The sequence below is a fragment of the Aulonocara stuartgranti genome (genome assembly GCF_965226115.1).
Source record: "Aulonocara stuartgranti genome assembly, chromosome: 1".
Lineage (NCBI taxonomy): Eukaryota > Metazoa > Chordata > Actinopteri > Cichliformes > Cichlidae > Aulonocara > Aulonocara stuartgranti.
The window spans coordinates 8,054,324-8,124,096 of NC_138939.1; the positions used below are offsets into that span (position 1 = coordinate 8,054,324).

The 69,773-nt window shown below is 39.7% G+C and overlaps 7 protein-coding genes across 12 annotated transcripts in view; 5 read left to right on the plus strand and 2 right to left on the minus strand.

The window, feature by feature from the left end:
* Positions 1-5,134: 5,134 nt before the first annotated feature.
* Positions 5,135-11,391, plus strand: cplx3b (complexin 3b). The gene is made up of 3 exons (XM_082523651.1): positions 5,135-5,689; positions 8,335-8,422; positions 8,771-11,391. Exons 1-3 carry the CDS (start codon positions 5,532-5,534, stop codon positions 8,993-8,995), a joined length of 471 nt encoding a protein of 156 aa, XP_082379777.1. The 5' UTR covers positions 5,135-5,531; the 3' UTR covers positions 8,996-11,391.
* Positions 11,392-14,423: 3,032 nt separating this feature from the next.
* On the plus strand, positions 14,424-18,034 carry LOC309699888 (growth arrest-specific protein 1). The gene has a single exon (XM_082523099.1). The coding sequence runs from the start codon at positions 15,340-15,342 to the stop codon at positions 16,087-16,089; it is 750 nt and encodes a 249-aa protein (XP_082379225.1). The 5' UTR covers positions 14,424-15,339; the 3' UTR covers positions 16,090-18,034.
* Positions 18,035-21,158: 3,124 nt separating this feature from the next.
* Positions 21,159-35,932, minus strand: ulk3 (unc-51 like kinase 3). Of its 5 annotated transcripts, none has more exons than XM_082541030.1 (17): positions 35,810-35,932; positions 35,099-35,283; positions 33,938-34,078; positions 33,208-33,328; positions 32,886-32,981; positions 32,621-32,764; positions 31,827-31,909; positions 30,368-30,523; positions 30,095-30,200; positions 29,913-29,953; positions 29,614-29,716; positions 28,820-28,884; positions 28,420-28,498; positions 26,910-26,950; positions 24,644-24,691; positions 24,449-24,512; positions 21,159-22,313 (listed from the first exon to the last, which is right to left on the minus strand). In XM_082541030.1, exons 2-17 carry the CDS (start codon positions 35,201-35,203, stop codon positions 22,297-22,299), a joined length of 1,410 nt encoding a protein of 469 aa, XP_082397156.1. In that variant the 5' UTR covers positions 35,204-35,283; positions 35,810-35,932; the 3' UTR covers positions 21,159-22,296. The 5 variants fall into 5 exon arrangements, 4 of the variants coding, with proteins under 4 accessions (XP_082397156.1, XP_082397155.1, XP_082397158.1 ...); XM_082541029.1 differs by having other exon boundaries at positions 21,160-22,313; positions 35,099-35,241; positions 35,810-35,930; XR_014277872.1 differs by lacking the exons at positions 21,159-22,313; positions 24,449-24,512 and adding an exon at positions 27,164-27,385 and having other exon boundaries at positions 35,099-35,241; positions 35,810-35,930.
* Positions 35,933-36,258: 326 nt separating this feature from the next.
* tars3 (threonyl-tRNA synthetase 3) lies at positions 36,259-49,054 on the plus strand. The gene is made up of 19 exons (XM_082533190.1): positions 36,259-36,591; positions 36,860-36,946; positions 37,056-37,243; positions 37,434-37,557; positions 37,805-37,929; positions 39,196-39,313; positions 39,398-39,462; positions 39,586-39,664; positions 40,379-40,525; positions 41,730-41,828; positions 44,235-44,401; positions 44,536-44,698; positions 44,849-44,986; positions 45,452-45,529; positions 45,644-45,744; positions 46,210-46,314; positions 46,968-47,040; positions 47,169-47,283; positions 48,555-49,054. The coding sequence occupies exons 1-19, from the start codon at positions 36,268-36,270 to the stop codon at positions 48,701-48,703; spliced, it is 2,445 nt and encodes an 814-aa protein (XP_082389316.1). The 5' UTR covers positions 36,259-36,267; the 3' UTR covers positions 48,704-49,054.
* Positions 49,055-50,483: 1,429 nt separating this feature from the next.
* On the plus strand, positions 50,484-55,142 carry tm2d3 (TM2 domain containing 3). The gene is made up of 6 exons (XM_082504124.1): positions 50,484-50,642; positions 51,062-51,148; positions 52,559-52,713; positions 52,847-53,021; positions 53,650-53,725; positions 53,843-55,142. Exons 1-6 carry the CDS (start codon positions 50,537-50,539, stop codon positions 54,006-54,008), a joined length of 765 nt encoding a protein of 254 aa, XP_082360250.1. The 5' UTR covers positions 50,484-50,536; the 3' UTR covers positions 54,009-55,142.
* Positions 55,143-57,923: 2,781 nt separating this feature from the next.
* Positions 57,924-64,897, minus strand: larp6a (La ribonucleoprotein 6, translational regulator a). The gene is made up of 3 exons (XM_082538083.1): positions 63,238-64,897; positions 61,361-61,559; positions 57,924-59,949 (listed from the first exon to the last, which is right to left on the minus strand). Exons 1-3 carry the CDS (start codon positions 64,071-64,073, stop codon positions 58,855-58,857), a joined length of 2,130 nt encoding a protein of 709 aa, XP_082394209.1. The 5' UTR covers positions 64,074-64,897; the 3' UTR covers positions 57,924-58,854.
* Positions 64,898-67,079: 2,182 nt separating this feature from the next.
* lrrc49 (leucine rich repeat containing 49) overlaps positions 67,080-69,773 on the plus strand; it is a 45,144-nt gene continuing 42,450 nt past the window's right edge. The window contains exon 1 of one of the 2 annotated variants that reach the window (XM_082538046.1): positions 67,080-67,416. Coding sequence is in view for 1 of the 2 variants with exons in the window: in XM_082538049.1 (XP_082394175.1) it covers positions 67,405-67,416 (12 nt within the window). In the remaining variant the exon portion in view is untranslated. The remainder of the gene's footprint in view (positions 67,417-69,773) is intronic. The other variant, XM_082538049.1, reaches the window with a different exon arrangement.

Here is a 69,773-nt window from a genome sequence, read left to right on the forward strand (position 1 = left end):
ACAACATGGCACATCCTGGTAATGTGAGTAAAACTGTAAGAAAAAAAATACTTGAAGCTGACTTACGGAATGATTTTTATAATAATATCTTGCTCACTGATGGTAAAACATGCTTGGAAAGCATCTAAGTAGGCCATTTCTTCTCACTTACCCTTTGCGGTTTGTGGTATTGTTACAAGCAGGTATGAGATCGATATGAACCCATGGAGGGTGTGTCAGCTCGAGTTTGGTCTCGAATATTTCTGTCATCCTACTTGGACCAGTCCATCTCTTTTGAGGTGTTTGAAACTTAGAAAAAATCTCCATCGCTTTCCAAAAACTGTGTCCCAATTACCCTGGATAATCCACAGACTTCCCTGTCAACCCTTTCCATCTGAACTACTTTCTACTGAAGAAACAGTCTCTCTGAAAATGGTTGGCAATCTGTTCTGTGGCTCATCCAATCTAGCTGAGGCACAGTTTCTGGAAAGAGATATTTCATTGAAATTTTTAAGGCAATATTTTTGTTGTTGTTGTTTTTTGTTTTTTTGCAAGCCCCACAAACAAAATTCCATCTGCTTCCACTGTATTTGGGAAAAGGCAGAAATCCCAGAGGGAGATATCTATCTCTGACAACCTGAGCAAATAAAATCCAAATTTTCTGCCTGGCTGAACTGATACAGATCGGGCTCTGTGTAGATTTAAGCATCAAGTTTAAATGGTTTCTTAAAAGGCCATAATATTCATGTCATGTGGAAGTAGTTGATGTTAGCTGTTGGGACAGCTGCCATGCTGACATGTGGTGTAGTTCAACACCTTCTAGACAGCCTGCAGTGCATCAAACCACCTCCCCTGGGGTGACTTGCTTTTCCACCATATGATTCCATGATTCTGCGACCCCCACTTGTCTGTTTTGATTTCTGGTCCACCCCTGATGCAGGTAGAACAAAAACAAATTCTTGCAAATAGTGTCAGATGCTTGCTTGATACAAAAAAAATAGTTTTGTCACTGAGCACACAGAGCACTTTGCACTTCTAATGGGATTAGCGTGATATTTGTCATCTCACGAGGGGGGCACCACATACACACTAACACGCCCACAGCTTTCTTTAAGACAGGCCTCCGAGTAACTTGCTAATGGCGTCATCTCTGCCTGTGTGCATTTAAAAACTCCCTGAATGTGCATATTGTCTGCTGCAGGGCACATTCGTTTGATGAGTCTAATCCCTTGTCTGGAGAAACAAAGGTGTAACACTCGGCTGCTGAGGATCAGTGAGCGTGAGTGATGGTGTACATAAGCCCATCTCTCCCAATCCCACACAGCCTCCTAATCCTGAAAGATCAAGTGTAACCAGACTGGAAGTGTGACTGGGTGGAAGCCAGCGTGATGCTTTCGGTTATGTTCACTCGCACCGTGATCACGACAATCACATTATGTCACGCCTGTCTAACCTTTTCTTTCTGCTGCCTGAAATTTTCTTCTTATTTGTAATGAAAGACCAAATACTATCCCTACTCCACATTCATTTTACTAAAGTGTTTTTTCTTTGCTATAGACTTTACTATATGGACTTTGTACCACAGATGTTTGAGCAACGTGTGCAACCACGCATGGATTTTACGGTAAACATCTGTGTAGAGGCTATGCATGCATTTATGCGTACATATATAAAGCATGTATGCTTCAAATACGTCTTACAAAGACCTTGGGGATTGATTTCCATTGTACAATGAAACATCAGTCAAATCTGAGTAGGCAGTAATACGAACTGAGCACCGGCAGGAGCCAGGGAGCATTAACATGAGTCTATTTTTAAATCAGGAACTGTGAGTAATGTTGTTTTCCTCCATTTGACTAAGAGTGTTTCATTTCAATCCCACATGCTCTTATTTAACAAATACAGCTGATTAAGTCCTTCTTAATGTTTCTATTTTCTAAGTGAAGGCTTGATAACAGCCTCTGATTTGAGATATTTTTACTGAAACAGCAACCACATTTTTGCTTCCTTTTGTTTTCAAGAGAATTTTGACAGGATTCAGTGTTGATATAGTTTGGCTTTTCTTTAGTGCTAATATTCTCTCCAGTTTGCTTAAGTTGCAGGACACAGCGCTTAAAAAAATTCATGAACATTTGTAGATCGTGTATATACTCCAAGTATGAATAAACAATAATATCTACATGCAGCTATACAGGTTTTCTGGATAACAATATATATGCTGACACACCTTTTGCTATGGAATCTTCTGAACTTCTGTCAGTTCTCTCAGTAGAATAAACTGAACTGTTGACCACTACATTGAGGCGGTCCTGAGGTTGAATCTCTTACCACTGTTGTCTCTAGTGGGACTTTCCATGCTACAGTCACAGAAGAGACAACAGTAGTGGGAGACCATATTTGACTTGCAGTTTTATTACCTTATTTATTATTTTTATTACATAAAATAATCCCGAATCTATGAAATCTGTTGACACAGAAATGATCATTAAATAGAAATTCACATTAACTTCTTGCATTCAGAGTCCAGCCCCAATGTCATAGATTTAAAACAGAAATATGGATACTCTGCTACAAATAGTGGCACAGCTGCTGCAGGACAGTGGTTCAACTACAAAATGACATAACCTCGCTTTTATAAAGAAATATAACCTGAATGCAATCAGTTGGCAATCAACTGAGTCTCGTATTGCAAAGAGATGTGTCACAGACAAGTTACACTCATCTGCACAGACTGACTCAGATTGGTTACAGTGTGCTGGAAAATCTTTCTGCATTTATAAATTAGATGGCAGCTATTTGTAGACCTTCACCAATCTGTGTGAGAATGAGTCCAGACAGTCTGAGCTGGAGCGAGACTGTTTGGATACAGGTTGCCTCCCACTAAGTGACCTCTGCAATTGTCACTTAAAAGTGTTCACCAAGAGGTTAAGGGCCTTGTATGCTCAGTCTCAGTCTCAAATTCAATGCAATCAAAAAGCAACCACTAATTTTTGCTAGTCGCCAGAAGGTTGCCATCCTATTTTTACTCTAGTGTGACTGAGCCATTATGGTCACAACAAATCAATATGAAGTTGCTGTGAATGATCACATTCAAACTACAACAAAACATTAATTTGAATTAGTGTTTTTTTCATGTTTTGACCTTCACAGTCACCAGCTTTCAACCCACTACATGAACACCCATGAGAGATTCTGGACTGATGTGTTTAACACCTCCACACATTGGAAAGCTGGTGGTCTATACTCTCAGTAGGCTTGCTTTTTGGGGGCCTCTATTTCTGCGTTATAACTGCTTTGGCTGGTAGATTGCAGGATACCTCGGGTATCAGCATTGAAGATAATATGGGACATTTGGTAACCCAACGCCTTAATGAGACGCTTTATGATTGTGTTTCCTTCAATTTGTACTTGTCTGTAGTTTCATCAGTAATCGAACCGTCTAGGGCAAAATAGTGCTTTGCTGTGATTTGAGCTACATGCTATCAAATCAGTTCTGGACCCAGAAAAATCAACATTAATAACCAACAAACTAGCATTGGAATTATGAATTACTGGAATTCATAGCGCTTTGTAAACCAAAATTGAGAGCTGACACGGAGTGAAAAGCAGCCACATACCTCAATTCAGAATCACCAATAAACCCAATGTGTTTTTGGACAATGGCAGGTAGCCAAAGCTGACTGAACTGCAAACTGAAGAGGAGCACAGAAATACCACAAACATAGCACAGGACAACATAGAAAATACTGGAAAAACTGTCTCTCTGTGTCTTCATAACTTGGGTGATAGCAGTGATGACAGAGCATCACAAGTATGGTGTGAAAACAGCTGGTGTATTTCTCATAATTTGTTGTACTTGCCAATAAACACGCCGCCTCGGCTCTTTTTTTTTCACGCTGCTGTGATTGTTCTGTGAAGCTCAGCCACCACATGTCCTCAAGAGAGGGATGTAGTCAATCTTTACAGAAATGTAAGAGTTTAAGCATTGAGCTATGTATGTCATATATGTTATCTTGGATTAAAACCTCCTGCTAGAGCACCTGTAGTCAGGGCTAAGTAATAATCCAGAAAAAAAGTGATTGGGACCTGCACTTGGAACAGATCCCTTGGGTTTGAATATCAAAAGCCAAAGGATATAAATTGATGTTGAAACATGCTGGCTAGGCAAATTCTTTCTTCTTATTTAATTTCACAGAGATTACAGTTTTGATCTTATTCACTATGTTACGTTTCAATCTATTCACCAATGGCAGCTTTGAAGTTAGGGGGAGATTTTAAGCAAGGCAGGTATAGGCTAACAGGGCCTTGCTAAGCCTGTGACAAAAAGACACTGAGACGGGCTCTGTCTCTCCTGATCCACAGGGATGGGGAAAGTAGGCCAGGCTTGGTGTCAGACTGCTGCGAGGATCAGGACACTGGAGTTGTTGACTTGTGATCAAAGTTGCTTTTCACACTTTGGATGTCAAGAATCTCACAGGAAGAGAGATTTAAAGCATCCCTCACACACATGTAGGTCATATTTTTAGAAATGAGGCTTTCTAGTTGAGTGCTACGTCATCTCCAGTAACCTCAAGAAGCAGCCAGCCTTTCACTAAAACGCATTATCTGCTCATGGAAGTTAAACTATTTACCCCGCCTGCCCCATCAAAGACACACTAACACAGCCAAACAAGCACAAAATACTGACATTACAACCTCACTTGCAAGACGTTGGATCAGTACAGTACTGTTCTGTATTACTGTGATGCAATGGAGACAAATTTACCAACTCTAGTCCACAAGTAGAATGGATATTTACAAGGGTGCTGAATCTGCCCATGCAACGTACACAGACTCATCTTGTTGGAAATGGAGCCTATTCATGTGCAGCAGACAGAGAGGACTCATCATTTCTAAGCAATTAGACCAACAAACCAAGCTAATGCCGTGGGTTAACAGACAACCATCCCACTAATTTGCAATTAATACTCTGTTTGTCTGCTGACAAACTCTGTAGTAGGCTCTAGCGCGCAGATGACCCTGACAGAGACCAAGGCACCAAAACAGCCAGGAGATACTGTGGCTCGTCACGTGTTGTTTGTCCCCCCACACCCCCTCCGGAAATCTGTCTGAATCCATTGCAAGTTATAATCAGACGGCGAATCACGGGATCCCGCGCAGCCCACGATGCCGACGCGCGCTGTGCAAGCGCACACCGAGTCCGGCGGTGCTTGGGATTGGGTGGAGGGAGTGGTGGCTGCGGACGGAGTCACAGGATTGGTAGAGTTCAGCGCCAAAGTTGTTGACTCATAGCTGAGCAGCTCCTCTCCATCCTTCTCGGCACGGAGCTGTCCAGGGCCAGTGGTGCTGAAATTCTCGGTCTTCGACGCATCGTCGGAATTATTTTCTACTTTTTACGCTTTGACTGCTCTTAGTCATCCTTTGAAAGTTACAAGTTTCATACTCGTTTAAACGGCACTTGGTTGATATCTGCCCATCATCGCTCTGCCCAAGAGCGCATCGCAACTTCAACTTCTTAACCGAACAAATCGAGGACTCTCCAAAGCGCAACTATGGCTTTCATGGTAAAACACGTGGTGGGAGGACAGCTGAAGAACCTGACAGGAGGACTGACGGAGGAGAAATCCGAAGGGGAGAAATCAGACGCCGCCGCGCAGGGAATGACTCAAGAGGAATTTGAACAATATCAGCAACAGTTAGAGGAGGAAAAGTAAGCCAATGATTGAAGTTTCTGATTGTAAAGTTGTGATGAAAAAAGCCTGTGTGTCGGGGGTGAGGGGGTGGAAACGTGGCATGCTTAAACAGTGTGTTTTTCTGTGTAAATAGCAGAAAGCCCCCAGTGCGCCGCGCGCTTTTTTTACGCACCAGTGCAATAATATGAACACTCCACGCGCAGCTGCTCCTCTCGCCCAGGGAGCTCTCCGTCTCTTTGCTTCGGCAAAAATGTGTAGCGCCGTCTTTAATTTGGGATTCCTGGAATCATTCTTCCACGGAAATGTCTACATTTTGTGCCTGTGGCAAAAAATGTTCCTAATGCTGTGCGTGCGGCTGAATAATGGAGCGGACTGTGTGGTAATTAAAGTGGTGATTATTAGAGGGCAAATAACCAACAATAATACACATTAGTTTCGGCTTTTAACCGACTCTCATCATCGTCATTATAATCATACAGAAGTAACTATTCAAAATGACAGTGATTTAAAGCCAGGGGATGCCTGCAAAAATATGTCAAATATTGCCTTTGACTTAAATTGTTGTAATTCACTTGATTTTTTCCACTTTATATCATTTCAATCTTTCCCTTATCACCTTCACCTCACCTTCCAAAGTTCATTCTTTACACGCTGTTTTATTATTATATTTATCATGTAGTTTAATTTCAGAGTGCACTAGGTGAGAATATAAGGCAACAACAAGGTCATTTGGCAGAGTTCACCCAGGAGACAGCAACTCACTATTGATTAGTGTGATCCTCAGAGCAGAACTCCACGTCATATAATAAGCTACTATAAATAATCCAGGATAGGGATTCAGATCTGGTTTTTGCAGAAAAACAAGACAAATAAACCTGATTTTATTGGTTTCTGTCTGCAAGTTTGTTCAGAACCCAAACAGCACTACATACTGTCCTGTTGTTAAAAGGAAATTATCCAAATGTATCGTCCTCATCATCTAACACGTCTATCCAAAGTGTTTCACTGTACCATGGGCAGACATTTTCAAAATGAGTGGGAGGTGAAGTCCTAACTCTAGCAGTATTAACACTTAGCTCAGCCCACTGAGCTCCATAGGAGGCATGACGAGATGCTTAATGCTCTTCCGTCATAACGTGACCTTCTTCGGAGGCGAGTTATTAGTCAGAGGTGCTGAACACGAGCATAGGTCACTGAGAAGCTCGTTCTGCTCAGAATGAAGCAGAATATGGTTTGTGAGGGTGGGTTGGCGATGCTGACGTGTCACATACACACATTTTATTACCCTCAACGCGAAGACCACAGAGACGACCCCGGTCATCTGATGCCCTTGAGAAAGAAAGGCACAAAGCCCCGGTCATTGGTTGCAAGTGAGCACCACATGGCCCTTCGGTGTTTGGCCTACTCACGTTGATATGAAGTGAACTCAGGCTCACATGGACGCCTCCATGAATGCTGCAACGCCACATAAAACGACCTTCCCCTGACACATTGGGTACAGACACTTTTTGAACCATGCCGCTGGTCTTGGAGTGTCCCTCTGCTTTTAGATGATGCTGCTGATCTAATCCTTTTAGGCATGCAATGCAGCCTCTTTCACTGTAGCTTTGCTTTGATTAAAATCATCCACAATGTTTGTGTTTGTATTGCTTTTTGTTTCTGTAATCATGCTATGCTCAACCTTGGGCTGTACACACAAAATTGTAAAGGATTATATCTGTTGACTCATAATTTGTAAGAGGCATATCAGCTGATTTAGCAAATGATGGGGGACAATTACGAATTACACTAAAGCCATAAATATTCCAGTGACACTGAATGGCAAAGGCATTGCCAGGAGCCTACAGCCTGCCCTCTGCTGGAGGCCTCATACACTGTATAATGGACTGTTTTTAAGAGTTTTAAGAGACAAATGTAAGTAGGCTAAAAGACATTTGATATGGCCCAACATTCAGTTTCACCAAGATAAGTATTTTTAAATGTCTCAGTACTTCCTATGTATTTGGTTTAACTACCTGTTTTGCAGAGTAACTCACTCTTTTCAGGTTTTCCTTTACAGACTTAAGGTATTTAACATGAATGAGGCTCATCAGGCAGACCATGCTGTACCGCTTAAGTTAGTAAGTACAGGACAGACTGACAGCATGTGAGTGGTAATGAGTGCAGATCTATTAGTCCACAACCCGAGAAAACTGAAATCCCTCAGAGGAAAGCCGGACTGTCAGGATGCTGCATCTGGGGTTTATAAGCATAAGCAAAACATGTCTTGCTTTTCTCCCCATGGCGGCACTGCTGCTGCTCCACCTTCTGTTCGCTGTATGCCCTGTAGTTAGCGTTAGGAGGACACGGGGTAACGCTAGGCTCCAAGGCCTCCATGATCCAGATTCAGCAGAAGCCTTATGTTTATTTTACAGCTGAGATGCAACTTCACTTGACTTTAGAGAAGTACCAGATTTATTTTACGGCATATTTGGTTTGTAATATTTGGTGCGATACCCACTGCAAAAGTAAAGATCTTGGAGTTAACATTTGCATTTTCTATGTCTCATTTAAATAAAAGCGCATATTAAAAATGTATATATTTATATAGTCACCTCTGGTTGGAACCTAAGCTTCACTTTTTCAATTGTGCCCCCAAAATATTTTTCGTCCTCTCTTGCAGAAAAGAACGAGAAGCTCATTACGCTCAGAAGAAAGCTGAGCGAGCCACAGTTAGAACTCATTTTCGGGAAAAGTACAGACTACCAAAGGTAAATTAACTGAAATATCCAATAATCTAAAGAAAGTAAAGATAATCCTCCCCTTTAAAATCTGTATCGTGAATAGGCAATAGGAATAATAGTACTATGTTAATACTACTTTTAATCAATTGCTGAGTAATGTTCTTTCTTATTGGAATATTTAAGTGTTACTGATTCATTAATTTCATGATGTAAGGTGACCTTGAGCATCATTATTACTTCTTATTATTTGACAGAAGATCACATATTCTTATGCTTTCCAAGCCATGGAAGAGCTTGTCCTTTCTCTTGTTGGTCCTGGTGGACATGGCTATACGTCAGATATATATTATCTTTGTCCATGTGTGTCCACCTCAGAATGAGATGGATGAGACCCAAATCCAGCAGGCAGGGGACGATGTGGTGCTGCCCACAGAGCTTGCCAAGATGATCGCCGAGGACAACGAGGAGGAAGCACACAAGCAGTCGGTGCTGGGCCAGCTGTCCAACATCCAGAATGTGGACATCGACCAGCTGAAAGACAAAGCCCAGGCCACACTGGAAGACCTCAAAAAGCAGACGGAGAATTGCAGTCTGATGTGATCTGGCCAACTCCAAGCCCAGGAGATTAGAGTTTTTCTTGTACAAATATTTTCAGAGGCAGAGCTGCTCCGGGGGTAGACATTTTCTCATTGCTGTAGTGGAATGTCAGTTGGCAGAGCCACATATTAACAGTTTTTTCTGGTCGTGCAAAGTTAAACAGAAGCCTTATAGTACGATATCTTGGCTACATCTTACAAACCTACAATACAATTCTAGCCACAATGACAACCAGGTGAAACGGCTTAATTTGTTTGCCTTTTGACTTCCCGATATCTTAAAAGGTCATGAATGCCATGCATATTTTTACATAAATTGCCAATTAGCCAAAAATGTGGCTCCTCTCACTGAGATTTAGCCAATTAAAATAGCTCTGCCCTTAGAGCAGTTTCACCTCTGAGAAAGGTTTTTCCAGTGTATTAAATCCTTTACTCCCTATAACCTCCCCAGCTCTCTGTACCTCATGTGACCTGTGATAACACAATGTGATTCTGCAGCAGAGGTCGCAGGTGTGTATGTGTGTATGTGTGCAGGATTTTCTTGCTTCCAAACACACAGCAACTGATTTCAGTGATGAACACGTGCACTTTCAATAAGCGCATCAGTGAGATCAGCTGCTTCATTGGAATGAAAGCACACATAAACAAAGCTGACACTGATTGCTGTGTTATGTTAAATTTGGGGGAGTTGATGTAGGTAAAATAAAATAAAAGCTCGCTCTGTTTATTTTTCATGTACAAATGCGCAACATGGTAGAAATGGGCTGATCTTGGTCAAAAGTAGCTTGCTAATGTTGCTGCATCAGTTTTAAATATTCTCATAGACATATCATTTAGATTTTTCTGTACTTCAGTGTGCCTTGGATGTCCGTACAAGGTTGTCTTCTTTTGAGCTCCGAAATCTAAAAGCTACTTTTTACAAAGACGAGCCTTATTGATTTTTTTTTTATTTTTGGAAGAAGTTTCAATTTTTTTCTTTTCTTCTTTCCTGTTCGATTAAAAACCATTAATAATTACCAAGCAAGCACAGATGATGTCTTGCTGAAAGTCCAGATAGTTTTGCTACGTGTAATTCATGTGTTCCCAAATTTAACCTAGCATCAATATCAACTATACTGGAAGTATTTCTGCACATATGCTGCATTTATAGGTTAAAAGAATAAAAGCTGCTCAGTTAGAAGAAATGTAAATGCTTTACAAGTTGTATGCCAAAGCCTGTGTTGATAACACTCTGACCAACATTAAGGAAAAGGCACAAATATGTCCAGATGTGTAACGACAGTGTGTGTGTGTATAAATCCAAATACAGAGTCCGCATTCAAGTATTTATGTTCTGTTAGATGTACAGGTATCTGTTTGCCTATACTGTCAACAGCGAGTCATTCTGTTTCCATCAACTCACCGGGTCTTGCAGTGTTGTCAACCATCAGGTGACCTTTGACCTGTCCTCCATCTCATTGACCCCTCCGTCTCAGTAGTGCTCTTTCGTGCTGGTGGATTTCGTGTTGTTTAGCCAGTGTGATGCGTCAAGTGGTGTCTTTGTAAAACAGAAAAAAAAAACTCACCCTATAGCCGGGAGTGCTCATCGTAGTGTTACAGAGCACTCAGTCAGTGTGGGCTTACTGTGGTATTGTTGATTAATAGCCAAGTGTGAAGGTAGGGGTGACATTAGGGAGGATGCTGTTGATGTTATGTTACATATATGCTACATTTTGCCAGTGTTCAGTTTATGTAGCAGTGGTGATGAAGGTGATGTTGGCTTGATCTCACATCTGTCCCCGATCTCATTCCTTTTATGGTTCTACGGCCAAAAACTTTTTTTCCCCGCTTTGTGTTACTTAATATTTTTCTTTTAAGTTTAAACTGTGGCCAAAAAGATTTTGTTAATTTACTGTATGAGTTTTAATTTCCTCACTGTAGGTGCCACACTACTACTGAATGAAAGCGGAGGCAACATTTTTTCACTACAGTGATTATTGTCATCTGTTAGATACACAATTATATATATATATATCTATATATTCAGAATATTTCAATAATACGAAGAAGAAGAAAAGTTGCAATAAGTCCTTTTATAAACAGAGCTACTAGAATATGTCATGTTTCATCATGAGACGATATTCATGGGGGGAAATGAAGCCATAAAGCAAAACTCTTTGCTTTGTATGAGTGTTTGTGACTTGAAATAATAATTCAATAACTCAATAATAATAACAATATACACATATATATGATTTCTGTGGTGTCATTCTGTGGTCCAGATTTTTCAGGAAATGGCTACCATGACACGCAGTTTTTCTCCTTTGACCTTTTTGTTTTCTTTCATTGTATCTCTGTCATTCTGTTGGAAAGTATTTCAGTGACTTCTGCGTTTTAACTGCAATAAATTTTTTTATTATATTCTATTTATTAATTGAATTCATTTCTACTGTGTTTGAGTTTAAATGGCTTCGAGGTTTAGTGTGTCGTTTGTGCATGTTGTTAAATGTGCAGCAGCTTGAACACCAGGGGGCGATAAAAACACACTCACAATTACAGATTTGTTCATGAGGGAGGCTTCTGGGTGAGCCCCATAGATTGTGACTGACAAGTCAAAGCCGGGCTGTATTAACTAGTATTAGCGTTAAAACTAGTATTAAAAGATGTTAAGAACAGAATGTAATATTTCAAATGAATCTAAAAAACATCCTCATTATCTCTGGCAGCAGTGTGCTGACCGAATGAGTCAAGTAATCCACACATGAAAGAGGAAAGTTTAAAGGAAAAACCCGAACAAATAAGTGGAGAAACACAATGAATGCATTCACATATGCACCAGTTCACAGCATGCATACACACAGTAGTAATTTTTAGCTCAGGGATGATTCTCTATGTGAATGCTATGAATGCAGTCATGACTTTGAAATAGGGTCCAAGCACTTAAAGCAGGAGCTTCAATCTTAAAAACTACTCAAACAGACACTGTTTCAACAGGAACAGCGACTACTGTCCATTCATCCCTGTAGCAAAGACAGTAAGTATCCGAGGACTCAGAAGCTACTTTTAACAGCTATTTGGAAGGGGGTTACCATAACAGGTAACTCTGCTTATTTGATTTGGATGCCCTTCCTGACCCAGCCCCGATGGGATTTGGGGTCAGGTCCTACCACGATTGAACTAGGGAGCTTTTCCTTGTTAGCAAATGTGTAAACTACCATATTATGGAGTCACTCTTCAAGTGATTGAGAAATGTCACTGTAATCAGACTGTCATCAAGAATAATCCGTTGACAGATTCATGGAGGGAACTCTATATTGTGGTTGAGGGCATACACACATCAGAGAGTTCAAAGGTGCAAAATCCACAAGACAAAGGATGGCAAAGATGGGGGAAAATGTAGAGTCAAATGGGCATACTGCATATTCCAAAGAGTGAGTGAGTGGATGGTGTGCACCTGAGAACTGCTACAGTCATGGAATCTGGTGGCTCTGATATCCTGTGGGGGGCTTTTTAATGGCATGGTTTGCGTTTACTTTGTCCTCTTACAAGGAAGGGTCACTGCAGGTCAATAAATGGGTGCTCTGAGGATTTTAGCAAAAATTACATTTCAGACTGGTGATGTATCCAGTGTGTACCCTGTATGTCATCCTATTACAGATGAGATAGACTCAAGTTCACCTGTGACCCTTGACTCTTGACCCTGAACTGGAAAAGCAGTTAAGAAGATCTAAAAAGGTGGATGTAAGGATGGATGGTCGTTTTTGGTGAGGTATTATTATTATTATTATTATTATTACATATATACTATTATTTTTGTTCACTTCCTTCATTTTAGAAAGCGCCTTAGTATAAATTTATATACTAAAACTAGTGTAGTTGATCATGTTTACTAATCATGAATACTGTTAAAAGGCATTACCATTCATATCATTAGATTATAAAATAGAATTTAATTATATTGCACTATATAATCGATAATAACCCATAACTCATTTGATTATTCCTATTTACACCTAAAAATTTTCTATGCTATATTATATATTTGTTAATGATTACCAGTTGTTGTTGTTGTCGCCATCGTCGTTGTCGTCGTTGTTGTTGTGTAGGTAAGGCTTCATTAGCTCAGATTGGCGCTGCAGTTGGAAGTGTTGAAATATTTGAACTTCAAACATATGCCTTCAATCTGGCTTTTGACTGAGTGTTCTTTTCAAGAAGTTACTTTGTTTTTATTACCTCATTGTGTCTAAGTTGTAGGTTTATTTGATTTTTAATGCTTTCATTTTAACTGCTCTCATCACAGCATTTTTCACAGATTAGAGCCGGCTTGTTCCCGTACATTGTGTTTTATTTTATTTATTATTTGTATTGCTCTTAATTTAACTGACATACTTTTACTTTAAAGAATATTTTCTTTATGTTATTTCCATGTTTTATCTTTTTAGTTTATTTTGAGTGGCTTTCACTTATTATACTCTGTTAATCATCTGTGAGACACAGTGAACTGCAGTGATTTGCATGAAAAGTGATATGCAAATAAAGTTTTTTTAATTGACTGATCTCATATATATGCACTAGCTGTCTTTTTGTGTGTTGATCTGCATGTTTTCTCTAAAATGTCTGCTCTTGTCCAAAACGTGATCAACTGGTTTTAGTGTATAAACCCAACAAAACAAAATTATATTTTAGCACTTACTTAGACTCGTTTTAAGTAATAATTGCCAGTTACAGCTTTATAAATTTCATCCAAACTTTAATTTAACACTAAAATAAATTAAAGTAAGTTAAACTAAAGTTTAAAAAGGCCCAAATTTACTATTTAAAGTGTTACTTGCAGCTCCAGTGCTGACTCTGTCCCTGTTAAAGACACAGAGCTACAATAATTACCAGAATGCTATCAGTTCTTTTGCATTCTTGCAGATTTCAGGTTGGGCACCCATCTGCTCTGTGTGGTTTGTGCAAAACTGGCACAGCCCCTCTGTGAGGGCAGACCTGAAGCTAGAAAAGCTCGTTTCCATTTCAATGGCAGGAACGCCTGGGCTATTGGTAGTTTTCAAGTGTGGTGTGAAAGGGAATAGCTGTAAAATATATTGATGCTGAACCCCTCTCTATTGATAGGCTGCAGTGCGTGAACAATCTTCAGGCTGGAAAGACACTGGGCCACCGCATGGCCAATCTGACACAATTAGGGTGAAACGGGCCAGAAAATACTATTCTCTCCCTTTCGCCTCTATCAATCGAGGCTTAAAAAACTCTGCAGAATGGGGAGACGAGGGAGGGAGACAATTAGCGAGAACCTTTAAGTGAAAATCCTCATCGGCGAGGAAGCCATCACTGAGGTTTCTCCTTGCTCCGGAGAAACAGATTTGTTTTTCTTCGCTGAAATTTGGAGCAGTGAAGTTGCAGATGTGAGCTTCTTGCAAAGGAATGCATTTTGCAAGCTCCCCCTGCCTGCCTCCCCCTTTCACTTATGTTTTGCTACAGGAGGACCACACAGATCCTGGGTTTCATACAAGGAAAATTATAAACAGTTTCATCCAGCCTATCTCGTCATATACTGAGAGGATTTGTGCTCAGAGCTGTGCTGCTGTGGGCCTGGAAATGGGTCCCACGGCTGACTCCTCAGTGACGACCAATCGGTGGCCAGGATTGTAAATGAGAGAAGGAGGGGGAAAGGCGCGACTTTTTCTTTCTTTTTTTTCGTGGAGGAGGGGTGTTGTGGGGAAATGCTCGGCGGACCGTGAAGCGTAACAGCCAGAAGAAGGACAAAGACGCACATAGCGGGACAAAATGGGACTGAGAGAAATAGCTCTCAACTAAAAAAAACAAAAAAAACCAACAAGTTTGGAATGAATGCGTGGATGGATGTTAAAAGTAGTAGCGCCGGGAAGAATCGAAACTAGCAATGGCAGGAGAGTTCTAGTGTAATATCTGAGTTGTGTACATTAATTGTAGTTAGAGTTGTAAACTTTAGATAGCCCAATGGCGCGTTTCAGTGGCCACCTCAGATTTGCACCGGTGATGCGGAGACAGACTGCACTTTGGAGTTTGGATTTCTCGTCTTTGAACGGACATGCTTCCCGAATTGACTTTTCCGTTTCTTGCAACTACGCGTGGTGAATCCCCTGAGTCCGATCTTGACTTCTACTGTTGCAAATCTCACCGGGAGGAGCCAAACTCATCCAAGGTGCAAAAGTGAGTGGAGAATTTTTGAAAGAGCTGCGGTGTTAACAGGTTGTCTGTTGCGAAAACTCTCGGATGAAAAGAAAACTTGTATGAACTTCAGTGTGAAAGTTTCTGTGCCTGAGTCGCTCTGATCCTAATGTGCTGGTGGAGAAAGTGCACGTCACCGAACTACAACTCCATCCAAGCATGAAATGTTGGTGCAGCGCCCTGGCACTTCTCCCGTGGGTGCTGGTGGCCTTGGATGCACAGCTAATATGCTGGCAGGCGCTTCTCCGGTGCCACGACGAACCCGAGTGCGAACTTGCATACAATCAATACATGACAGCATGTGAAGGTAACATCAAAGGAACTAGAAAGCAATGCCCCAGCCACTGCATCAGCGCGCTGATAAGGCTGAATCACACCCGCAGTGGGCCAGATCTGGAGACCTGCGACTGCGCTCAAGATCTGGACTGCCTCAACGCCAAGCGGGCCATAGAGCCGTGCCTGCCCCGAAGACACCCGAAGGACGCCGGAGGTATAGGGTGCATGGAGGCCCGGCAGCGCTGCGAGGAAGACAGCAACTGCCACACCTCCCTGGCAGCCTACATGTCATACTGCGGGCAGCTGTTCAATGGCCGGAAGTGCTCCTCCAGGTGTAAAGCCACCATTCAGCAGATGCTGTTCATCCCAAACGGCATGCTTCTGAACCGCTGCATTTGCGATGGAGTGGAGAGGCCTTTGTGTGAAGTGGTCAAGGAGAACATGAGCAAACTTTGCTCCATAGGAGACCACAGCGTTGTTTCAGACCCGACTAAAGGTTATGAAGATCCAAACAAAAACAATTACCCTAAAAATGACAAAAAGGTGGATTTTAGTGAAAACTCCTCTGCTTCTCAGAGCTTATCCAGAGGCGTGTTGCCCTTGTTTCTTCTTACAGCACGGATATTATACTGAGGGGATGGGTATTTTTACAGTTTTATGAATAAAATGTACTGTACAAAAGCAAAATTATCCCGTATTTAATTTAATAAGGACTTGGTAACTTTCTCAAAGACACTTGAGCAGGCGATGCTTTGCTGGCAGAGGACTTGAATTCAGGTCTGCAGGATGAGAAAGGTTATTTTTTTCGTCCCTGGGCCCCTCAAACTTCTCGTGCTAGTTTCATGGTGACAGACAGCACTGTAATGGTTTGTGTAAAATTTCCACAACCTTAGTAATTCTCCATGCACATCTCACTCAGGAAGTATTTCCTTTCGATTTGTATACTGTACATGCTCCTTTTAGTTTTCCGAGTTAAAATTCCCCACCAGTTTAAGTTAAAAGAAAGCTTTTGTCAAAAATATCAAAAACATTTTCATGTAGCAGTGAGAGGAAATTAACCAGACCGTATTTTGTTGAAGCGCACGGCCACTTTGTTTGCCCTCAAACAGCTCCTGTTTATTTGGTTTGCTTTCAATGGTACTTGAAGTGTGGCCTTATTAAGACCTTGGACAAACATTGGATCCATCCAGTCTCTATTTGCTCTGCTCTCTATTTCAGGGGCCTTTTCATTGTTGCAACAGCCACACTTCAAATATTTGTAGGAACAGTGAGAGGACAGGCAAGGGTGTGTGATCAAGTACTTAAATTAACTGAAGCGCCTCTCCAGCACTCTGTCTTGTTCCCCTCCCCCATTTGAGATTGTGTTATTGAACTTTTCCTGAGACCACCCTCACCCCCTTCTTCCTCCATTCTACTGCCTACCCCCATTTGAGGCCTCTAAGGAGACCCCTATCTTTATTACTGCTTTCACACTGCTGCTACACTCCAGGAACAACTGCCAGCTGCTGGAGTGAACAAGTCAACGTACAACATTTACAGTTTGTCCACAAGACTGCTCACATCTACAGGTGGTCTGACAGTGCTTTGCTTTCTTTTTCCAAAGCACAATGTTGGATTTAAGCCACATATATGTAACAAACTGTGCAAGTTAAGGATGAGTAAGTCAGGTTTTATGAACAAAACAAACTCTGCTGAACAAAACACCTAAAGTAACACCAAGCAACACTAAAGCAGCAATGCAGTAAATGGTAAACAAAACATCAAGAAGTAGTCTTGATGTTCACTGTGAGCAAACATAGTTATAATTCCTTATTTTATGTCACACAGGTTGGCTTGAAGTTGAAAGTGTTTCTTCATTTTGTCAGGATACTTTTAAATTAAATGTTTTACCCAGCTATTTTCTAAATGACACACACACACAGATAAACTCAAGTTAATAATATGAGATTTTTACAACTTTTACATTTTCATGTTGGGGATCCTTTCCTCAGTAATTGTACTTTGAAGTCTTTTGTGTGTTTCGAGGCTAAAAACGTCAGAGCAAAACATCACATTCATATTTGTACTTGCACACATTGCTTTGAACAGCTGCTGCGTGGTTGATTTTACCTGTTTGCAGGTCCAGGGACTGAAACCAGCAGATTTTCAGTCTGACTTCTTACTTCCACGTTATGCTGAAAAAGGGGAAAATTAAAAACAAAGTTTTTGTTAGTTTTGATCACTTTTTCTGAAGCTGCCAGTTTGTGTCTTTGCCACTTGAAATGCAGTCTTAAACAATGAATGTTAAGTGTTAAATTATGAAGCTATAGTATGAAGAATGTGTATATATTTTACCGTCATATGCAGTAAAACAAGTGTCGCTTAAATGCTTTTAATATAAACAAATGTAGCTCAAAGTTTGTTCACAAAACCTGTTTTTTGGATGTAGTTTTCAATGTTTCCTCTCATTTTTTGGGAATATAGCAGTAAACACTTCAGCACGTCTTCCTTCCTCCAAACTGGAGGATGCGTTTTATAATACATATATGACCTAATGTAGCCCAAGAATAAAAAGGAATAAATAATGTTGAACTTTTAACCAATGTGTGCTTGATTTTTACATCATTTCCCTGTCATATTTTGGTGATCGTACATTACCTCAAAGTCAGTGGAGCATTCATGACTGTATGTGCATATTTAATGATAATATTTTTTTAAAAGTAGTGTAGAGGATCCATGCGGTAGTTTTCAACCCATTCATCTTACACACAAAAGATCTGTGGTCCAACACTCAGAGGAAACAAACTCAGTCTCAGGGGCTCACAAGCTAATGTACTTAATGCTAGTCCCAAAGCTGGATAAAAGGGAAAAGGAAGGGCATCCGGCATAAAATCAGTGCCAAATCAAACATGCAGATTCATCCATTGTGGCAACCCCTTGGGAAATAAGGGCGCATCCAAAAGTGTCTAGATATTTCAGTGGTATATGTGGCATGAGCTAAATCTGCATATAATGTGTAAACCTTCACATACTAGCACTTATTATATTTTAATCATATTTCTTCACATTAAAGTTTCACTATAAAATAGTTATATGACGTTAGCATTTTGGGTTCCTGGAAACAGTCATTCTCAAGTCAGCTAAGGGACTGAGTGGGTTTGTTTTGTCAGTATTGCTTTCAGTACTGGATCCTGTGTTAATTTTACCTTTTGTTCATTTGAAATGGGCGGTAATGGTCAGGTTGTAAGAGTTAGGAAGTTCTGAAGAGTACTATATTGCATTTCAAACACACGAGTCATAGTTACGTAGATGTAAAGCACAAAACCTTTAAAATGAAAAAGGTAGAGAAAAGCAGATAAGCCGATACTGGAAAGATTTAATCATATACCTTCAAACTTTCCCAGTGTCAGTGTGACTTTGCTAATGACCGAAAATATAATGAACTACTTCAGAGCAAGCCACCATTTGGTGCTTCCTCCACAGTTACTGAGGTATTTGCAAGTCGTTAACAAACTGTGAAATGATCATTAGCATTAGCAGTTAGGTGTGAGCTGAGCTGCACACCTGTTCTGCAAATGTTACTTTAGGCATGTCCAAATGGTACAAGCAGTCGGACAAACAAAAAAGGAATAAACTGAGGAGTAACGTTTTTCCACTATACTTGCGTGAAAAAAACAGACCTACATTTGTTGAGTAATTACGTTTTGGAAGTTTGTTACTTGAGCTAACAGGTGGCAAATTTCAGTAACATCTCCAAGCCTGGAGAGAACTTCTATACAGCCTTTACTGATTTTTTCTTTTTTTCTTTTGTAAACCACAGGAATTCTCAAGTAGGTCCAACTGTCTGCTGCGAGATAGAGAAACAATGCAGCCTACAGCTACAATATAGCACGACTCCATCTCATGTAGTTAGACTGTCTTTGGTTCAGTCTGTCTTAACCACTGCCATGCATCTTAAAGTCCTCCAAAAAAAAAAAACACCCTGTCCCCCCAATTCTGGGAGCAAAGTCAAAACAAACATGCACAGAGGAGCCTTGGGGATTGTGTGTGGAGGAGAATGGGGGGTGGGGTTACAGAGGGAGCAGTGTGCTGGAGCCCATTTTCTAAATTATCTTTATTCAACATTTCTTTAAAACAAACCCCCCTGTTCCCCCAACTCCAAAGTGGGGTGACCCATGGATTTGGGAGGTTCTTATGTCACACGCATACAATGTTCCATTCATGACAGCCATGGAGCCATAGCAACTAGCCGACCTGCTCTCTATGTAGAGGGATGATGGAGTCAAGGTCACCCAGCTCCTTAGGGACCAGAACATACAAACCCCTCTTTATAGGCAACAGTGATACCAGCACTACTCGTGTGTAGCTTTAACAGTACCAAAAGAAAAAGAGAGGGAGGAAGGGAATATGGAGACTGATCGAAGCCACAATGCTGTAGGTCGTGGTTTAGGAGAGGAGGATCGGTGATGTTTTGGAGGAGGGGTTGTGGGATAAGTTTTCCATCTAAGAAGCTCCCATTCTGGGCTGCATTACTGTAAGGTTATTCAGCAGACTTTTTAAGAAGGCAATATAAATTGGCAGTACTCCCAGAAACAACAAAGCAAGCACAAGGGTCAAAATTGCATCCAAAGTTTTCCTGGCAGCAACATGCTCGCGCTATGATTAAAGCAAAGAAACTGAGCCAACACCACGGGCACCGACAGCCAATTACAGCCCCCTCCATAGCACAGCCACAAACTCATCACCCAATGGTTCTTCATCCCGTTGCTTCGGGGCCATGCTGTTTCTGCTCTAACCATACGGTCTGGTACTGATTTACACCTGGCATGACCAGGTGATTGTTATTAGCTAAATGAGAGCACAGAAAACAAACATTAATCTGAGTCCTGGTTTTGAAGACCGCTCGTAAACCTATGACAACCACAGCTGCAGTTTTTTAAGATATCAAAATACATCTCTTTCCGATTTTCACAAAACTTTGTCTTTTGATCTACTGATCCAGTTTTTAAATGGGCAATTTAATATTGGAAATAAGTTGGAAAAAGCGAACGTCACAGAAATAAAAAAAGAATAATCAAAGAACTGTGGAAATCAAAATATCTTGGCTTTTAGAGTTTAGCATAAATGAAAAACACACACACAGATTCATGCATTTCCATTAATGGAGCAGTACTGTGTTTCACTGGAAACTGCATGGTAAACACATCTTTCAAACTCCGAACTTTCACTTTGTAAGACAGGCCTTGTTTTCCCCCCAAAGAGGCAAAAATCTTATTTTGGGGGTGAGTGGGACAATCATTTTACTTTTCCAAAAAAGATAACAGTAAGCCAAAGCTTCACAGAATAAAAATGTGGATCTATCATGTTAGGTCTTCAACTGACATAATTTTGTGAAAAAACCTGGACGTAGCATTCTTGGCAAAAGAGATTATGCAGATGAAATAAATTCCTCACCATTCTCCAGTTTTTGTGACATTTTATTGAATCCGTTATCTCATCTCATGAATCATATTATTAACAAGTATTCTTACTTTTCCCTTCCCTGCCTCCCTGTCTCCACCCCTCGTGGACACGAGCCAGCTGTTTCTACAGAGCGCACTTCCAGATGATGACGGTGGTGAGGAACCAGGAGCGCTGTTCACACGAAGACAAATAAATCTTTGCAAAGATTCTGAAAAATGAGTGTTTGCGACGTGCTGCTGACAAAACTTCAGACTGCACAATTTTTAAAGATTGTGATTTTATTTTGAGACAGAACTGTCATTTGTGATTTGTCATTTAATAAATACATATTAAAATTCACACTGTATAAAGAAATTAAATAATGAAACAGTACAGCAGAATGAAAATCTTGCAAACAAACATACAGTATAATATTTTTGATAATTGTATTAAAGCTCCCTTTTGGAATATTCAAATAAATGAAATCTAAACGGTCCGTGAAGACCTACAACAGCGAGGATCATTGGCTTGCCACCATCTATTAAGTTTTTTACCGTTTCACAGAGGCCCAGTTATGAAGGCTTTACTTGAACTCCACAACTCAGTGTATCCCTCAAATCTAAAGCCAGTGCCAAACCTAAGAAAATGCATGTCTAGTGTAAATAAGGCAGAGGCCGCACCTCTCCAGTTTTCCCCTCATAGCGGTGGAGAGAACTCCATCAGTGGAGAGAGCATGGTGAGCCTGTGGTTCACCCACAGTAAAGGCAGTGGGGGGAAAAGGGGGGTGCGGAGTAGTATGTAGCTGTTTGTACAGGCCTCTATATCATATATCGTACACATCATCTATACTATTTGCTGAAAATGCTTTTGAAACATCTTAATGTCACAGCTCTGGCTTATTTGTATTTTCAGTTTTTCGTAGGTTTAGTTAAACTTCAAATACATTTGAATGTTCTGCACCAAACCAAAATGCAACAGTGCCAGTTGCGTGTTGCCGTGACAGTGTTGTATTGTCATACAAGCTGTCCACCATTTATATATCAATGGTGTGTCAGTAGGAGGGGATTCGGGCTAAGCAGGGCAACAACAGTGTAAAGAACAGGGAACTTTCACATTCAGCAGTGTGCAAATCCAAAATTCAAGAGTTTCTTACCAGCCAACTTTTTTTTTCCTGAAAAATAATAAACAGAAGTTCACTACCTGTCCAATCATTTCATGTAAAAACTTTACAGCATCAGCCAAAACATTGACCACATTTGGCTGGCAAGTGCAATATCCCACCCAGATAGTGTACTCAGTTGGTTAGGATGTGGTGTGATTTGGCTACAGCAGAAAGCTGGTCAGGTGAAGGCTCTGTGTCCAACCTGTACACTGACAGACAGCCGAGGAGTTCCAGTCTTCCCACGGTGGCTGTCCTGTTTACTGCAAACAGCAGGCTGAGAAGACAGAAATGTGTCAAGCTCCACTTTTTCAAGATTACAACACATTTCCTACAACATTTGAAATAATTATTCTCTAAGGGTTCGGTAAACACATCTGGCATCCAAAAAGATGAAGAATATTTTCCAGAGTTGCTTAGGAAACTTTTATGTTATTCATTTCGACTGATTAAAGGAAAACAGTGTGTTAGACTAAACATCTTCAACATTTTTATAAAAACAACTCTTTATAAACATTTAAAGTTTATTTATAAATTAATTATCTAACTTAATGCGCGTTTGTGTTACTACCTATGAGCTTAAATGTGATGTCTTTCTCCTTCTCCTGCTGTGTACAGAAGTGCACATCAGCAGCCCAGGTGTTCTGTCTGTGCCACTGCATAATTAGCAATCACCGTTACACTACGTAGATATCACTTCATCAATCAGTTTTCTGAATCTAAATTCAATTGTGAAACTTTAATGAAAGTACAGGCAGATTAAAGACCAGCTAATGTCCGAATTGACTGCATCAGATATTCAAGTCCTCACATGCGTCTCTGTTAGGTAATACTTAGGAGAGTCCAGGGCTGCAGTGCATGTGTGAAAAGTGCTTTAGTGTGTCGTCTCCTGTCCACTCTCCAGCATAGACAGACTGGCATCCCACCAAATAGTATATGTAGTTTGCAGTATATGTATACTCTTCTTGTGATTTTAATACTGATGTTATAGCAGTGACAGAAACTAATAATCATCTGCATTTAGAATAAAATGTACTCTATGCTTATTAGGCCTGCATCAGAATTCTGGCATGATCCCCATGTTTCAGATTTTTCCATGAAAATCCAATTGCTTATACTTGTCTGTGTATTTTTTTTTTCTTGCTGACATTTTCTGCATCAGGGTAACAAAAGAAGCTTTGAATTATTTTCTATAACAATCTTCTTCTGAGGTGTTACAGCTCTAAGCCAACTCATCTTTGAACAAAGCCAGTACAAACAGCCACTGACACTGATAAAATATAATTAATTTTGTAAACACACTAAATCGTGACCTTGGAGGAGATGCGAGTCCTCTTTTATTGTTTGTTGCTGCATGAGCCAAACAGAACATGTCCAGTCCTTTTCCATAAATAAACCTTTATGTAAATGGAGTTATCAGATATTCATCTGCCAAGACCTTCATTTCTATCCCCTGCTGGGCTACACTGATCATGCATATGATGCCAGTTTAAATATTCAGGGCTCCAGGCTTGTAAGGGAAAGGTGCTGTACATGGACTACCAAGACAGTCTGACATGTGATTTTTTAGAGGAGTTTAGAGATCTCAGTTCTCAGCAAAAGTTGGTTATGCTTATGTTGGTGTAGTCTAAGGTCACCAGACAGACTTGGGCGTAGCTGCGACCCTCTCTACTACAGCTACTGTTGGATTAGTGCCAGCCAGGCTAACTGTGGTGTGGTTTTATTAAAATAACACCAGCAGAATAAGAAGCCACATTCTTCATGAAACTTAAACGGCCTCTACAGTCATCAGTTGCCTTCCCCCGTTCCTGTCTTTTTTTCTTTTTTAAATTCATAACTCCCCAGGAATCCCTAGCGGAGAACAGGATATTGTCCCGACTTTAAGTATTTACTATCCATCTAGGAGCAGAGCTTAGAAAATATGAGGAATTAGGTTTTGTCTACAAAGGTTACCACTACAGAAATTTGCAGATATTAAAACTTAACTTTGTGGAGACGTTTGACATGTAGCAACACAAAAGGAACAAAAAGCAACCCTTAAATAGAAGTTTCGAGTTTAGATTTTTTAAAGTTATTATTTTTTTCTTTGAATATGTCTCACTTTCACAATATAGGCTATACGGGAGGACAGGGCTGCATGGAAATAAAATGAAAGAGTCAGGGAGCCCAGCAGGGCGGCCAGAGCAGCAACAGAATGGCTCATATTTTACTAGTGGAAAAAACTTCAGTGAAAGGACATTTCATTGCAACTTGAGATGTGTGTTCCTCACCTACAGCAACTTCCACCACATCCCCTCACTAACACTACATATACTGTAGCTACTTATCAGAATGGCTGCAAGGTAAAATCAAAAAAGTAAAAACACATTTAAGGGCAAAGTAATGATTACACAACACAACAGGGAGACTCACAACTTCTGACGGATTCTGCGAGAGATTCTCGATCCAGAGAAACGTCCCTTTGAGTCTCCTGCATCTGAAAAATTAACAAAACATGTATCTTAAGATCCTTGCCTCTGTTTTTTTTGTAAATCAAATGTTTTCTCATACAGTCTGGGGTCTTTCTTCTCCTTCACTTGAATGTACGCTGAAGGAGTGCATGCTTACCTTAATATGCTTTTTGAGGTATTCAGCTCTGCTCATGAGGCTTTTAATCTGATGAGATACAAACTTCCAATAAATTTGGTAACAGATACACAGTTACAACACAGTCACAGTGGCTTTCATTTTAAACATGTTTTCTACTCAGGATTTTAACTGTGCCTGCAGCATGAATCCAGAAGCAAGGCTGACTAGTTAAAATATAATCCATCCCATAGTAGATGAGATAACAGATTGTACAGATATTCATAGTTCCTAGACTTCAGTGATCCCCCTTTTCTCTGGTTTTTAATAAAAAGTCTTCTTTGTTATCAAAAGGCTGTAAAACAAAACACATTAGTACAACCCTCAGCTGTAGTTTGTGGTTACATAACACTAGTAATTCTCAGACAGCTTCCAGTATAACCATATAGTCTAATTTTTTACATTTTATTGTGACTTAATTGCCTTTAAGTGAAGTATACAGATGGTTAATTGTTTTTTGTTGTGTATTATGTATTTTATTTATTATTTACTCTACACTGTGCTGTTTTTGTGCATAAAACAAACAAACAAACAATAAATTCTGGATGCATGTTGGCAAAACCTGAATTAAATCAGATCAAACCAATCATCTCTGCAACTTAGTATTTCTATTTTTTGAAAAGATTTCATATGGCACACACGTGCAAGCGGTAACTGCTGTCATCACAAGGCTCGAGGATGCTCTTTACTGTGGTAATCAGTCCTTTGGTGATCATGAAGGTTTTTGGCTGCACCTAATACCTAGTTGTACCCCCACTTTGTCACAATTTAAAGCCAGCTCTCTCAGGTCTTACTGAAGTAACATCTGAGGATCGTAATGACGGGAGACCTAAATTGATGACGTCCATAATGTCCCTTTAAAACACCAATCTTTGGAGCCAAATAATCATTCTGACCACAGGTTTTTAGTATCCGGCTCTGACCCCAACCTTATGTAGCCACAAAACTTTAATCACAATCCCTTTAATCACCAACTACAATAAATGTGGAACAAATCTACACGGGTAAGCAAAGTATATGGGGCATGCTGATAACTTGCAGAAATTTTATTACCAACAAAGGCTACAAGACAAAGAGATCCCATGTATGCTCAGCCATAATGACACTATGTCAACATACACTAGCTAGATCCAAGCTATGACTCACTACTGAGAAGCCAGAATATTGAATTACAGCTTTGAGAGACCAAAGTGTGCTCAACAGTAGATATGAACGCACATGGAGGCCAGCCATGGCAGCATGTGTTGGCTTTTTTAGGTTCTCACATACACACATGCTTTCAATCTAATACCCCAAACTCGCCTCCCTAATGCTGCATTAGATTATTACAGCCGCAGCTGAATTTACTTAAGACAAGCACCCATAAAACTTCAAATAGGGAGGTCTACACGGCTCATTCAATCCCCCCCCCTTTTTTTTTTGGCTTTGTTGTTGAAATATGGCTGTCTGTTGTTGGATCAGTTTCTGGATTAACAATCTTCACAAAAACAAAAGACTCCGGAGCTTTACCAACAGACATACACAACACCTCATCAATGCAAGAATCCAGGATCCTAATTCCTCAAAGTTACAGTAAGCAATCTTACAGGATTGCAGAATTTAGGGTTTTATTCAGCTTCGTTGAGGATGTTGGAAAAACATGGCTATTATTCCCCCAGGTTCTCGCAAGTGTAAGAAGATTAGAAATAAATAAATGGATGCTGACCTTCTTGACATTTTAGATTCATCACATCCCCACATTTTTAAAAACATTTCATTTTTAGCTGACTGACTTTAAAGTTGACATTACTCTTTTGCAACAGAGGCTTTCCAGCCTCTACAGTAACTGAAGTGGATTAGAAAAAACAATAGTCTATGAATGAGACATCTAGCTAAATTTTAGCAAAGTTTTTAAATTGTAAAACCAAAAAAAAGCACCATAAAGCTTTATGTAACTGATAATTTGTCAGTATGTGTACCTCTGCAAGAGTGGTCACGTGACACACTGGTAATACAAGATATCCAATTATCTACGTGGACAGTGATCTATGGGTATGTTACAGGAACTATAGATGATGAATTATATTATTTGTTCTTTACCAAAAAACAAAACAAAAACAAAATCGTATTTGATGAGTGGAAAAAATGCTTGCAGGTTATGTGATGGAGTGTGTATTGTGGAAGGTGATCAGCTGAGGGCTCAGTGGAGGTAGGAGATTGTCGTTCCTACTGTGAGCACTGAACCAGAATCCCTTCCTCACACACTCACCTCGCTGTGGAGCAGCTCCCTCCTGCGGCCCTGGGGCTCGGCTGGCTCACCAAGAGGAGAAAAAAAAAGACATAAGAATAATGAGGAAAATAATGAGGAGATGAAGGGAGGAGAGAAGTCCAATACCTAATTACTTAGTTTGTTCTGGGAGAGGTCAACTACAAGACTGGATTTCACTAGTGAGGTTCAAGATGGGATGGTTTCTAATGTAGGCCAGTGTTTTCACCAACTACCATCCAAAAGAGAAGACTCACAGAAAATGGAGAGAGATGAGCAGTAAAAAGAGGAGTCTGTGGTAGTTAGGCATGATGAAAAGCTGTGTGGCAAAGAGCTCCTAGACAGTCAAAGAACCAATCTTTTCCCCCGACTATACTCCTCATGGTATCCTCTGCCACAACAAGGCTCCCTGACACTGGAGAGAGAAGGTGGTTGGGACTGCATTCACCAACCAACTAAACCAGTATAGCATAACAAATCTAAAAAAAAAAAGAAAAAAAAAAAAGCTATCAGCGTTATTCTACACGTGTAAAAATTTTCTTCAGACAGCTTTAGAAACTAATATCCATTTCAAGTGAAAAAGTAACAGTATTTTTTAATTGACCAGATTTGTTTCAAAAGCAGTATCTGAATGCTTAGAGCTCTTGTCTATTAGAAAGATAATAGTTTTTGTTTGTTTCCAGTGTGTAAACACAAATAAGTGAAGTGTTCTGTCTGAATGGGAAGCAGATGGCAAGGCTTTCATACCACACACAGGGTGCTGGCACGGGTCTCATCCCAGCTCAAAGCCACATCTGGATCACTCTATTCCACCTCTTCCATTGGGCTGATCTTCCAGATGAGCTCATGAACCCAGCCTAATGGACGCCAGGCCACAGACAGAGTCACTGGAGTCTCTTCTGTTACTCTGTCTGTCATACTAAGTGTCCCCATCTCTCTCCAAGTCTGTGGTTTCACAGTCTCTTGTCTTTCACCCTTTCAGATTACCTTTCACTCTCCCCCGGTCACCCTTTCTTTGCATCCACCTCTCTAAAAGACCCTTTGTCATGTTTAGTATCTTTTCTTATTCTAGTTAAATTACTCTTTATTCACTCTCCAACGTCTTTCCCTTGAGGATCATTTTTCCTTAGCTATTTCTTGACCTAGCTATAGCCTCAACTCTAACTGAATTTCCTGAACTCTGAGTCCTAGCCTACTCATTATTACCCCACTTTACATAACTCTAAGTGCCAAGCTGCCTTTTAAAATTATTTTTCTTCAAAATCTTTCTTATTTTTCTCTCTCTAGTACCAAATATTTGCAAACACACGAACAAAGCTGCTACAGTCTCAGTGTGCAGAGAAAGTACCAGATAGAGGACTACAAGATGGTTTCATTGTCTTTGGTGACACTTCAGCATTCCCTATGCTTTAGCACTTTAGCTTACCTTAAGAACCGGTGAAGTGGCTCAGCAACCAACATCTATAAAAATCTGAATAACTGATGTTATAACGAAAGAAATGTATTTGTCTACCTGCTAGTCCCAACAGTAGTTCCCCTAAACACTGCTGGTACATATCCAGTGCCTCAAGGTCATCTGATCCACTCTCCTCCTATACAGGAACGTTAGGCAGAAATTATTTAAGCCAGTATATCAAGTAACTAAAAACTAACTAGCACCACTACTACTACTACACAATTTATTCCCTTCTTGTTGGCTGCTGAAACAACAGACACAAAACTGAAAAAACAAACAAACATTTGTTTGGTTCACAAATGAGCTTAAAAGATGTGGTTTGGATATCAATCTAAGAGAAGGGTTTGGTTTTTTACTCTTCCACTTAGGTCTTATTCTCCATTATATTGCCTTTACTTCACTTTGCCTTTATGTGTAACTACAGTGATGTCATCATCCCGCAATAAACCCATCTAACCTTAGCAATGGCAGTAGAGGCCATCTCCAAAGCAGCTAGCAGACGTGGCTGATCTTTAGACATTTCTGCAAATGAAGAAAAACAGAAAACTACTTTGCATTGCTGTTGAATTTAGATGGACACACAGCAGAACTCATTCTACTGAAACATATGCAGAACTTTGAAATTAGCATGAAATATTGATGCATCTTATGACAAACTGTATTGTGGACACAGTGGTTTAGTTATATATTTGAGTAATTGTTTGAGCTTCAGACTGAAGAAGCTTCTCGATGAGAGGTAAAACGTCTTCAAGAAACCTAAATAAGTCCAGACACTTTTCTTTCCAAGCTCTTTAGACTACGATGACCTGGATGACTGAAAACCTTCACAGACATTTCACCTCCAGGACAAAGAGAAATGAACATTTTTTTCCTTCTAATACTGATTAAAGTTTTACATGTTTCATCTTTGCATGTTTGCTATTCTACAAAAACCCATTTTGAAGTAAACATCCAATTATTTGATCTAAGTTAAAAGAAAAATGATACACAGTGTGTGGCTAAACAAGGCTCAAGTTTGATTCATAGTGCAGCACTAAGTGAACCTGGACTTCACAGACATGTTGCTTGAATGAAGGCTGCAAAGACTGGTGTGTGGCCTTGGTAATAATGTGTGGTGTAAACATAGGATATTGATTAACAAGCACAGTGCTTATGTAAAACAAAATACAGCAGGCTACATCCAGCTTGGGAGCCATGTGGTGCCTCAGCCTCTGCCCGGAGATGTATGTTTTTTATTTTTTGTTTCTTTACCTCGGAGGATGTCCCTGGAAGTCCGCGCCTGCTCGAAGCTCAGCCTGTTGTCCGAAGCTACCAGGGCTTTCAGCTCCTCAGCTCTGGACACATACTGCCTGACCTGTGGAAAGGCCGCTTACATTGACTTAACTTAATTACATCAACCACAACATATGGTTCTCATGCTCTCTATACACACATATGGTTTTCATAAAGAAGAATTCATTACAAGTGAGAGCCACTGGATTATAGGGAAAAAAGCAACTGAAAATAGAGGGCAATCCACATGTGAATGTGAGGACTGTTTTCAGGCCTACCTTTTGCCTGAGGGCCTCTTTACGTTGACAATTTGTTTCATCTAGGGAGGGCAAAGAAAAGAGATGTGTTGGTTTTTCATTTATTGAGTTTCCTTTGCCAGTTTATTGTGCTGGAACAAAGACAGTGCATCATAGTGGGCCTTAAGTCATAGACAGGATATTATGGTGGTTGTTGCTCTTACAATAAATAGCAGGGACAAAGTGCTCAAGAGCACTGCAGTAAAGCGAGAGTGCTGCAGACCTCTCCCCCTCCTGGTCCTTCTGAACGGCCTGTAGGACCAGCTTTTTCTGGAAAGAAGAAACAGAAAGTGGTATTACTGATTGGAAACGGATACAAACGTCTATTCATTAACACCACACAGCGAAAGTATGTTTACAGACCTACAAACGCATGTATAAAAGTCAGTCACATACAAAATATTTCTTGAAAATCTGGAATAATCCTAGTCTCTTACCGCTTTCACTATACTTTCTGCAGTTGGCATGTGCTCCATATCCACAAAAGGGTGGGTAAAGAACTCTGCAAAGGTAATCCGGGCATCTGGATTTCTCTCCAGCAGCCGCAACAGAAGGTCTCTGCAGTCCTTGGATACCCTGGCCCCGGGAGGGAGCTGATACAAAACACAACCTTATTGCATTGCATCCAATCGGCATGGTGATACAAGGAAAAAGGACAGCACATTGTTACCACAGACCCTCTGGTCTCACGTTGCTACTTTCTGTCAAAAGATGACCTTTAAACTCTCTGTGTGAATCCCTGGATAATGGGCCATGTGCTAATGCAATCAATTAAGTCTAAGACTAATGTCTGATTCAAGAATCCTAGTGTTTTGAAAGTCCTCCAACATTAAAGTGCACGGATCGCGGATGCCCCAGTAGCCCATCACGTACAAAGGCTGGACAGAGGGTTTCATTACTGTCATGGGACCTTTGCTGCACGTCATTCCGCCCCTCTTTCCCCTTTTCTTGTCTCCATTAAAGAAAGGGTAAAACAAGCACATGTTTTCTTGATAATTCTTCCAATCTTAAGCCTAATGTGGTTTGCGCATGTGGCAAAAAATAGGACAAAGACACAAATAGAGTTATTAGTTACTAAGCCATTTAATTAATTATCTCTCTCTGTCTCTTTTTTAAGAGATCACAAGCCCTTGTTTTCTGTATGTAAACACAGTTTTCAGTCCCAGACTGCCCTCTTAAATCAGTATTTGTCAAACTCTGGAGTAGACCACAGAATCACTGCAGGAGAGGACAAATGAGAAGAGTAAAAGTATGGAATGAAGCTAAGAGAGGATAACATTTATTTAGGGAATAAACAAACAGCTTATGCTGCTGTCTTGATGTTTATTTCACTCAAATTCATCTAGTATCTTTTATTATTTCTCATCATTTAAAAGTTCATGTTCTTCAGCTTCCTAGAAGAGACATTTCAGATTGTCTTGAATGTTGTAGGTGATTTAAGAGGACCAGTCATGTTTCAGTAGAGCTTCAATTGCTGGTTCCTCTTGAGTGGAATAGTTTGCCATCTAGTGGTTAAATCCAGTACATGGGAGAAAAATACACAACAACTGTTGTGTTTTCTACACAGGCCACCTACAGCATATTTCAGATTTACTGTTAGGAAATTATTACTATGCTATCTAATTTGAAGAAGATGTAATGATACATATCAATCTGGAAAACCTGATCAACCCCAATATACTATGGAGATACTGTACAAATGTAACAAAATGAAATGCTTAAATTTGTGCCTTTGCATACTGACGAGCAATTTTTATAAACATAAGAAACATAACTATAGCATTCAGCAGGATTTCTACATCCATAGTTGGAATAGTCATTGTCATTTGCACATTTGCTCATAACCAGTGCAATTCAAGTTTTTCTAACACATTCACCAGATTGCTCATAACTTACTTCAATAGGTTGGTTGCTCCTGATCTTCTCCTCTAATTCAGCATATGACTTTGATGCAAATGGTGCTCTGCCAAACAATGCCTCTGTGTGCACAAAAACAATGGGCAGTAGATTATTACAAAAGAATAATTATGCAATAATTACTGAGTACTTCATAATAAAAAAAATAAAGAAAGTGATTCAACTGAGCAATCTTAATAAACTCTTGCACACAGATACACAGATAGACAGACAGATAGACAGATAGATATTAAAACAATCAACAACTTGAATGTTGGATTTTATTGAAAAATTCTGTGCAAATGAAAAATTAAATTAATTCTACTTAGCTTTTCTAAAAAGCACATAATATAAAATATTCTTTTCATTTTGCACTGTACAGTGTCACACCGATAGCACACGTTACTGCTGTGTGCTATTACAATATTATTGCACAATTACTGCACTAAAAACCCATAAAGGGCTCTTCACCACTCTGTCACTTGATGATTAATAGTTCAATTCTACTTTTAGCCTACTGAGTGAGCTCTTTCAAGCCTGCAGGGTCAGTCAGCTGATTAGCCTTTTATTGCTGGAAAAGGAGTGGTGTCAAGATATTATAAATTACTGTCAGAAGTGAGACACACAACATGGCACAGGACAGATTACACCAGATTCTGTGTACCCAGAACCACATTAGTTGCCAAGATGTCTAACACAAATGCATTACAAGTGACAAATGAAGCAAAGTATTCTTCATGTTGATGGCATTTCACATTCACAAGAGATAAAATATGTGAACACGCAGTACTTGCCATAGAGAATAACTCCTACAGACCACAGATCCACCCTGGAGTCATACTGCCGACGGCACACCATCTCAGGAGCCATGTAGAGAGGAGAACCTCTCAGGACACTCTGCTCGTCCCATGGGGACATGTATTGTGCAAAACCAAAATCTGTGGGCAAATTAGGAAGTAAATTACATCTGAAACTATCTGTTTATTCTCTACCAGTTGGCATGTTTACAGTAAAACATTAGCTTCCCGTGCTTGTTGTTTAGTGAGTGCATGTGATCACCTGCTAGTTTCAGGATAGAGCCGCTGAGCAGAATATTCTGGGGTTTCAAATCCAGGTGTGAGATATTTCGCTCATGAAGAAACTGGAGGGCACAAGCTGTTTTTGTGGACAGATGTAATAGCTCAGGATAGAATATGAATGCAATTTTATTCCACAAACAAGTATGCACAGCTGAAAAAGTTTTCGAATTGGATTTAATTTCCAGACTTCCTAAAACGGGTATGTAAAAACCTGCTTCATGCTGATTGCTTTCAAACAAGTCTCTCATCAAAAACATTCACATAAAACTTCAGCAATATTGTTTGAAATGGGAATCACCCACCAATCTGCTGCAGGAAGCGCCGAGTCACACTCTCAGGTAAAATCCTGCGACTGCGAATGAAGCAGGAGAGATCGCCACCAGAACACCATTCAAGAATCAAGTAAATATTTTCAGCATCCCACTGATGAAAAAGAAAAGTTCAGACACTGAGGGACAGAGTCGAAGCAAGAGTATTAGTTTTATTTCACATTTATTTCGTTAATATCTTTCTTAATGTTTTAAAAACATAAATATCAGCTAAAAAAGAAGAAAACAGGAAGAAAACATATAAACAAGAGAGAAATTATATAAAAAATTTATTTAGAAAATTATATAGAAAGTGATATCCAAACAATTAATGTAGAAAAAGGTGCAAATATAGTAAACACAATATTGTAAATAACAAAATATTTTAAAACAATTTATTATTCAATCTGGGAAAAGTTTATATAATAATATGGGTCTAGTGCCTTTCTGTTCCTTTTTCCTATTTTATTGATTTTTTTAAGTACCAAAAATATTATTTACAGTATTTTTTATTTTTATTTTGGGAGATTGCTGCAACTGGTCCAGGGTGTATCCTGCTTCTCACCCTACAACAGCTGGGAGAAGCTCCCGCCCTTATATTCCTGAACTAGATGAACAGTTATTAAAAAGCCAGACAGATAATATGGGACACAAAACTCTGCTCATCAAAAAAAAAAAACCTTGCATAAGTACCAGCTATACTAAAACACATGTATGAGCTTACCTGGAAGTCTTTCAGCTGCACTATATGAGGATGGCGCACAGTCTTTAGGATTTCAATCTCTGTGAGCAGATTTTCTGTGGAAGCCTTGTTAAGAGTCTTCTTTCCAACTACTTTAACTGCAACCACCTCTCGACTGTTCCCCTGCAAAACAAACAAACAAACAAACAAAAAAAGGTTTTAACAGGACTGCATAGTCATTTGAGAAATCAAGTACGCTCCATGACTCAAAAGTCCACAGAACCAACTTCAGCAGCAATGACTTGTGACCGTTTTCTGCATGACTACAGTTTCTCACAACATTATGGAAGAATTTTGGCCCACTCTCCTTTACAGTGTAGTTTTAGTTAACTGAAGTTTGTAGAAATTAATTTATATTCAGCTCTCTTAAGGTGTTGCCACGCTTTTAAATCGGGTTGAGCTCTGGACATTAACTGGACCATTCCAAAATCTTGCTTCTTTTCTTTTTCAACCATTCGTGACCAAATTAAGACAATGCTTTAACTATCAGTCAAATAGCCTCGCATTTTACTCTACAATATTGGTGCCGAGATCCTGTGGCTGAAAAACAAGCCCAAATTACCACTCCACTAATGTTGTTGACAGTTGGCAGGTGTTTGTGTTGATATGCTGTGTTTTTTGCTAAGTAGGGGCTGTACATTATAGCCAAACATCTCCACTATGGCTTTGTCTGTCCAAAGGACATTGTTTCAGAAGTCTTTTGATTTGTTATGTGCCATGTTGATTTGAGAGATAAGAACTTTTCTCCTGATAACCCCTCTTAGCAAGCCATATTATTCCGCCTTTTTCTAACTTTACCATCATGAACTTGAACATTTAACATGCTAGCTGAGGCTTTTGGAGTTAGGCTAGGCCTCTGTTAGGCTAGGACTCGGAGTTCAGGAAATTCAGTTAGAGTTGAGGTGACCACTTCTAAAAAACCTCAGCTTTTTTAGAAGTTGTCACACTTGCAGATGATCAATTAATCAAATGCGCAGGGTTGCATGGACACCTGTCTAAACTTTCTTTTTGACATTATTATGCATAGTGCATAACATACTCTGTGTGAGCCTTAAATGCAGAAAGAATTAGGAATGTAAAATGTGTGGTATATAATCAAAATGACTAATAATACCCACATTTACATATCACAGATTAACTCACCTTCCTGTAGGCTTTGTAGACTGTAGCATATGTACCACTGCCCAGCCGCTCTGTGAGAATAAAGTCTGACAGTTTTGGAGGAGCAAAGCTGGAAGTTGATGCCATGTTGCCACCAGCATGAGATTCTCCCACACAGATCTAAGCTGGAATTTAAGATCGATATGCTGCCTGTTAATACCAAATACCTAATTTTAACCAGCACGAAGAGAAGGAAGGGAAAGTCGTCAGTCTGACCACAGCCATATCGCTTCAAAACTATTGCAATAAAGCGTATTTCAAATATTCTATCAAATACATGTTTATAGTATAAACATTTTATTGAGTTGGCGTCACTTATTCTTCTCTATCCAGGCAGGCAAATCAATAGTTTAGTGAAGACTATAGCTTCAGTTTACTTTCGGTTGTTGTATCCTGAATTCATGCCGAATTTCAGACAGGCTAATGAATGCTCGTCTAGCAAGTATTTATCATCCTAATACACAAAAGAACCGTAAACAGTTTTTTTTTCTTTAAAAGTGCACACATTCCTGTTTACCCTGTTAGCTTCAGAAGTTCTAGCAAGCTAACTTAGCACTTTTACATTATGCTAGTATGTACACAGCCACTAGATGTACTCGAAGTAAACCAATGCCCGGATTAAACACAGAGTATATACAGGTTTCCTGGTTCACACAAAAATAACAAATGGACCAGGAAATATCTGTCACGAACCTGTAGGCCAGCCGCAGCATATGAATGAGGAAAGTACTGTTTACATCCCTGCTGTTAGACTGTCTCATGCTGTACAGCAGCTGACGTCAACACGTATTAAAAATATGTTACTGCCTCCTAGTGTTGATACTCCGTTACTGCAAGTCAAGGGAGCGATGGCTTTCTATGAAAAAGTCGTTTTTGATAGCGGTTTAGTATACTAGGAAATTAGAATTGTAACACCCACAAAAATATTACTCACTTCTCGAGGAGATCAGTTAAAAGATCTGCTTAAAACTGAATAAATCCTTTTTTTTAACCTAGTATTAATGTAAAACATGTAAAACTCTATATCAAATCTAATTTGGTTAGAGATAGATCATTTTTTTGGTTTGTCCTTTTACCACAATTTGGAGTCGAGGCTTTTATTTTCTATAAAAGCTCAGCGGAAGTCAGCTGTCATTGGTGGTCATTTAAAGATGGCGGAGTGCTTGGCTGCACGTTTGGCCGCCCAGGAGGAGCAAATTTTGCTCCTCACCAGGGAAATATCCACGCTCCGGGATGGACTGGGTCAAGGTCTAGACGCCGCCGGTCTCGCGGTGGTCTCTCCGGAGCTGGAGAACCTGCGGACGGAGAATGAGAAGCTCAGGTATCGGCTGCTGCACCTCCGGCGGGGTCTTCAGGCGGAGTTGGAGCTGGAGGAGGCGCGGGGCAAGAGGCAACAAGGAGCCAAGTGTGACAAAGCTCCGCAGAAAAATACCACCAAACCTCAGCAGACAAACAACCGAGCTGACAATAACAAGGTAATTATACAGACCGGTGTAGTTTAAATCGTTTTTTTTGTAATATGAGTAAGCTGTGAGCCGTAGTAGTCCTGTGTCGTTATGAGTAGCGGGCCTCTGTCCCGTGAAATGGCAAGCTATGCTACCCCATTTCCAGAAATAGCAACCCTAGTCAAGCCCATGTGTTTGCACTCTTTAAGCGGTGAATAGGCTGATAATGTGGCTTGGCAGAAATCGTGATAAGAGGACATTGCAGGTTTGAAGAAGCACACTCTTTTCTGATTAACAGGTGGCAACTGTGAGTACAAAAACAGGTGATGGGAACAAGAAAGGGAAGAAACACGACAAGGTGCAAGGAGATGGAGGCATGAAAGAGGTGCTGATCACAGGACCTGCAAGTTATCCTGTTCATCCAAACGCTGATACCAAAGTGTGGACAATTTCTTGACTTCGATTGTTTTTATTTTATTTTTTATCTGCTTCAGCTGAGTCCCTGGCCTGAATACATTGCAGAGCGTCTCAGTCTTTATGAGGAACTAAAGAGAGAGAGCGATGCCCTGCAGTCAAAAAAAGCTGCAGACCGTAAGCCCATTACAGTGGAGCTCCCAGATGGGAGAAAGGTGGAGGGCAAAGCTTGGGTCACTACTCCATATCAGCTGGCCTGTAATATCAGGTTAGTACCACTGATTTCATCACTAATAATCAGCTAATAATTGTGTTACTTAATGTGGGTATTTACTAATAATAACAACAGAGAATGTTGCCTCTGTGTTCTTTATGCTTTTTTTCTGCAAATATTCTTAATTCTCATGCTTTATCATAATGAGAGAAACCGCTGACACAGATTTGCATTTGTCTTTCAGTCAGGGTCTTGCTGACAATGCTGTGATTTCTCGGGTAAATGGGGAACTGTGGGATCTGGACAGGCCTCTTGAGCAGGACTGCTCACTTGAGATCTTGCGCTTTGACAATGAGGACGCTCAGGCTGTGAGTACTCTTAAACCTTTAAAGTTGTCAATAATTATTTAATATTGTTTGTAAATACAGAATTTGGCGGGACACAACATAAATGCACTGCAAATCAGTTTCTGAGATCATTCAATGAATTTTATTCTTAAATATTTTCAATATTGTACAAAACAAACTTATGAGGGCATCCATAAACATACACTGAGTTACTGTAACTACTTTTTTTTTTTTTCTCACAAGAATGTTAATGTTATTTAATCCCTAGGTGTATTGGCATTCCAGTGCTCACATCCTGGGGGAGGCAATGGAGCGCTTTTATGGGGGTTGTTTATGTTATGGACCTCCCATAGAAAACGGTTTCTACTACGACATGTTCCTGGATGGACAAAAGTGAGCAAGTATTGCCATTAATAGCTCAATATTTCCATACATTTTTTTTTTTTTGTATTCGAGTTTGAATGTTCTGGTATGGCATTTTGGCATTAATCATGCCAATAATCATCATTATTCATGTGTATGCATTTGAGATTTTTATTATAGACTGGTGGTCCACAGCATCCTCATGTCAGACTTGACTAACCTTGAGTCCCTTAATATAAGGAGCTTGAAATGAAAAGCGGCTAGACTTCTTTGAGTTTCTTGAAGACGTTTCACCTCTCACCTGAGAAGCTGCTTCAGTTCTAAGACCAGTTGGTGGAGAGTTCCAGATTTTAAGCGCTATTGGGAGTTGTCCCTTAAGAGGATTGTTGGCCCAGTATTGATCATGTGCCTAATCACATGAGCCAAGGTGTGGGTCATTATCAGCAGAGGTTGCAGGTGAAACCACTGCGAGACCTTGCCTCACCCTATCATGTGACTTATTGAGATCAATTGACACAAGATGTGAGTGGGCGTCTGGGAAGGGATCTCAAAACTGGATTATAGGTTACAGACGGTTGGTGTCATAAGCCACCCCCTCTGTTCAAGGATGGTTGTTCACAGTGGACATAGATGGCTTCTTTCACTCCTCTTTTACACAATCTGTCTTTGTCCAAAATGAAAACATTGGCATCCTCAAAGGAGTGATCTTTATCCTTCAGATGCAGATGTACAGCTGAGTCTTGTCCTGTTGAGGTGGCTCTTCTTGTTGTGCCATGGGTTTATAGAGTGGCTGTTTGGTTTCTCCAATGTAGAGGTCTGAGCACTCCTTGCTGCACTGCACAGCATATACACTATGTTGTTTAGTATGTGTTTGGGTGTTTTGTCCTTGGGATGAACCTGTTTTTGTCTGAGTGTGTGGCTGTGTCTGAAGTACACTGGGATGTTGTGCTTGGAGAAGATTCTCGTGTGTGTGTGCCTTCATTTTCCCTTCTGGCTTAGAGGAAACGTTTTCTGCCTGGTGTTGCAGGGTCCTGATTACTCAAAGTTTGTGTTCGAGAGGGGGGTTTCTGGTAAACATCAATGCTGCACTCCTCAATGCATTCTCCTCAATGTGCACATCGAGGAGTCCTTTGTATCTTCCCAGATGAACTTAATTTTCCCATCTACTGACTTGATGTGAGCTGTGATGGTTTCTACTTCTTGGGTTTTGATTTTGACCCACATGTCATCCAGATTACTGTGCCAGTTGGCTGTCCCTTTCCCTAGAGTCCTTTTTAATATGTTTGCTGTTTCCAGAGGTGTGTCCAGCATGGAGTTTGGGGACCTGGAATCTTTATGTAAAGCTGTGGTGAAGGAAAAACAGCCCTTTGAGAGACTTGAAGTCAGCAAGGAGACACTACTAAAAATGTTTAAGGTGAGTGAAAGAGGTAAGACTGGTGTCTTCTGCTTCTGCTTAGACTTATATATCTTACTAACCCCAACCGTTTCCATCTTCCAGTACAACAAATTTAAATGCCGCATTCTCAATGAGAAAGTCACCACCCCAACTACTACAGTCTATAGGTAAGATGTTTATTTTTAACTTGAACTGCTGTGTTTTTGAAATGTCCACTGTGTTACTGTTATTATTTTTAAAGTTTTATTTTCTTGTAATGCTAACTGTTGTAAGTCACAATTCTTTGATAGATGTGGACCCTTGATTGACCTGTGCAGAGGTCCACATGTCAGACATACAGGCAAGATCAAGGCCATGAAGATCTACAAGGTATTTCCAACTCCATATTTTTGTTCTTGGACTCTAGTAGAGATCTTTGCATGCTTCACAGTTAAAAATAAGATCTGAGATTGTCTGAGATCAACCAAGCCTTTCCCTTCAAGTCCGTTTTCATCTAATTCACAGTTTTGTAAAGAACAGAAGGTTTTAACAGCAAAATCTTTATGCCCAAGATGACTATAGCAAGAATACACCCTCTACAGCATCACACTGGTGCTGTGTTCCAGATACCTTGGAACTGGGATGTCAGAACTTGTTAGCGGATTCCAGAAAAAAGCGAGGAAAATCAAGATTTGTTTTGGTTCTTAGTAAGGTAGAGCAATGCAGCACTATGCTGCTGCACATTCGTAGATGGAACCCGATCAATGCTCTGGGTAAGTCGCAAATAAATAACAGTGACTGTATAGATTAAGTTTTACTACCCTTTATGGGCAGTCCTGCCATCTTGGCTTGATAGCTCTGGGCTGCTGAGTCTGCTCTGACTTTCTGAGTAGGAAATTGGACTTGAGAGGGCGCTTTAGAATCAAATTCCAACTGGGAATATAGAATGCACTATTTAGGTGCAAAGTAGGAAAAAAATCCTGTCTGACACCAAAGATTTGGAGGGATTACTTGTATGCAAACTGTAGGGATTTTTCAAAATGTTGTCATAGGCTTAAGCACCTAACAAACTGAGTCAAAAAGCATTTTTAATTCTGTCATCAGAACTCTTCCACCTACTGGGAGGGACGCTCTGACATGGAGACTCTGCAGAGGCTCTATGGGATATCCTTCCCAGACTCAAAGATGTTGAAGGAATGGGAACGTTTTCAGGAGGAGGCCAAGAACAGAGACCATCGCAAGATTGGAAAAGTGAGTCATTGTAGGCAGTAGTGTTTTAGCATGCCTAGTTGACTCAGGCCTAAAACCAAATCCTAAACCCAGTACTAAGTGCAATTTAATTTGTAATTATGTAATGTGATGGCAAACAGATCCACTTTCAGGTTTTTGTAGAAGTTTTTCTTCACTAGTTTGTTTCGGTGGTTCTATAGACGTGTCAAAACACTGAAACAAACCTGGACCAACACTACAAGCATTAACTGTGAACATGCACACAAGAAATGGGAAATGAAATGCATTTATTTGAGAGGTTGAAGAGGAGTTCTCTTGTTATGTAATCCAGCAAGCAGAACTCATTGCCAAACCGATTTCTCAGCTTCTCTATATTTTCAGTGCCATACAAGACTGATCGAATGTGAGGTTTCTCACTTGAAAACCAGATCGCCTGTTGCTGCTATGTACCAGCTGAGGGCACTGTGTTTCCTCACATTGGCACATTCAGAACAAGTGTGAGTGAGTCATCAGAGCGCCCCAGGTGGTTACCCAGCATGGGAGACACAGACGGCAACACCTCAATCAGCACTTATTACAACGCAGTTTCCATATTAAACACAAGCTATAAGGCTGTCAAAGCCAGTTGGAGGGAGGCGGCAAAAGTGATATGTTGTGTTTAAAGACGGTGTTCGGTGGTATTTTTCTAATTTGACACCCCCCCCTTTTCTTTTTTTATTTTTATAGTTCAGCATGGACCCAGTACATTTTAAATCTCTTACTACAGTCTATTCTTGTAATGCAGTAGCTGGTCTTAATGTGTTAATTTAACAAAACTCTTCAAATATGTTTTGGCACACATAGAGATGAGGGTGTGTATCTGTGTGTGTTTTTTCATAAGAAACCATTCCTTTAATCCTTTGCATGATTTGAATTTCAAATTGGTCTGTAATTGGGGTCTTTCTAGAAGTAAGTGCCAAGAAACTGAAATCTCACAGCCTCTTTTCAAAGGAAAGTGCAAAGTTTATTGTCATTAATACAATATTTATTCAATTGGATTTAACAGTGCTTACCATAGTGATTAAATTGTGTCTTAAGTCTTTTTGATAAAAGTTTATTCTGTTCTCTTGTTAGGTTGTGGGCAGTCATTCACTGACAGATGGTCTGCTGTGCATGGAGTTTATTCCTGGCTGTACCTGCAGATAATGATGATATGAAATCATTTTTATAATTGTCTGCTTCACAGGACCAAGAGCTCTTCTTCTTCCATGATCTCAGCCCAGGCAGTTGTTTCTTCATGCCACGGGGAGCTTGCATCTACCACACACTGACAGAATTCATCAGGGTAGGAGATACAGCCAAATGCTTATTTTATCTCCAATATCTTTATCATTTTGAGAAAATGTTATAGGAACATTCAGATAATATTAACTGAATATCAGTATTACAAGCTCAGTAGATGTGAAGCAGTGTTTAAGGTCAATGCTTGGATCATTACTGTTTGTGTATAATTGTATGCCTCAGATCCAGAGTATTCATATATACATTGTTTTCATATTACACTGTGTCGACTTTTAGGATCGTTTGTCTCAGTAAAGTTTTGGTTGGAAGGACTTTACTGAACCACAGAAACCCTTACAATCATTTTACAGTCCATGACGACTGTGCTTTGCATTTTCAGAGTAGCAATCGTGATTGCCTTCTCAATGGCTTGCAGACCACTCGCTGTGACTTTTCCAATCACAGAAGCTCAAAAATAAGTAGCGTAACTGTTAGGTCTGCACTTTGCAGGCCCCACTGGTTTAGAGACTTATTCCCATGAACAACGCAAGACAGAGCTCGATCCATTTTAACTTGCAAGGGGAGCAGATTGGACCAGGGTCTTGGAGCTGCAAGCTCCTCACCTGGTCCCAGACAACTCCAAAGAGCCAGCCTCCCCTGCAGCCTTTTATTAACTCTGTGGTCACACAAACATCTCATTAATCATGCAACAGATAAAACACTCACATGTGAACATGTGTCATGTGTGTCTGCAAAAGAGAACATCTGATGTGTGTCTATGAGCATGTGATGTGATCGGTGATATGTGTATGTGTGTCTGTGTAGGAAACAGAAGTCAGCATTCATGCTAAAGATCTAATCGTCCTGTTAACGATCTAATCATCTTGCACAATGACAATCATATTTATCCACAATTCTCTAACAGTAACACCAAGTGAAAAGCTTTGTTCAGCTTTGTTCATCAATACCTCAGAGCTTCAGAAAACTTTGGTTGGACCCTGACAGTGCGTAATCTGAAATGTGGCCTGGTCCTTATGAAGGCCCTTTTACCTAAATATAGGTCAAACTGAATGGTACATAAACTCTTTAATTCTGAACATTTTGGGAAGATGTGTGAAATGCAAATAAAAATAGAATACAGTCTTTTGCAAGCCCGTATTGTATTCACAATATATCATTGACGACATATCCAATTGTTAAATTGAGACCTCCTTACTATTTCATGAAAAATATTTGCTCAATTTAAATTTAAGCAACAAGTGTCAAAAGGTGGGAAAACAAAGTGGTCAAAAAAAAAGAGCTGGGTGAATATTTTGCAACTAGTTAACTGACAACAGTAAGAGAATCTTGGAGCAACAGAGTTCCTCAGAAGTAAACAATTTCAAAATGATTTTCTCCAACAACAAATTGCAAAGACTTTGAGTATCTAATCTGCAGCGCATAATATCAGAAGATTGAGTCTGTTAGTCTGGAGACTTTTCTGTATGCAAGGGACTGAGGCATGTTGATGCCATCAAATTCAAAATGAGACGGTATTTTTTTTTTTTTTTTTTTTTTTGAAAGTGGTACGTTTTCTCAGTTTCTACATTGTACTACCATACAGATAGTTGGGTTTTGTTTAAATTTTACACAGCTTCCCAACATTTTGGAATTGGGGTTGTACATTTAGTTGAAGATAATAGCTGTATCCAGTCCTCTCTGCACATGTTGTCAAAGTAGGAAAATTAATAGTACTTTTGAAGCTGCAGATTCTCTACATTTGGAAGTTCTCAAAAGGTCTTTAAAGTTCAGTCTTCAGATTTCAGCGTAACTTCAACTGCTCAGACAAGTTCACTGACTCTACAGGAACTTGTCTCCGTGGTGTATTTGGAAAGACATGCTAACATCTTGAAGACTTTCGCAGCACACACCCCCAAACCAAGCCATGCCAAGACAAACTCATACATTGCACAGACAGGGTGTAAGATCATTATCACATCACTTATAGCTGTTAAAACTGCAGAGAAAATTATACCAGCATGCTATGCATTTCCCTTTCCAAGATCTCACCAAAACATTTAATAGTCAGAAGTTACTTTGCAGGGAACCCAGCTCATGACTGAAGTGTCATGAGTATTTCAGTACATGCACTCATTTATTTCCAGGTTTTGAAATTCTCCATTTTCTGGTAAATAATACTAGGAAAGCTGAGTGAGCAAGCATTTTCTTTTTCAGCAACTTCCTTTTTGGTATTCACAGTTTTGCACATTGACAGAAATTCTTCCAGTTAGTGTCTTTGTACTGTTGGCTGCTAAACAGCTCAACAGCCTGTTAAATGTTTTGCTTAATGGCAACAAATGGATAAATACAGCCCACACAATGTGATTTCCATTGTTGCAGCTTAAGGTTGCATGCTAGAAGTCATGATTCAGTTGAGTACCTGTGCAGCCTAAATGGTGTGTTTAGCCAATGTGGTTTGTTGTTTTTCTAGGATGAGTACTGGAGAAGAGGCTTTCAGGAAGTAGCCTCCCCCAACATTTATAACAGCAAACTGTGGGAGACATCTGGCCACTGGCAGCACTACAGCGAAAATATGTTCTCCTTCTCCGTGGAAGATGACATATTTGCTCTGAAGCCAATGAACTGCCCCGGGCACTGGTAAATGTAGAGCTCTCAGGAAAGAAATACTGTTTTGTTTTTTTTGTTTTTTTTTGTTTTCCTTCTCAATTTGTATATCAAAATCGCACACATTACTTCATACATATAAGTAATTTAATTTGGTTTTCCTGCAGTCTGATGTTCAGCCACAGGCCTCGCTCATGGCGAGAGCTTCCGCTGAGGCTGGCAGATTTTGGGGTCCTACACAGAAACGAGTTGTCAGGAACACTAACCGGGCTGACCAGAGTGCGCCGTTTCCAGCAAGATGACGCTCACATTTTCTGCACAATGGATCAGGTCACAACATCAGTAGTTTTTAACATTTCTGTGGGATGTTTTTTGCTTCTAACAAGATGTGAAAAACATCTTTTAAAAACACGTACCTGCTTATTATGAGTCATTTCCTAAATGCTGAGTCATGTGTGTATATATGTTTTTTTCAAACAGATCGAGTCAGAGATGAAGGGCTGTCTGGACTTCCTCCGCTGTGTTTACGATGTATTTGGATTCTCATTCCAGCTTCACCTCTCCACTCGCCCAGACAAGTATTTGGGTGACATTGCTGTGTGGAATCAAGCTGAGAAGGTAAACTGTGTCATGAGTCACAGTTTAAGTAGTTAATCGTGTGAAAAAGGGAAATCCAACTACTGAATTATAAATCTAAAGGGATAGCAGAGATTTAAGCAAATAAAAGCTCATGTTGACACAGAACTACTCTGGATGATAGTATCGGTCTCCTGCCATGTAATTATGCAGTAGTAGTGTCAAATCTGTGAAGTTTCATGATTGTCTGTGGGTGGTGTGTTGTCAAAAAAAGACATTACTCATTTTCTTGGCTTGATTCCTTCGAGTGTCCAGCTATAAATTGCATAAGAGCACCAATTAAAACTGAACTCTATACCCAAGTGTGACAAAACAAATTTCCCACGTGTGGGACTAATAAAGGTTATCTTATCTTATGGACTTTACTGTAGTTCTACTTGGCGTGATTTACAGTAATTGCCTTGTATTGTTTAAAGTACATGCTAACCTCTACCTCATACTTGACAGCAATTGGAAAACAGCCTGAATGAGTTTGGAGAGCCATGGAGACTGAACCCTGGTGACGGTGCTTTTTATGGACCCAAGGTTCTGAATGAATCTTTTTATTTCATTTTTTTTAAACTCCTTCCAAACACTGGCTCAGTTTGAATCTCCTTCTGTGGTCTGGAAAGAAGTATAATTCTTTCTGTGTTATTGCAGATTGACATTAAGATCAAAGATGCTATTGGACGTTACCACCAGTGTGCAACCATTCAGCTGGACTTCCAGCTGCCCATCCGCTTCAATCTGACCTTTGTGGGGTGAGTCACCTAATAAAAATATTGACACACTGCTGAGTCTGTGTGCTTTACAGCGCCAAGGATTACGCATTAAGCCCCTCCTGGATAAGATGTCTCAGCCTGTGCTGCTCTATGCAAATCTGAACTCATTGTGCAGGTGGCAGGCTATAGACTCACAGGGAACTTCAATTAATATACACACCGTGGGGAAAATTATACACGTGCTGTGCAGCAATAGACAGCAGGCAGTGCATGGATAAATGGTGTTTATAGTTGTATAGACGTCTGTGTCAGAAAAGTATTGTCTCTGGAAAGACAATGGGAAGGTATGAGAATGATTGCAGGGTTAATAATAAAAGAGTGCTTGACATTAAAACCAGTTTGAGCTGCTAAGTCAGTGTGTATATAACAATACATCAAAATGTTTTTATTCAACCATATTTAACATAAGTGTTTTTATTTTTGTTTCTTTTGCTACAATTACAGAAAAGATGGGGATGACAAATCCAGACCAGTCATTATCCATCGTGCCATTTTAGGCTCAGTGGAAAGGATGATTGCCATTCTGACAGAGAACTATGCAGGGAAATGGTAATGTGTTGTTTTGGTTACTTTTGTATTCAACACCCATTATTTTTGGTACTTTCTGTCACAATAGTGGATGCTCATATTAAACAAGGTTAAAATTTTAAATGGCAGTCCTGGTGAGCCAGCAGTTCAGTCTTCAAGCATTCAGTTGTCCTGTGGTGATCCCAGGCACACATCTGGCTGTAAGACCAGAAGCCCCACCTACCTGATGTTCAAACCAGCTATTTGTGAGATTGGGCCAATCTGGAGAGAGCTGTCTAAAAAGGAGGCAAAGGAGCTAAAACTGCTTATTTCAGGCAAATGATGATCATGAAGCCCAATTTTAGTTATGCAAAGCTATTTTACTAGAGTTCAAAATAGAGATGGCAATAAGCACAATGGGCCTACTAAAACTACTAACATACAGTGCTATTATGACCCACTGCTTTGATCTTTCTTTTATTTAGAAATATATTTTGGTCTTTATAATTATTGTAGGCATCTTGGCTTACTATAAAATTCTACCTGTATTGTCACTAACAGCTCTCCAACTATGGCATGATTTTTACCTCCTCAGATCATGATTTTAGCTCCTTTTTGTTGAGGAAACAGATCATGTCATGTTTCTATCGTTCACTATGTGAAAGTTGTAATACCCATGTTTCACCCTCCACCAGGCCTCTGTGGCTCTCTCCACGTCAGGTGATGTTAGTGCCTGTCAACCCATCCTGTGAGGATTACGCAAAGAAGGTATGACTTCCCCATTGTGGCCTTAGTCTCTGATTATTTCTTTCTTGTAATGCAGTAGTTAATGACAATAAGTATGGAAAGTTCTTGAAATGTACTGAACATTAACAAATACAATTTCTACATGTCAGGTGTGTAAGCAGTTTACAGAAGCTGGTTTTATGGCAGATGCTGATCTGGACTCCAGCTGCCTTCTAAACAAGAAAATCCGCAATGCTCAGCTGGCACAGTATAACTTCATTCTTGGTGAGGAAAAATAAAACCCCCAAGTTAGATCATTAAGTAACAAACTGTACAAAGGTGTGGTCTATAACGGGTAAATGAGGATGCTTGTACATTTGTAGTGAGTGAAAACTGTGTCCATAGTTTAACACGGTACAAAGTAAATTAAATTCTCCACAGTTCTTTGGATTTAGGCTATGTCAGTGTCTTCTGTCTCTTCATGTTTTCCCAAACTGAATCACTAATGTTGGTTCTGAGCCCTGTGGGGGCCAGGCCATCTGCTGCAGGACTCATTGTTCTTCTGGTCAGGAAAAGTGGTTCTTTGTCAGAATTCCTGAGGTCATAGTCTTGCTTCAGAATGAATTTGTGATGATCAGATCCTGCTTAATGGATAAGAATTCAAATAAAATGCCTGAAACTTTACTGTTCAAGTGCTAGAGACTTATGTGAGGGAGGTGCAGGGCATGTATGAGCACAGTGAGACCTTGGTGAGGTGTGCAGTAGGAGTAGGACAGATGTGTTTAAGATTGAGTGTGGGATTACATCAGGGATCAGCTCTGAGGCCCTTCTTGTTGTTATTGGTGATGGACATTTTATCAAATGAGGTCAGGCAGGAGTTTGACCTTTGTAACAGTAAAGATGCAAGGAAAGTAGAGGTAGTGAAGGGGGATGTGTTTAAATATCTGGGGTCAACTATTCAAAGCAATGGACAATACATAATACAAGTGAAGAAGAAAGTGCTGGCAGAGTTGAGGGAGTCGAGGGTCAGGGGTGATTTGTGGAAGGATATGTTTACAAGATGTTAGTGAGAGCTGCCATTTTGTGTGGTTTGGAGATGGTGGCCCAAAAAAAAAAAAGATAGGAAGCTAAGCTGGAGGCAGTCGAGTCAAGATTTCAAGTGGGAGTGACCAGGATGGACAAGATTAGAAATGTGTACAACAAAGGAACAGCTCAAATTGAACGGTTTGGAAAGAAAGTTAAAGATTGAAGGTTAAGATGATTTGGACATTCTCAGAGGAGGGATAGTGGATACATTATCAAAGGGTGTTTGAATATGGAGCTAACAGGAAGGAGAAAAGAGGTGTGTCACAGAAGATTTTTGGATGTAGTGAAGGAAGAGAATAAGTGAAAATCTGTCAAAGTCATCAAAATAAACATTCTTAATTGATTGATTAGAAGCCAAACAGACCTCCAAGCTGGTTAACCACCAACAGCTGACAAATTCAGCACGCAAAGTGGGAGTGTGTGGTGAAACTTGGCCCGTGTAAAGTTGTTGTTGTCTTGTGTCTTGGCAGTGGTTGGAGAGAAGGAGAAGATGACTAACAGTGTCAATGTGCGCACAAGGGACAACAAAGTCCACGGAGAACTACCGGTGTCCGAGGTGATGGCACGCCTGACCCTGCTCAAACAGTCTCGCTGTCAAAATGCAGAAGAGGAGTTCTGATCTAGGCACAGCTTGGATTTTAATACTTCAAACATGAAACGGCAACAAGGGACACAAGATGGTTTTTGGGAAAGTGCAGACAAAATAAACTGATACTCTGTAAGTGGATGTAATGACTGGGCCTGCACAACTACTCTGCAGTGCTCTTGTGATCGTCAGTGAACGGGGGAAAACTGTAGGTAGCGTGGGTTTGAAATTATGTCAAGGTAATCTAAGTGTATCTCAAGAAAAGTTACTCAATAACTTAAGGAAACGACGTGAAGACATGAAAGTTGTGTGAATTTTACACTAATCTATTTTCACCAAGATCTGCCTGGAAATTCAGGAATAATAATAAAAAAATTCTCCAAATGTGGGTGCTTTGTTTCTTTATTTTCACAACAGAAGATGTTAATCTTTAAGTAGTTTGATATCATGACAAACTACAATAGGTTTATTTTGTAGAGACAGTCTTCACATTTTTGTTAATTTTCTTTTACTTTTTTTTAATGCTTCATCAGTTTATTTGTTCCAAAGTAATAACTATTGATCATGCTGTTGCTTTGGAATGAAGCCTGTAGATTAATAGGTGGCAATAATGGGAATTCCAGCTGTTATTGTGTAATAAGCAAGACTGAGCCAGCTCCTCATACTGCATGTAATAACAAATCAGGAACATACCAGTGTCAGGTGGTAAAATTTATTTTACCCATGGTTTTCCTCACTGTTTTCTAACAACTCACAGCATGCAGAACAATGTGATAGACTTGCCAGAAAGGTGATTTCCATAAAAAGTTAAGAATTTATAAAACAGAACGGACCAAAATGTTGTTGCTAAAACATGCACCAGGGGTAGCAAGATGAAGACGGGAAAGGTTTTTGCTGCATCAATCTTAATGGGAAAGGTTCAAACTTTTATTATAGCACATTTCTGTTTAGCTTTAGTTCTATTCTAGTTTTACACTAAGGTCACAAGATCAGTTAGTTTTGAAGATTACTGTAACTATTTCAAGGCTTGTTTTTATTTTATTGGTATGATGCAGTAACAAGGTTGAAGTTAAAATGGCTGGATTTCTTTATAGATTATGATATAAATGTGATGTTTAATATTTTATGTTTTTAATGTTTGTTTTATACGTTTGGTAACAGGACTGCAAATCGGTCCTAGTATTTGTATTTTCTTAGAAAAGGATGCTAGCAGTGTAATTCCAGAGACTTTTGAATAATAAAATGTAGATGTATAGATAAAGGCAGCAAACCCTGAAATTAATTTGTCTGCTTTTGGTAATATACATAACAGGGTCACTTTAATTGGACACATTGACACAGTTCAAAGAGGACTGACCTTTTTCAAATTCTTTTTCAAGATTTTCAAATTCATGGGTTGGCAGAAAATGTCCTGCATTTATGGAATGGCATTAATACACAATGTATTTTGTCATGGGTAAAGGATTAAACTAATGCAGTCCTCTATCAAACACCATATATATGAAATTTAATATGATTTCCGTTGCATGTTCACAGCTTTAACTAAATAACCAAAGAACCTGATAATAGTTTTGCTTTTTTCTTTTTACTTTTTTTTTTTTACATTAAAGTGGCTCTTCTTCTTCTTCTTCTTAGTCTTTTTTTCCCCTATTGCCTAACCTTTAATTTGTATTAGAATGACCTCAAACGAAAAATATTTTCAGATCTTATTTGGGGTTTTATTTTAGTGATTTTTGTTAATTTAAAACAAAGAAAGAAAACAAAACAAAAACTGCTCTATCTCCGTGCTTGAAACTATCAGAGGACTATTAGCACTCCAGTTTCCTACATGACGTGAATGCAGCTCTCTTTAGCTCTGTGGTAACAATGGCTAGTGTCTGTCAGATTTGGAGACCGGACAGAGGACGGTGCCTTAAAAGCTACGGAATTATCGCTGTATTGTTTATGGACCTTATGTTACAGTGTGTTAACGGTATGCTTACAATAATACACTTATAGATCTCGCTTTGGTCGTTACCTTTCCCCAACTGAATTAGCATGAGGTGGTTAGCTAGCAAGTTAGCATAACACTGGTTTATTTAGCTAGGTAGCAATGAAAACATTGGCTGTAGTGAGCAACACGGATTCAACATTTATTTTACAAAAACACCTTTTGTTAATTGTGTCGTATGCAAGTTAAGCTATGACAATTAACAGTTCATTGTTTATGCTAATTTGTAGCATGACAGAACATGTCAGCGAGTAGCTTCTGTGTAGTAGCTTCCTAAAATTATTGTAAAGCAATAATTAGCACGTTTTATTAAAAGAAAAACCAGTGTCTCTAGCTGCTTACGCGTGTTTAGACTTCTAATTTCTGTTCAACCATATATGACCTGTCCGCTTTGTTGTCAGGTTCCCTGAGCACAACTAATGTTGAGACCCACTACACAAGAGATGGACCTTTCATCACTAGCCCGGTGGTCCCCGATGCAGCCTCAGGTAAATATCAAAATTAAACATACTGACTGTAACGTTATTTATTTAACTGTTTTTTTTTTTATTAATAATGAATTTATATATTGTGTGGTTTTTAGTTTACTGTTTGTAAACTAAAAAACAGATTGACTAAGGGCCGCATTCACAACGGTTACTATTAGAGTTTCCTGAACTCCAAATTTAAATCTTTGAGTGTGAGTTTTTGAATAGTAGTCCAAAATGAAGCTAGAAAAACAAGTCCTCGCTTGGTTCAAATAGAAATTGAGGATTCATTTGTATAAAGAAGTTATGTGACAAGATGTGACTTGTACATCAAGAGGACGTTCTGTTTAATATTTTTTATAGCACTTAACAACAAAGAAATGCGGCTCTATTAAGCAGTAAGCAAGCTCAGTTTTCCATTAATAACCTGTTAACCAGGACTTTCAGTTCATGCCTCATGAATTGAACTCAAACCCCTTTCTTTAGAGGGATGAAGGCTGTTCTAGGGCAAAAAGCATGGCACACCTGTCACAGGTTGATGCTGGATTATTTGAAATGTATTTTAAAGGTAACATTTTCTTAAAGATATTGGTAAGATTTCATTGTAGCACTGCTGCTATTGATTTTGCTCATACATCAGGATTATTTATCAATTCCCTAATTCAGTCTTATTTGTAAGGGGGGGAAAGGGTAGACCTAGACACTTTTTAGCATCTATACAACATTATTATTTCTGAGTCTGAACACAGGATGGAAACAGCATGAGACTTGGGGGTGCTGAGTTGTGCTGTAACATAGCAGCACTGATTAAAAAAACAAAAAAAAACACAACCAAGCTTGGAGAAATACAATTGCGATGGACTTGACATATTTGAAGTTGGTTATTTCCCATGCTTGAGCATCACTATAAATTTGTATTTCCTGTATGTAATGAGATTGTAAACTGCAGGTTTTTACATATATTTAAGAATGTCCATGTTATCTGGGAACCTGAATAAAATGCAGTGCAAAATCAGAGTAATACTGCCTACTTCAGACACAATTAATTTCCATTGTCTAAGTATTGCATGTTTTTTTTTCTTTGTTAACCTGCATATCATTAAGTAAAGTCTTGATCTCAACCAGAATTTGTTAAGTTAATTGCTTTTCAACAACAGCAGCAACAGTTTTCCTTTACTGCCCAGCATGCAGCTATAATGTAGCAATCAAGACTAAATAGCTTTGCTCAAGGACTCTTTAATGGCCTGCCCTCTTTGAAAGCGGAGTATTTTTAATTTTGCCGCCACAGTCTGTTATCACAAGTCACAGCCTGTTGCCACCACCAGCAGCCAGATTTAATGAAAGCCTGCTTACTTTGCACAAAATATTTATTATTCATGCTTGAAAATGTCTTAAAATAGATAATGCAACTTTGTGGTGGACTTTTTGTAGTGTTTCCTGCAGATGAAGACACATCCAAATGTCCTAGTGGGGGTTTGTGTCACCGCCTGCCAGCTCATTGCATTCAATGCGATTACCATCTCAAGTGCACATATGGCAAACCAACTTTATTTACCTGTAGACCCAAAAAAGGCGTTCACTGCATAGTGAGTAATATTGTCAAATATTCTTGTCTGTAGTAATTCTGTACCATCTTTATCTGTTTGTTAAGAGGGTTAGTAAGGCTTCAATTTGGGAATTGCTGTGTAGTGAAATTTATTTTCTTCTTTGTATTTACAGGGAGAGTCTGGACAGCAGCAAACCAATTTTTCTCTCAATATCACCTGTCAGTTCTGTTGGCAGCTGGACCCTTCCCAGTATCGCTGCACAAACTCCACCAATTGTATGACAGTCTCTTGCCCACGCAAGCGCTACAATGCCACCTGTGATGTCTTAGATCATGTACATTGCTTAGGTATGATCAAGGATCCACTATAAAGCCTAATTAGGTTCTAAAGTCGTCAGTTAAAGTCATGCAGTCTAGAGCAGCAACTGTTTTGTCCACAGCATGAAGTTAAACTGGTTTTCATTCATGGTTGCTATTAAAGGAAAACTCCTATTCAGTCAGGACAATGTTAGTCAAAGTATGATTGTTATTTCATCTGCAGTAGAGCTATGTTTGGGTTTTGTCTAGAGAGCCCTTATGGTTGCTTGGCCATTTGTGGAAACCGCACAGGCAGGTAGAGCAGCAGAGCAGGACCTCTTCACAGAATAAAACATCTGTGACAGCAGACATTTAAGTCAGAAACACCATAAAGTGAAGAAGCTGGGGTTGGGGTGGGTTGCAAAGCTACTTGCAGACACAGCAGCATTTGTATGCAGGCTGAAGCTGCTTAAATAGGATAGCCCCATATGCGAATTATCAGCAGGATGGAAACACATCAGCGGATGTGAGCTGGCATTAAGATCAGCTGATTGGCGAGGATTTATTTAAATTTCCACATGACATTTTTGATGTAATGTTTGTTGTATTTTCAGTCAGCTTGTTTAAATTTTGCTTGTTTGTGCATGAAAGCATTCACTATGTCTTCACTTCTTTTTAGGTAAAAGACGTTTTCCAAAACGTTTATTTTGTAACTGGACTGGTGGATACAAATGGTCAACAGCATTAGCACTCAGGTAAAACTGACAGTAATATTAAAACCATTACAACAAGCTTAAATAATGGAAATGTAAAGACACGTTATTGATTAGGATATGTGATGAAACTTATTTTTTTTCTGGTTCCTTCCATAGCATTACACTTGGTGGTTTTGGAGCGGACCGGTTTTACCTGGGCCAGTGGAGAGAGGGTCTGGGCAAACTGTTCAGCTTTGGAGGCCTAGGCATTTGGACTTTGATTGACGTCCTTCTAATAGGGGTTGGTTATGTAGGACCCGTTGACGGTTCTCTCTATATCTGAAGCAAAGCCCTGGGGACATGGCTGGCTTTGTTCTTCACACTGCTTCACTCTCAAAGGACTGAAGAACTGAGATGCTGTGTTCTTAGCACATTTGGCTGGCTAAGCTCGCTGTGTAACACATCTTCATCCCATCTGCTAACAAGCAGGAAGTGTTTTCTTCATCACACAAATGATGATTCTACCCACACAACCATCAGATTGATCCCAATCATTCTGCGTCCATGTCCTGTTGAGATTGCGCAGATGGTGCTGTGCAGGAGTATAAGGAACCGGTAATTACCTCTGTCCAGTTTCTTTGACTTAACTAGTGGTTAGGCTCTGTCTTGCTGATAGGTACCTGTGGTTTCCTGTGGAGCAACGCTTTTCCATTGGAGTTGTGCATTGCTTCTCTCTTATTGCAAGTTAAATGCTTTAATAGGGGTCAAATGGTAACCATGGCCATGCAGAATTTTATAGTGTCACCACACAAAGGACAAATTGAAAGGTGATATTTATATCCTGAAAGTATGAATGTGCAGAAGGGATTTAAGGCGTTTTTTTTTTTATTGATTGTCATTTCAGTGGACAACCTGAACAGTTATTTCAGCATGTACTTTATTTCTTCACCTACATTCATTCAGCAGTGCAGGTCACACCTGTAAGAACACTCTCCAAACAGGGGTACATTTTATTTTATAAAAGTTCATATGTTTAATAAATGAAAGCTACTATAGTCTCACAACAGCATTGGGTAGTAAACCACAAGGAAGTAGTGTAACTGTCTCTTCCTGCAGCATGTAGTTGGATTTCAGTTGCAGAACAGATAACAATCGGTGTATGATTGTGTTTGTGATAAATATTGAAACGCTTGAAATGTGCTGCAATAGCAAACTCGGCTCCTTGTGATTTCCGTGTTGGAGATATCCTCTGCATTTAAGTGGCAATTTTCTGTGAAATCGTCATCATCCTTTACAGAAGTCTGTGTACTAACACTGTAAAATCTTTTAATTCACCCACATTATGTAAATATGTTTTATGTGTCAATTTAAGTTGGTTTTTTTTCCTCTGTAAGGGCACTGTAAATTTTGTTTTTTAGTTAAGAAAATAAAATTGTGAAATATTTGTTTATCAAATGTACACAGCACTGCTAACCAATTCACTGTGCATGTGTGTTTTTTAAATGTATTTATAGTGTATGGTAACACCAGAGAATTTTGAAAGGAAAAATAAGAGGTGAATATTGTCAGTTGAAGGGCCACACAAATATACTGACATACTCAGTTGATTACAGCAGAACTACAATTACTTGAACAGGACAGTTTCTTTATATCTATATATATATAATTAAAAAGTGAAAGGTGCCAGTAACCTTCATTACCCACAGGTTTGTGACACCAGGAGGGTAATGCAGTGGCCAGGCAATGTTCCCCTTTTAATAAAATATCATTAAAGAGCCCATAAACAAGGCACTGAATAGCTGCAGGGGACTGTAGCTAAAATGTTTATCCAGAGGGTAATGGTTAGTTCAGTTAATGCATTAGGCTGTAATTCTAAAATTGATATAAATATATATGCAACCACGTTACATAACAAGGTTTGAAAAAAAATGAAAGAAAGGGGAAAAAAACCCAAACATTTCCTTTCTAGCAGGTTCTTGGGCTTTGATACGACTTTTCCAATTGGTTGCTTTGCTGAGCGTTGTAAATTTACTCCACCCTAATTCTAGTTCCCCAGTTTTTACTCCACCCACTCGTAGTCACTACAGCTCCCTCCCACAGACTGATGTAAGTGTTTGTCATCTTCTCTGAGTTGAGGAGGAGACGTCTAGTGATTATTTCTTCTTGGAGAGCTGTAATTTAAACACCAACCAGAGGCTTTTCAACTCTGCATCCATAATATACTCTTGATAATATTTGTTCCTACTGACTGCTCCAGCCTTACCTCAGTTTGAATCATGCTGTACTGTTACATACTCACATTAATGGATTTATCTGGACTGTGAACTTGATGGGTACAATTAGTCAGTGGGTTTAGCATAGATAGGTAATGGTGTAAATGTGTGCAATATGACTACATGACTATATGGTATAGGCTTTTAAAACCATGTAAAATAACTAGCAATGCAATGATGGAGTAATTCAGCAGTATACTGCTTAATTCACAGTGGTGTTACATAAAGTTATACAATACTTAATACATATGAAAAGCTGTGAAGTTTTATTCTTTAACAAATGTACTCTCCACATCCTTCTAATTCTCTCAAGTCCTAAATAAATAGCGTAATGACCTTACTAAATAATTTTATTCATATGTAACTGCACACTGCCCAATTACAAATAATGGCCCCTGTGATAGTTGGTTTTTCTATTATCTGTCTTTATCCTATTTGGTGTAAGTATGAAACTCTCCCTAATGGTTATTATAGAGAATCATCATATGAGAATAATAGTTTAATCTTGTGGTACTTTTCTCAAACAGTCATTATTCTCACTGCTAACATTAACAGTTACATGGAGTTGAGCCAAAATATTATCTGTTTAAGGCAGACAGTATCACGACTTCCTAATTTTGAATTGCTAATCATGCAAAGAGAACAAAAGTTTATTCATCCCTCTCTTACGCAACCCCACTTAGTCCCATTGCATCTCTGAATTTTAGAGCATAGTCCCTGAACCTCTGCATCCAACACTGCCTAAGAGCTTGTGTCCTCCCATTGTGCTTACTCCTACAGGAAATAAGATTTCTAACAAAAACGTGGATCGACAGAATGATGCAACCACATGAATTTAAAAGTCGTAACAGCTCTACGAGCATCCAACAGCACGGTCCCTTCTTTCATATCTAAATGGTTGCTCAGAACTATTGGAAACCGCCTGAGGACAAGGCACAAATTACATTGCTCATAAAAAGTAATACCCACCATTGTATCTTTTCATTTGGCTTTGCAACAACATGGGATCACAATGGAGTAATTAGTTTTATACAAATGAGCAGAGATGATTTATCTGTGCAAAAGGGAAAACAAAGCTCTGAAATATCTGAATTGAGGACAAACAATTGGTTTTGGCCTCCTTTGTTCTGATATTTTACTATTGTGGTAGGAAGTTGTTTTTGTAGTCATTGAGTGGCTAGCAATTTTCAAATACATAAAATCTGTATGTAAAATGCAGAAAAGGAACATCTGCAGGAAAAATGTAACTGTATAAGGAAAGCAACATGGACATGCTTCTCCATAGCAGACCCTGAAAGGCTTGTAAAAGAATGTTTACATAAACTGAGCAAACAGACAAAATCAGGGGGGGGACCATGCTGCAGTGTACAAAGAAGACAGATGTGATATTCCCCAGCAGACAACACCAATCACCAAGCCAAATTTAGACAGGAATGTACTAAAACAATGATCCTGTCCAATAGTCACTTCAGAATCCAAACCTCTAATTAAGATGCTGCGGAAAGACTCGAGAACAGCCGTTCACTTGCAGTCGCTGTGCGACCTGACAGAGTTAAGTGTATGAATGGTATGTGTATGAAAGGTTGTCTTAATCTAAATTCAATGGATAGTTTGCATATTACCATAGCAAGATGCAATAAATGATCAGTAGTCAAGTACATGTTGCATTTTTTAAAATAATCCCCCCATGTTTCCTTTTCTCAGATGGTTTGTTATATATCCATCCAATGATAAAGTCATAGGATCAAATAATCCAAAAAAATGTCATCATCCTCCCATCTGTGCAATTCATTTAAAAAAAAAAAAAAAAAAAAACCCAACAACTTGAATGAGCCAATTTTTCTTTCCAAGTTTGGAATAGCTTCTACAGTCTGGGCACAGTAACAACATCTCACTTAATCCTGCTCACATATTGAAGTCAAAAATAAGATTAGTCGTGTTCATTTGAAATGACCAAAAGTAATGTCACAAAAAGAACTCCGGCAGAGTGCATATTTAGTGATTTATTTGTACAATAGGAATTGCAGTGTACAAATACCCCATCTCAGATGTAAAGGCAAGAACATAAGAGCATCTATTCTGGCCGACCTGAAAATCCCTCAAACCTCATTGTGGGCTTAGACTGATGAAAACATGGCAAGGAGAAGTAAAACTTAAAAAAAAAAAAAAAATAAGCAGCAACAATCAAGCAGCTAACTGCTGAACATGTATAGGGATAAGGAGAACCTTTCCAACCAAGTGTACCAAAAATAAAAATAAAACAAATTTACAAAAATAATGTCCAATTTGAACATTCCAATCTTCGTGGCAGTGGAGCAATTATGGCCTCAGTTTAAGTAGTTTGTAAAAATGGAACTCACATTAGACAGACACAGAAAAGGCATATGGCGATATCTCTATCAAGTCCATGTGCCTGTGAGACTTACACATTTATACGCCATCCACAAACAAGATCTTTTTTTTTTCCTTTTTTAAACACATACAAGAGGACAAGACAATCCCCCCCCCCCCCCCAACTTAAAAAAAAAAAAAAAAAAAAGTAAAAAAAAAAAAAAGTAAAAGAAAAAAAAAAATTGAATCCTTTCCCCCAGGTTACCCCAAGTAGAACAAGCTCTCATACAATGGAGGTGGCATGGTTCACGTCAGTGGTGTATTCAAAGTTCTCTCTCAAAACAATATTAATTTACATTCACTCAAATTTCCATTAGTAAATCACTAATGTTACCATGGTAACTCAAAATGTTGTATAAAAATATAACAAAGACTCAAAACTGATGCACTAAAAAAAAAATTATATATCTACACAGTCTGAAATGTGGGGTGGGGCTTGAGCAACATGGCCAAGAACTGTTTAAACTTCCAATATCTCATTTTATTTCTGGGGGGGTCAGCGAATACATAATGAGGCTCCACATATCAAGTCTGAGTAGCAGCAGTCTTTCCCCTCTCAATCGCCACACAGTGAAAGCCACGAGTTCCATCAGGACCCCTTGGCAGCCTCATTACTCCTGGCGGCAGGCCATCAGCATTCTGGATCTTTCTACCCAGCATCGGGCTGCCGACCGGGCTGCTTTCCTGTGATGCCACCTGCTTCCGCCGCTGAACCCACGGGCTCCCTGAAGGTGTGAGGCTACTGTCTGAGGAGTAATCTGCCCAACGACGTCCAGACTCAGGGCTCAGTCTACCCTCAACAGCTAAGGGAGACTTGTGGGAATGAGGAGATTTGCGCTGAGAACACGGGCTAGCACGAGGGCTAGACCAGGGGCTGTTACGTGGGGACATACTTGGACTCAGGTGATTATTCTGGAAGCTAATGCCTGCAGTGGTGGGGCTGAGCTTGTTGCACGACTGGGATTTTCTAGCCAATCTGGGAGATGTAGGGGTGCTCTCTGTCTCCGAAGAGCTGCAAGCAGAGTCGTCCCCATGATACTGAAGCTCTCGTACCCGGCTGTTTAGAGAGCGGCTTTTCCGCATCCCTCCTTCCTCACGAGGTCGTTCTTTTGGTACCTTCTTTTTAGGCGGCTTGGTGCCAATCAGAACCACTTTCAACCCCAGTAAACTGGGTCCTCCGTTCTCACTCCCTGCAGCTTCGTTGGCTTTAACAGCAGCCTCCACCTCCTCAAACTCCACAATGGCACATTCTTCAGTGCCCAGCTGAGCGTAACGACCACTCAGCCTCTTCAGGTCAGCCGGCAGGTCCTTTCCAGGTTTCAAGACTCTAACAGAGGCAATGGCACCGTATGTTCCAAATGCTTTCAGTAACAGCTTCATCAGCTGCTCCTGTTGAGTGGCTCCTCCTTCAGCACTTCCATTATCCTTAGTGAGAGCAGCCAGCTCTGGCCACCTCTGCAAATCACTTAATAGTAGCATGCGGCTGGGCAGTGACTCGCTGGCAAAGACTGGTACTGCGGATTTACGTCGCACCTTACGCCCCTCATCATTCAGCTCAAGGATCTTTGAGTGTCTCAGAGCATAAGCAGTGGTTCTCCAGTCACGAGTTAAGTGTTTCACCTGGGGAAAAAAAAAAAAAAACAAACAAACAACATCTTTGTTACAGTCATATACCCAGTGACCATCGGGTCACAATTTCAGTGAAACTACCTTTAATTATGAGTTATTAAGCTTCAGTAAAAATGGCCACGCTAACTTCAGTCTGTCACCAAGATAGACTAAGAATGTTTCACAGCTTCTTGTTAATCATACTTCCTAAATCTCTAATTATACCCATTAATTTAAGCCAAAAATTCTGACTTTACTATATTGCCCAAACTTATGTTTTAGCTCAGTGATTCTGAGCTCATGGTTGAATCAGATTAAATCAGCAAGTGCTCATCCCTTACTATAGTCAGTTTGCCATATAGTACATTCCAAACGTGTAGTGACTAGTACTCTGTTAAAGTATCTCACTATGCCTTAAACTGGTCTACAGCTGTCACTACCCAAGTACTGTACATTGCTTGATACTGCACCGAAGGAAAAATTAAACTGACTAGAGTAAGGAGTATGATGTTCTTTATCGTCTACCACATGTACTGTTGCACAGGTGTATACTTATTACATTAAAAAAAAAAACCAAAACAATGTCAATATGATCCTCTCAGGTACAAGTTTTGGATGTCATCAGGACAGTCCCACCCACCTGCTGTTCAAACTGTTTGCAAGAAGCAACCAGTCATGACAGTTTGCTTTTTCAGAACAGAGCCTGCACCAAGTGCAAGGCAAATAATTATTTTGAAGTGTAGCACTATTCTGTTTGAGTCTAAAAATATTGACCTGGAAAGATTTTTATTCATCAAATTCAGAATTTTTTTTTTTTTTTAGAAAATGCACATCAGTATTTTTCTTCTGGCCAATGTAATCTGTCAAGAGTTTATTCTATACAGAGATATTGAGTAGAGGGTAATAAATGTGTGAATGATCATGAATACAATCTAGGTTTAATCTGTGCAAACAGATCTAAAAAAAAAAAAAAGCCAACACATCTGAATTGAGCTGAAATTAGCACAAGCTGTTGTGAATTAACGTGAGAATATCACCAAACAGCAACAGCTAGTCATGCTGACACTAGAAGCAGCCAGTCATTGTTATTCAGCTCTCACAAGCGTCTGTCACTAGGAGATAAAAATGACTTTCATCTTTAGCCATATTTCAATTCTAAGACTACCTTTTCTCTCAGCATTACTTAAAAGTTAATTTATTCATTGTGGTCAACTATAAATCACAATGTGCAACGCAACACACACTGGCTAATCTAGAGTAATACAAGACATAATTCTGAGTCTCTAGTATAAAATTTAGTATGTGATGTGTATGTTTTAGCCAGCAGCAGAAGAGCGTGTGTACTTTCCCACCTTAGTTTGATGTGTACTGAAATGAGACATTGCCGTGTTTCTAGACTACCTCAAAATTTTGCCACCGTTACCTTTTTGAAGGACGTGAGCAACTTGACGCTAACAAACCCGAGTTTGTTACGTCTGACATGTTTAAGCAGGAAGGCATCATGCTCCAAGTTTTCATCAGACAGGTAGTACTCAATCTGAGTAACCAACTTCTGGATAAGCTCTGGATCCGGGGGCTGCCAGCTCTCCTCCTCCAATTCTCCTCCGCTGGTCCCGGCACCACTGTGTGTGGGAAGATAACGTGCATCATGGCCAGAGAACCTTTTTTAGTGCGTTACCGAAATAGCAGAATGTTTCATATCCTCAACCACCAACATTACAACTGTTACACATTTTACTTTCATTAATACAATAAGCCAGAGGCTTACAAGTTTTTGGCAGTAATACAATCTTATCCTGTCATTTCTCCAAACAACATGCTGGCATGAGAAGCGTTTGACCGTTTGCTTCCCTCCTTCCTGATTTTTCTTTCAGCAGTTGACAAGCTGCGTCTCTAGCCACAGTCACCATGCCTCAGTGCCAGACCTTTACACCAGTGTCCCACCAGTCCTGAAACTGCCAAGACCTCTCCATCTGAAGGCCAGAGACACAGGCTCTCCCTCCCACATAGAATATGGTGGTTCACCACATCAACTTCACACAGTTTACAAAAACTGGTATCAACAGTGCATAACTGAAGCTTTGAGGCATAATTTGACAGCAGCCTGACAGCTGCCGTAAAGCTGCACAGTCAGGTAGCCTTACAGATTAGAGTGAGGGTCTGAATGAAATTTTGTGGATGACTCATCACCTCCTCCAGCCTCCTCCCTCACACACCCTCGCTCAGCAGCTTTCCAGCCCACTGACCATACAGCTGGCACGAGCCCACATCTTCCCCAGGATGTCAGATAAAGCACGACAAGAATTTAGAAGAGAATACCTTCCTGCATTCCTCAAATAATAGGACGAGAGGCACGAGCAAAGACAACGCAAGAGATTATTCGATAGTTATACATTTATTTTCAAGTCACTCTACACAAGTTCTCTGGAGGAATGCAGGAGGAATATTAGACTAACAAACCAACAGCTTACATTTAACACGTCCTAAAAACGATTCCTAGACCTTAACCACTTAAAATACCAGCTGTGTGAAAAACGTGCTGTAAAGCAATAGCTTGCAGGCGTTACCGAGCCCTTTGTCACACAGGTCACACCTCAGTAGCTCCAAGTAAACAAATGCTTGGTATGAAGAAAGAGATTTATTTTCCCCTTTGGCCTTTCTACCACTGACTCACTCTTTGTGCATGTAGTTCAAGTAGGGACCTTATAGGCCAGAGGATAAAAATAGCAGGCCATGACGCAGGGGAATTAGATTAAAGTGAAGGTGCCATCCTTTATCTCTCCGTCTCAGGTGTCTAGCTTTATAGCTATGATGCTGCCTACTGGTGGTTAAACACTTCCAACCCAAAAGACAATAATAATAAATAATAATATCCCTCACCCGTGTCTGTGAGGATTTACACTCCCAATTGTAAGCATCTATTTTCATCTACTGCACTCGTTGCCGGGTTTTGTTGTGCCTGTGATGCACCTGTTGGAATTTGTGACATTTCTACAATAGCCTTTCATGTGAGTGGCATTCTTATACTGAAACAAAACAGTCCAACTGTGCCAAAGCTGCTCCCGTGCTGTAATCATCAGCTTAAGAATAAAATTCAGAGCACAAAGACACTCGTGGGGTTCCAGTAAGAACTAACACAGTCACTTGTTTTACTTCCAACCTTGCTGAACTTCCTTGGAGGGAATTGAACAACTAAACTAACAGGTTTCACATTAACGTGTAGGATAGGATTTAGTTAGTTTGAGTTTTCACAGCACTAGGCATTACGGTAATTAACTTAAAGTAGCAAATAACACAAACCTCGATTTGTCATGTCTTCCGATTTCGTCCTCGCTACAGCTACCGCCGAGGAAGTCAGCATTATTGGATGTCACTTCCTCGGGTTCCTCGTCCTCAGCCGCTTGAATGGCCACTGTTATCGTCACCGTCCCCATCTCCTGCGAGAGCTGGTCCACGGTAATTACCTCATCGATGCCCTGCTCCGCCGACGCATCCGAGGCGCATTCCGTTGAGTTCACACTGGGTACCCCCACGGACCCGCTCATATTCTTCGAATAAGTAAAGGTGGTTTCACCCGGTCCCTTCACGTCCACGATTTTAGCAGCAGCAGCAGCGCCTCTCTGGAAGCTTTTAATCTTACCCGACTCGAAGGCACAGACAGGATACTGGGCGCCCAAAGCTGCACGTCGCCTTTTCGGGCACAGGTGATGGCGGAGAAGGACCCAGGGGGCTCCGAAGACGCGCTCCACGGCTCGCCAGAGACCCCCTATCCAAATCAGACCCGACGAAGGGCCCTTAGGAGCAGCGGGGCTTGTAGCAGCCAGCGAGACGCAGTCTGGACCTGGTGAGACCGACGGTCTGGAGCCTCCTTGTGCTTCTGCTTCTGCTGCTGCTTTTACTTCCTCATATGTAAGAGGCTCTTTGCTTTTGAAACGAGCTCTGGGATTGGGCCGCTGTAGCGTCTCTTCGCACTCATTCCCAACCCACAAGCAAAAGCTGACACAAAGCCAAGAAGGAGGCAAGAGAAAGGAGAGGCAACGCATGAAGGCGTTCACCAAAGCGTACATGTTTTGATTTTTAGTTTCCCCCCCAGAGTGTTGCCTAAGTCTGCGAAAACGCGAACGTCCCGGCCACATGTCTCTAAGTAGGGGAGCAAATTCACGTGTTTCTAATTGGAAAATTGGCGTGCCAAGGACGAACCCCTCCGCTAACGCTGCTAATTGGATAATAGGGTTTTAGCGTGTAGTGGCAAGCAGGAGGCAAGTTTTACAGGTACATGTCCCCAAAGCAAGCAGGAAAGTTGAACAACAGTAGCCGCTCGGGAACGGTAGAGGCGGCAAGGGGTTAAAAGTACAGATAACTAAACGTTATATTTGTTTTATTCTGTTATACTTTATTCAAAAACGATGTATTCAAGATTTGTATGCAACTGGCCAAATGTAACCCACCCTGAACTGGCAGTTTAAGGTTTAAAAAAACAGTTTTATGTTCTTGTTATAGATTTTTTTTCCTGCTAAGTTATTGCAATATACTGTTTCGAAGCCATGTCAGGATTTTTACTTTTTGTTAAATTTTATTTGAAATAAGCCTCTGTCAGTGCGCCCCAGGGTGGCTGTGGCTACAATGTAGCTTGCCATCACCAGTGTGTGTGAATGGGTGGATGACTGAATGTGTAAAGCGCTTTGGGGTCCTCAGGGACTAGTAAAGCGCTATACAAATACAGGCCATTTACCATAAGTTAATCCAAAGAATATTAATTCCAAAAATGATTGCCAATATCAGTGACCATTGTTGATGTAAGTAAAAAAAAAACAGTAAATATTTAACATTTTTATTTAAAATGTGTGCATTTCCTACCAAACCATACTTCTGTTGTAATTATTACTTTGCTTGCTCTTTAATGAAACTAGTAATATAAAAGTGAAACTTTTTGTTCTTTGACTTAGGCCCTGAGCCCTTAATAAGAATAAAGTATATTTTCAGAGTCACTGATTTCATTACTGTTATAGAGGAAATGTATGTAGGTGTCCAGCTGGAATATTATAATTATAATCATATGGTCACTTTTTTATAGGCTTTACCTGAGGTCCATTTTTGCAGCTAGCCATTGGCTTTCAGCTAATAACCCTGCAAATCACCCACATCGATGTCATGCAGCCCTGCGTGAAATATCTTTACTCCTCCCCACTGGCAAGCCAGGCTCACAGCTGGTGGGCAGTCTGACTCATTCTCTGCACCACATGCCATACAGTGCTCCAGTTTGTGTACAATGCAACATGGGGAGAGAAGGGGGGAAGGAGAGAGACAATGAGTGAGAGAAAGGAAAGAAAAGTTTGCCAACAAATAATCTAAAGCATTTAGTGTCTTATTGTATGCTTATCTGCTAGGATCAACTGAGAGAGCCTGCCAGTTTGTAGAAATACCCAGGATTGCATTTGTGTTTTCTGTCTTTTTCGGTTTGTAAATCTAGTGAATTAGAAAAGTTTTCTGTGAAACAGAAGTCAGAAAACACTGTTAGGGTGATTGTGTTCATGGTAAAAACCTCTAAATAATCCCGCAGTCCACTTCCTCTTAACTATAATTGTTCCTTGGCATACATAGCCACTTTCATTTCTTTTTTCAAACATCTGTTCATCTCTTTATAGTGTTTACAAAAAATTTACAATGAGGTACAAAAAAATCTTGTTTATGTGATTGGAGTGGCTCTGTATGATTCATCTGCATCTCATAACAAAAACAAAGTAAAAAAGAACTATGGGGAGTTTCAAAAATCAGAACTCTTTGATTGGAGGCACCTTTTTTGTCCACATCTTACTCTTTCATCTTTCATCATGAATATTTTCTACTTCTTGGACCAAGAAAACTGAACATTAACCATGAAAGAGGGAATTTAAAGAGTTTTTCACTCCTTTTTTCCCACTTTTTTGAGCTTTTCTGTTTTCAATTAGATTAGATTGCTTGTATAATCCCACTTGGGCATTTAAATTAGTCACAAACAGAGTATATAAAGTAATCTAATGCATACAAAGTCTGGAAACAATTTAAAAGATACAGACATATTTATAGATTTCAAAACTGCACAGTTATTAAAACAACATTAAGAGCATAACAATGAAATGACAAAATGTGCACTGTATAATAGCAGACTTGATATAAAACATGTTACTGAAATACCCCAGTGAACATATATGCCTTTAGCTAATTTTCTGAAGTCTGTATAATCAGCAAATCTCATGTGAGCGGGAAGAGCATTCCATAGGTCAGGTGCCATGGCCTCAAAAACCTGCATGCCCACAGGCAGGTTTGTAAACCAGACAATAATTTTCTGGTATTCAGTTATAGAGTAATGAAAAGGAAAAGGTTCGGCTCTGGTAAGGAAGCAAATGTGCTGTCACCAGTGATTAATTGTCCAGCCTTTGATTTAAATCCAACCCAATATGGCATTGATTTTATAAGATAAAGCTTGAATTCCTGATGCTGTGTGAGTCCTTATTAACCAGTCATTAGGACTGAAACCTCTCAGTTTTAGATTTTTACAGATTTACTTTCAGAAGACAAATGTTACCATATTATTAAAATATATCAATGTATTATGACCTCAAAGCAGAGGTCAGTCATGCTCATAACTTTCTATTAAAATCAAAAATTCACAGATCTGGTTCATTTTCTCACTGCACAAATTATGTATAAAGCAATAAAAAACCTGCTTCCTGACAATATTCTAAAACTGTTTTCTAAAAGGGAATGGGGATACAATTTGAGGGGGAATTAAATTTAAAACATCCTTGTATCTGTACAACATTAAAGAGTTTTTGCATCTCTGTGTGTGGAGTGAAGCTGTGGAACAGACTAGGTAAAGATATGAAGCAATGTCCGAGCATGGCGCAGTTTAAAAAGCGGTTTAAGGATATGGTTTTTACAGGGTACAGGGAGGAGGTAGAGATTTGATAGGGTGTTCTTGTCTAATATTTTCATGTGTGTGCGGGTGCACGGGTATGTTGGTATGGGTATATATATCTGTAGGTTGTGTATCCTTTGAGGTGTTACTGGGGTTATTGAATGAGTATATATGTGTATGTGTATATATGTATGTATGGATAGATAGAAACATATATATATATATATATTAGGGGTGCAACGATATTCGTATCGATATTGAACCGTTCGATACAGTGCTTTCGGTTCGGTACGCATATGTATCGAACAATACAACATTTGTAATTTATTTTATCAACTTTCCTTCTGACGATGCTGTCTGTGTTGAGCGCTCAGTGAATCTGCGTTCGACTACTCCGCCTAGGCTGCACTGTCGAGCGCAGATCCACTGAGCGCTCCACACAGACAGCATAGTCAGAAGGAAGAGCGCAGGGCAAGCTAGCGAGACAGAAGTTAAGCTCTCCTTGCAACAAGCAAATTGAACCTCATTCAGATCTGGCGTTTGGAATTATTTTGGTTTTCATGTGACGTATGACCCTGAAGGTAAGCGAGTCATGGACTAAAGTAAAACAGTATGTTGGATGTGCCATGCAATGCTCAATTACATTGGTGTGAACTAGTGTGTTAGCGCAGTTAGCTCGTAAGGTGTTGGCCGTCTAGCCCCATGCACGGAGCGATCCGCGGTAGCTCGTTAACGGAGATTTGCCGTGTTGTGGCGTTTAGGTCATTTCAACGAGATTAACCTGAAAGCACTAGTGGGAACACAACGAATATGACTGCACATTTACGCCGACATCATCCTAGTGCAAAGACAAAAACAACAAGCATGCTACTAACTTTAGCCGAGTCATTTAGACAGCTGTTAGCACATGATTCTCCTTATGCTGCTGAGAATATAGCCCAGAAGAAGCGGATAGTATAGCTTTTATTTTGGAAAGAGCCATTTCTCTGTAATAAACTCTCTTTTCCAAAGATGATGTGATTCCTCAATCAGATACAGGGCTTGCAATATCGCTAGCCCGACGTCGGAGCTAGCGATTTTTTCAGTCGGGCTACCAAAATCTATCTCTTCCCTGCCCGTCGGGCTATTGTAGGAAAAATATATGTCAATGCTTTTGCATTCTTTCGGAAATGTAGCTGGGTAATTATGTCATTGGCATCGGTGAGCCACTGTCAATATGTGACATATTGAAGTCGCGTTTGAATTTGCGCTTGTTTTTTGCTTTCACTTTGCAATCGTGTGAACTGTGTATAGAGAGCGACAGCACTGATCTGTGAATGATGATAATTTGTGCACCAATTCCTCTGACATCGTCTTATTAATCGTTAGCTTACTATGCAAACATGACAAGTGAAATCTCCCGCAGCTTAAACATGTGAGAGGTTGATCGCGCAGAGAATCGCTGAGCTTATGTGAGTCCGTGTGTAAAAGTAGCAGTATATATATTTTAGTTCTGCTGAGCCAAATAAGACAGGTCAGGGTGAAGAAGTGACAGCCAAAGAAAAGCTTACCACAAAACGGAAAAGTTATGACAAATCAGACTATAAGGCAAAAAGAAAGTGCAGCTTTATGGTTTCATGGACAAAAGAATCTCCGTGGCTGCGATATGACGAGCTAAATAACCAGGGCTGCACATAAGTGGTCCGCAGGTGCGCATTCGCTGTCAAAATAAAAAACACGCACAAGGGTTAGGGTTAAATTTAAAAACTGTACTTTTGAGTTAAAATATATATTTATAATTTTAATAAATGACAAATTAAAAATGCATGAACATTTTTTTGTATCGAAAAAATATCGAACCGTGACACCAAAGTATCGAACCGAACCGAACCGTGAATTTTGTGTATCGTTGCACCCCTAATATATATATATATATATATATATATATATATATATATATATATATAAATTAATAAAAAAAACACATAACATATAATGTAATTGCAAGGAGGCATTTCTGTAGTCTATTGATTACTAGATAGTGGAAAAGGGGTGGGATTAAATAAGCTTGTGCTTCTCCCTGCTCCTTTTTGAACATGAAAGTTATTTGTAGTTGTGGTTGCTCGTTTTCCTTTTGTTTTGTTTTGTTTATTTGTCTCTTTTACTTCTATGTTGTTGTACTTTTTCAACATGTTCAAAATAAAGAATCAATCAATCAATCAATCAGGGTTTCATTACTTTCTGCATCTCAACAGCTAGGGTTAAAACATCTCAACAGCTCTAGGATGGGTTATGATGAAATTTTGAACTGACATTACCCTAAAAACTTGTGTAACCCCATGACCTTTCCCCTAAATCTATGACATTTGGATCCACATTGCCTGTTCTTTATCTTTGTTGCTGGTGCTAATGTTACTATATTTATGTTAGCACAGCTGTGCAGCCTGACAGCCACTAGCAAATGTTTAAAAGCAAAGGAACCACTTAAAATGACTCATTTAATTCAGAGAAAGCTTTCAGATGGGCAGTATATCCACCTGAGTTTAAGATTCTTAAATAGAAAGAGTACCACTGTGAAAACCTTATTTGCTATTTTTGATGTTGCTGTCTTGTTGTTGTTTTAAGTATGTAAGGATGTACACTAATGCTCGTCTCTTTAGCAGACCCTGCCATTATTGGTATGATTTCACATGATCGAAAGAATGGTGCTGAACAACCAGGCAAATTTTCCCCTTCATGTTTCTATTTTACTTTCCTGTTTGAAGAAATGAGTCATGGTTGTAACCCTGCTAGTCCCCACTTATTCCAATCCACATGACAAATAAAGTGCTGTTTGGGCATGCATACATTAAAGTAATTCTTTCAGTTTTGTTACACTGTGTGTTTTCTCTTATTACACTTTTTTTTCAAACACTGACCTTGTTATGTAACATATAATGATACTGTGGATCATACAATC

Coding starts and splice junctions, on each gene's coding strand:
- tars3 (XM_082533190.1), top strand. CDS start 36,268: ATGGCGGAGTGCTTGGCTGCACGTTTGGCCGCCCAGGAGGAGCAAATT. Junction 44,699..44,848: donor TTTTCTGCACAATGGATCAG/GTCACAACATCA, acceptor TTTTTCAAACAG/ATCGAGTCAGAGATGAAGGG. Junction 45,745..46,209: donor TTCAATCTGACCTTTGTGGG/GTGAGTCACCTA, acceptor CTACAATTACAG/AAAAGATGGGGATGACAAAT.
- larp6a (XM_082538083.1), bottom strand. CDS start 64,073: ATGTGGCCGGGACGTTCGCGTTTTCGCAGACTTAGGCAACACTCTGGG. Junction 61,560..63,237: donor GGAAGACATGACAAATCGAG/GTTTGTGTTATT, acceptor TCCCACACACAG/TGGTGCCGGGACCAGCGGAG. Junction 59,950..61,360: donor TGCTCACGTCCTTCAAAAAG/GTAACGGTGGCA, acceptor TTTTTTCCCCAG/GTGAAACACTTAACTCGTGA.
- tm2d3 (XM_082504124.1), top strand. CDS start 50,537: ATGGCTAGTGTCTGTCAGATTTGGAGACCGGACAGAGGACGGTGCCTT. Junction 51,149..52,558: donor GGTCCCCGATGCAGCCTCAG/GTAAATATCAAA, acceptor GACTTTTTGTAG/TGTTTCCTGCAGATGAAGAC. Junction 53,726..53,842: donor TCAACAGCATTAGCACTCAG/GTAAAACTGACA, acceptor TTCCTTCCATAG/CATTACACTTGGTGGTTTTG.
- LOC309699888 (XM_082523099.1), top strand. CDS start 15,340: ATGAAATGTTGGTGCAGCGCCCTGGCACTTCTCCCGTGGGTGCTGGTG.
- cplx3b (XM_082523651.1), top strand. CDS start 5,532: ATGGCTTTCATGGTAAAACACGTGGTGGGAGGACAGCTGAAGAACCTG. Junction 5,690..8,334: donor CAACAGTTAGAGGAGGAAAA/GTAAGCCAATGA, acceptor CCTCTCTTGCAG/AAAAGAACGAGAAGCTCATT. Junction 8,423..8,770: donor AAAAGTACAGACTACCAAAG/GTAAATTAACTG, acceptor TGTCCACCTCAG/AATGAGATGGATGAGACCCA.
- ulk3 (XM_082541030.1), bottom strand. CDS start 35,203: ATGGCATCAACTTCCAGCTTTGCTCCTCCAAAACTGTCAGACTTTATT. Junction 28,885..29,613: donor TTCCAGGGACATCCTCCGAG/GTAAAGAAACAA, acceptor CTTCATTTGCAG/AAATGTCTAAAGATCAGCCA. Junction 24,513..24,643: donor ACCTCAAAAAGCATATTAAG/GTAAGCATGCAC, acceptor TTAATTTTTCAG/ATGCAGGAGACTCAAAGGGA.